The sequence below is a fragment of the Ischnura elegans genome, chromosome 8 (assembly GCF_921293095.1).
Source record: "Ischnura elegans chromosome 8, ioIscEleg1.1, whole genome shotgun sequence".
Taxonomy (NCBI): Eukaryota; Metazoa; Arthropoda; class Insecta; order Odonata; family Coenagrionidae; genus Ischnura; species Ischnura elegans.
Genome location: NC_060253.1, coordinates 95555779 through 95627867, shown reverse-complemented (window position 1 = coordinate 95627867; position 72089 = coordinate 95555779). Strand labels below are relative to the sequence as shown.

At 37.8% G+C, this 72089-nt stretch overlaps 5 protein-coding genes across 6 annotated transcripts in view; 1 reads left to right on the top strand and 4 right to left on the bottom strand.

Moving 5' to 3' along the window:
• Positions 1-4883, bottom strand: part of LOC124164243 (cilia- and flagella-associated protein 251-like) — a 7137-nt gene extending 2254 nt beyond the window's left edge. The window contains exons 1-7 of one of the 2 annotated variants that reach the window (XM_046541483.1): positions 4711-4883; positions 4199-4264; positions 4023-4121; positions 3738-3867; positions 2587-2852; positions 975-1361; positions 1-388 (exon numbers count right to left, since the gene is read on the bottom strand). The exon at positions 1-388 is cut by the window's left edge and continues 2254 nt beyond it. In XM_046541483.1, the coding sequence (XP_046397439.1) occupies positions 1020-1361; positions 2587-2852; positions 3738-3867; positions 4023-4121; positions 4199-4264; positions 4711-4767 (960 nt within the window). In that variant the 5' untranslated portion in view covers positions 4768-4883 and the 3' untranslated portion in view covers positions 1-388; positions 975-1019. The remainder of the gene's footprint in view (positions 389-974; positions 1362-2586; positions 2853-3737; positions 3868-4022; positions 4122-4198; positions 4265-4710) is intronic. The other variant, XM_046541482.1, reaches the window with a different exon arrangement.
• A 6072-nt stretch (positions 4884-10955) lies between these two features.
• LOC124164098 (DNA-directed RNA polymerase, mitochondrial-like) lies at positions 10956-15682 on the bottom strand. Its single transcript, XM_046541270.1, has one exon. The coding sequence runs from the start codon at positions 15531-15533 to the stop codon at positions 11739-11741; it is 3795 nt and encodes a 1264-aa protein (XP_046397226.1). The 5' UTR covers positions 15534-15682; the 3' UTR covers positions 10956-11738.
• A 5015-nt stretch (positions 15683-20697) lies between these two features.
• LOC124164358 (peroxisomal carnitine O-octanoyltransferase) lies at positions 20698-43489 on the bottom strand. The gene is made up of 11 exons (XM_046541644.1): positions 42903-43489; positions 42687-42815; positions 38711-38891; positions 36980-37185; positions 29739-29954; positions 28877-29068; positions 28590-28720; positions 25952-26075; positions 25576-25748; positions 21259-21378; positions 20698-21139 (listed from the first exon to the last, which is right to left on the bottom strand). Exons 1-11 carry the CDS (start codon positions 43146-43148, stop codon positions 21013-21015), a joined length of 1845 nt encoding a protein of 614 aa, XP_046397600.1. The 5' UTR covers positions 43149-43489; the 3' UTR covers positions 20698-21012.
• Positions 43490-43774: 285 nt separating this feature from the next.
• On the top strand, positions 43775-58595 carry LOC124164359 (2-hydroxyacyl-CoA lyase 1). The gene is made up of 12 exons (XM_046541646.1): positions 43775-44230; positions 44310-44536; positions 44672-44853; positions 44992-45168; positions 49702-49943; positions 52239-52424; positions 52562-52637; positions 53390-53479; positions 54450-54597; positions 54727-54837; positions 54932-55055; positions 58344-58595. Exons 1-12 carry the CDS (start codon positions 44177-44179, stop codon positions 58437-58439), a joined length of 1713 nt encoding a protein of 570 aa, XP_046397602.1. The 5' UTR covers positions 43775-44176; the 3' UTR covers positions 58440-58595.
• Positions 58590-64947, bottom strand: LOC124164360 (rhomboid-related protein 4-like). The gene is made up of 5 exons (XM_046541647.1): positions 64728-64947; positions 64465-64632; positions 64229-64391; positions 63907-64125; positions 58590-58774 (listed from the first exon to the last, which is right to left on the bottom strand). The coding sequence occupies exons 1-5, from the start codon at positions 64839-64841 to the stop codon at positions 58731-58733; spliced, it is 708 nt and encodes a 235-aa protein (XP_046397603.1). The 5' UTR covers positions 64842-64947; the 3' UTR covers positions 58590-58730.
• Positions 64948-72089: the final 7142 nt, after the last annotated feature.

Genomic DNA, 72089 nt, shown 5'->3' with positions numbered 1-72089 from the left:
AAAATGAATTTAAAAGTTAAAAAGGGGAAGTAAGTCATCTTGGATACAGGCGGTCTAATAAAAAGTACAAAACTTGACAACAGGACACAAATAAAATGTGTTAACATCTATATATTCCCTAAATGGAATGAAAAGTTAACTTGAGTGCCTCATACTCTTAAAAGAATAAGTACACTAACATTTTCCTAAAATTCACAGCAAAATTCAGGAAACAAAAGAATAAACTTGCATAAAAGATACATCATGCCTCTACCTATGAAATATCAGTCCCCTCTGTGCGTCTCTTGTAATTGAAACACCTACCCAAACTTGATTCAAAAATCTCTTTTTTCCTCTCATTCCCTTACTGTACAGCTCTCAAGGGATTGATGACTTGGTCGTCGAGGATCTGTTGATAAAAAAAGCATCTTAAAATCATGAAATTTATGACATTTACTCTACAATTGTAGCTTTTGCTAAAATCTTGAGCCACCAGATGATCGCAATTATGCAAAACTTTCGAGATAATCAATCCTATATGAAACTTAATTTTCAGGCAGTTTCTTTTTCAGTCATCAAGCAGCCAGCAGCATTTTACATTATTCTTCTCAGCTTATAACAAGATGAGTCACCTTCAATGCTAATTAAAATTATAAATCTCCAACTAAAGCTACATGTGAACACTACTACTCCTGCAATCATCCATCAAGAGCCAAATTTCTATCATTAATGTACATTTATGACCTTCGTGTTTTAAAAAATGAAGTCTTTTTACTCAAGTGACAGTCATGGCTCACACAAGAATATGAAACATTATAAACATGTTGTTTATAGCACATGGTAATTATTTCAGAAGAACTGAAGCATGTAGCACTTATAGAACATTTGCACATCACTTTGGACAATTAACTTCCGAGTGCCAAGATTAACCACACATTCAGTTCAAGATTTCAACCGAGTTACACCATGCACAATGTGATAATAGTAATGACAACCTTACTATATAAAAAATCAGGTACGCGAGGACTCGCAAGTGCTGTTTACTCAGACTTCTTCTCGCCGTCTCCATCAGCCACAACAGTTGCTACCTTGTCTGCTGCAGCTGTTGTCACTCCGTCCTTCGCGTTTTCAGTGACTGCTATTGCTGTAGGGGCCAGAGGCTTGGAAACAATGTCTGTCGCAGCAGACTTGGCAACTGGCTCATCAACCTTAGGTGCAGGTGGATGGGATGGTTCTTCTGCCTTTTTAACATCAGAAACCTTTTCATCCTCAATTCCATCTTCTTTCTCCTTGCTCACCACCTCCTCCTTCTTTGGTGAGGTTTCATTTGCAACAGGTTGAGCTTCTGGGGTCTTCTCCTCTTTCACATCCGATTTTGGTTTCTGAGAAGAGAAAACAACAATATATACATAGAGTATATCACCTCCAAAAACTGACCTAACTTCAGCAAGGATCAATTGCAAGCCAAGCTTCACCTTAGCAGATCCACAAAGATTGAAATCACCTCTTAAAATGTATGGAAAAAGTATACTAAAAACATGTAACACTGATTGATAGGCATTGTCTTTTATTCTCTTCATTTAAAACCTTATATAGTAAATAAGCAATACTTGTTGACATAAATCAAATTAATCAACAGCTGGAAAACCCCCTAAGGTGACTTAATTAAAAAAATCAACAATTCCAAATTGTACCCATTAGAGAATTCAAGGGTACTGACCCATGACAAATGTTGACATAGCACAGAAAAAATAACCACTGACTGATATACCCTCCAAGGAAGTGCATAATGCTAAAAATAAATAAATTTATGGTAAATGTATAAATGTAACAAAATTTTCAATAGGACGCTGGGTGAAATATAATGTTTACAAAAAAAGTGAAACTGTACTGAGGTTTTCACAGGTGCATGAGGCTACAATTCCAGCTGTATCCCACCTGATAGATTGACCACTTTGCAATAATTTGATTAGTTATCACGAAAAAGTCAAGCCTGTATTAGCTTTGGTGCACTAGAGTTTTCCAAGAAATTAGGGTGTTTCCCAAATTTTTAAACAAATTATCAAAAATGTTTAAAGTATATTTGGGAGACAGAATCATACTAAGAACCGTGAATGACGTCAATACAGCAAACACTTTGAAAGGCAACTTATATGTACTAACTTACACCTAGCTTCTGATGGTTTTGAATTCACTTCAGGCTTAGTTTAATTAATTTGAACACAATTTGAAAACTTTCCCCTGTTCCCTCTCACATTGACAATCCTAATTTCACTAACAACAAAATCTTACCACATATACCATCACTTAATGGTTTTAGGCGAGATTTCTCAACTTCTTGATCTTTTTGGAGAACCACCAAATGTGATGTTAACAAATTCCCTTAATAATAATTCCCAACCAATAATATATACAAGACTTATACACCCAGTACACCAAGAAATGCAACTGAGAATCACATTTGAAATGGTACTGCATCACTTTGTGATACTAGTCTTTGCCCCATGGAAATTCCAACATGCATACTTAATGAATGAATGATTTCCCAGTGAATGTCAACATTTAAATTGTTACACAAAATTTGCCACTACAAAGAACTTAAACTACCTCCAAAGAATTGTCCTCAGGTTTCTTCTCTTCTACTTTGTGATCGCTCGATTCCTTGGGTTCGGACGCCTCAGCAGACTCTGCCACCTTATCTACATCCATCTTCTCCTCTTCTTTCTTCTCCTCCTTCTTGGGCACTTCATCTTCAGCTCCCTCTTCTTCCTCAGTGCCCCCACCACTTTCCTTATTTTCGTTGATCCCGTCTTCCCCAGCCCCTTCATCATTCTTGGCAGTGTCCTTCTTCGGGCGTCCTCTCCTTGAACCTCCTAAACAGATCCAATACCATTTTATACAAATGACAGCATGCAAGGGCCAAACAAAAACACTGCACAGAATAAACATTCCCTCCAAGTTTCTAATATCTAATATGGGACAGAGAAGCACTCGGCTCTGGCAAGAAACCTTTACAAGAACTATATTTTCATTCTTTCAAATAAGTTTCTAAATAAATTACATACGCAACACTGACACTTGGAAAAAATGAAAACAGACAAAAGTGGTACATTTTGAAACCGAACCACATTAAACCCATATCAAACAATACTAAGTAAACAAACAGCTCCTTAAGACCTGACAAGATTGAAAAACACTTCATTTTTTTTCATTGAAAAACACTTCACAACTCAGGGTTAACATTATATTCAGTAAAATATGCTCTACTGAAATCACTAAACAAGCAACTCAATTTCTGATATAGATACTACCCTCCAAATTACCCACCAGTGCCCTAACGTGAGTATTAAGGTGGTATACAGAGTGGGCAGATGCAGGATGCAGTAGAAATTACCCTCCAGGTTAAGGACTGGGACCCTAACGTGAATATTGAGGTGAACACAGAGTGGGCAGATGTAAAAAGCAGTTGTATGATACTGGGAAATTTTAATACCCGATAACCACTTATCTTTTTAAAATATGGGCTAAGTAACATTATCGAGGAATGCCCCATGCCGCAATAGAGCATCACACAAAATACAACTCAGTGAAAAAAATACTATAAAATTAAAAAAAAAAAGATAATAGAAGGTACTGCCCAAGCTAGCCAATACCTCAGGAGACAACGAACTGAGCAATAGACACTTCACCACATATCATTACCAGAAACAGAATTCTAGGAATAACTTCATTAGAAATTCATTCACACAAATACTAACCTCGGCCACCTGTTCCTGGTGTTCCACTGCTAGCGGTAGACCTACGTTCTCTCTTCACCGGTGGAGGCGTAGGCGGAACTCCTCTAGTCGATGATCGTGTTCTTCTTCTACCTTCCATTTCTCCATCATCCTGAAAACGAGTAACACAAACCAATATTAGGTCGACCAAAACAGTAAAACCAATGAAAATAGACATAACATCATTAATCATTATCTAAAAGCCTTAAATAACTATTATATTGCAGTTATCAACTACGCCTAGAGAAATGCTCAGTGGTAACGAACCTTCAAAATTCCTTCGCTTTCTTGGATTCTGAGTATGGCTGCTGCTCTTTTCGACGACGCTCTACGATTCCTCTTTCCATCTTCTGGTTTTTCTTCTTCCTACGAGACACATGAAACATTAGTTCAAGATAACATATATTAAGATGCGATAATAAGAAATATATTCTCATAAATACCTGGTTAACGGTGTCTCCCTTTACTGGAGTTTTGGATTCTTGGTTATTTACCGTCTCGGCCGGTTCCTGAAAATCACAGGTTTGTAATGAATACCACAAAAATGGTACAATGTAACAATTCAGCACAGCACAGCACCACGGATGAGCAATAAAATGAAAACAAAATCGAAAAAATGCATTTCTTCAACTTGGCGCGTCTTCTGTAGTTGCACACACCCCCGCTAGGTGGTTATCGATGTACCAAACGGTCCCAGAACGCCATTGAGGGCAAAAGCCTCACTTTTCAAACAATAATCATAGATACAACTCCATAAACTGAGCATTAATTAATAACTCATCGTATTCTAATGTTACAGATGGACCGTTCACAATGAACAACAGATTCAAAAACACTTCACTTCAACGGAAACTATTGTCAACAAATGGGTGCGTATCTCTTAATTCGCACGTATCACGTTGACCAAGCATGGTAGCAATTTACACTAAATATACGGAAAAAACTTTACTCTTACCTTAGGCGTCACCTCCATGGTGACATCCTTCTTCGTTTCGACCTTATTTTCCGACATTTTGCGTAATACGTGCACAGAGAACAAGGAGAACCGCGCTCCTGACCCGACTCCCGGCGACTTGTGTTTGTAACTCTAGGGAAGATGGCGGTTAGCGTGGGTCACGTGACTTCTGACTTGAACTTGAAAATTTAGAAAATAGCGTCACCTAGGGGTAACAAGGATTACTGAAAATGGCGGTACAAATGTTGTATAATTTGATGTTACCATGTTCTACATTCGCTTAGAAATGCTCATCATCTCCGAACGGTTTTAGGAGTATCTTTAAAATACTCTTAGTACATTGATTATTTCATTAGGAAACATTAATTACCTTTTATCATTCAAAAATATAAAGTTACCACTTTTCGTTGTCCGTTGGTACGAAAGGAATGGACTGCTTGCGCGAAGGGCGGTAATGACTTAGCGTTTCCCTGCATCGTTACTTCTTATGCATCATTATTGACTGCCTCAAGAGTGAATGATGGAAGGAAAACTAATATTAAACTTTGTTCTCTGATTCGATGCCGTGGACAGGTGATGTCACACGGTTACACAGTATAGCAAATGAAGCTTTGGTAGATGTAGTACAATAATCGCATGCTCAGACGAAGGTAAGTGTGACATCGCCCCTTTCTCAGATGATTCTCCTTTGAGTGGGAAAATAAACACATAAGGCCTGTCCATATGCAGTAATTATATCTCTCCTTACCCAAATGATAATTTCATTTAGCCTATACGAATGCCATTTTCCTAAATGGAACCATGTAGCTCACAACATGTACCCGTGCAGTAGCCTACGTGGAGGCATGTAGCCGTCTACATGAAGCCGCGTAATATGTTCGGTGGAGTCAATTTCTATTAAATTAATTCAACCCAGGTTTCGCTTAGTAATATATATTGAAATGATATGGATGCATTCACTTCTGATCCGCAGACTTTTTTCTTTTGCATCCCTACATGCACACATTTTAGGTGTTGTATTTTCCCATTCTTCAGCATTCCAGTGCATTCTTGACAAGAGATTCTGTAACGTTCTTTGAAACATTCAGGGGTGCCGACTTACAAAAAATATCGGGGGGGGGGGCCCAAACCGGGGATCTTGCCCCAGGAAATTTTATAATTAGAGAGTTTTTTAAGCATTTTAGAAGAGTTATATGATCACTATTAGAACACTGATAACTCGAATCTCGATATCTGGACACTCAGGGGAAAATCGACAAGCCTGACACATTTTTTTGTCTCACCCAAAACCAATTTTTGAGGGGGCTCTGGCCCCATGGAGTCGGCGCCACTGGAAACATTCAACTACAGCATGGAAGCTAAAATGAAATATACCTACCAATAGTTCGATTCTTCAATACGATACATTAGGCATCATTATTATTTGTAATTCCACCTTCACCAATGCCGACAAAGAAAGAGTAGGCTATATATTGCCGGATCATACTCCAAAACAATTTGTGAACTTGCTTAACTTATCTTAGAAAACATTCAAAATCTTTTTCAATTTCTGAATAATGTCAATAATAGTCACTCATCAGATATTTATATGAATTTGTCATCGACTTGATATGCTAGGGATCCTCACTCCATCCTGCGCATCCGTTTCAGTCAAACCCTTCTCCCTCAAATCATTCTCGACACGGTCCCTCCATCTTCTCTTCAATGGTCTTTCCCTTGTTCTCTTTCCTTCCACTAGCAAATTTTGAACTCTGTTCTCCACATACTCCTCATCCCTTCTAAAAATGTCTGAATCATTGCATCATTCCCTCTTTCACCTTTCTTGATGTCTCAACAACACCTGCCATCTCCCTTATCGTCTTATTCTTAATCTTATCTTTTCTTGTTTTTCCCATCATCCATCTCAGCATTCTCATCTCAAACCACATTTTCTTTTTGTGGGCTTTTTTAGCCGGCCAGGTTTCACATCCATTTGCCAGTGATGGCCACACAACGGTATTATATCCTTTTCCCCTGATCCTACTCCCAATCCTGTGATCAAACAACACCCTTAATACTTTTTTCAAGTTTCTCCACCCTGCTTGGATTCACCTCTCTTTCCATCCCACCATCCTCAGATTGTAACCAAGGTACTTAAATTCCCCTACTCTGTTCAACCTCTCTTTTAATATCTCCTCATCCCTTATATTCCCTTTTCCTCCAAACCACATGCACTCAGTCTTACCCACAGGACTGCTAATCTTAAGCCCTCTACCGTCAATCGCTGCCCTCTATTTTTCCAGTTTTACCTGGGCTTCCTCTTCGGTCTTTCGCACCAACACAATGTCAACCACAAACAACATTGACGACAGGGCTTGCTCCCTCACCTCCTCTGTTAGGACATCCTGAACCGGGTTGAACAGATAAGGACTGACCTTCCCCTGACTGACAGGGAAGGTAGTACCCCTGATGGAGTCCTACCTTCCCTGGAAATTGCTTTGTCTCCCCCACACTTGATCTAACCTGGGTGTGTGCTCACTCATGCATATCCATCACTACCCTGTCATACTTACATGGCACTCCCTTCTTCTTCATACACCACCATAATATTCTCCATGGGACTGTGTCATATGCCTTTTCCAAATCTTCAATGATGAATTGTTGTTCTTTTTTCTTCTGTGCTTTTCCAACAGCTGAAGTGAAGCAAATATAGCATCCAATGTCCTCTTTCATGGCATAAAACCAAACTGTTCATTTTCTGCAGCTCCTCAGGTCATAAACATGTAGTATATCATATATTCTGAGCAATATAGTAAACACCATGAAGTAGATGTCAAGATACCACTGAAGTTATGTTGAAACCAGACTTCATATTGTGTGGCTATCTATACATAATAGTCATAGGGCAATAATTTCTTGTTCATGAAACTTATATTTAATAATTGGTGGAAGATAAATTTGGAAGTAAAAAACTATTTAATAATGTTGAAACACATTAATTTAAGTTATCATTGGATCATAATATTCAGCTTAAAATTAGCAATTGTCATTTAGCTGTCACTCTGACATTATGTTTGTATTTTACTTATATTTCCAGAAGCCAGATCAAAAGTTATGAATATTATGTTCCTTCCCTGAAACTCAACAATTCTCTCTTCTATTCACCTTGGACTGGATGAATCCTCCAGAAAAATAAATGGTGATTCCCCTGCACAATGTGTTAAGTACCTCCTGTGAACATTGGGATTCCTCATAGAAAACTTAATGAACGTACAGAACCTGTTCCCCCAAGAACTTGATGGTTCCCTTGTGGAGTATGACAGTTCCCCCTATTACAATGTAGTGCCCCTATGAAACATTGGTTATCTGATGTTCCACTCCTGATGTTGACAGACATTTTAGTGCAGGATAACCCCAAGAAGCACCCTCATAACTGCCAATTTTGAGGATTAGATTTCCTAACTTTCCTTTGACTTATATAGGTATATGCTTGTTCAACAGAGGAATAATTTAACACAAATTATTCTCTTCCTCACTTGATAGTGGTCGCATTCCATTCCGTTGAGGTGCTAGTCTGCCCTTCCATTATAATTATAGGCAATGTATGTAAAATGCAAAAATAATGCAGAGTGACAGCTATGCAGACTTGATGTGAAAATAGAAGATTTGACCAATTAATGTATTTGATATCAAATTCAACAGAAAATTAAGAATAAGCTTCATGAAACATTATGGTAGATTTCGAGAAATGAAATAATTTCACCAATTTATCTGGTATTCCACTAATCTATCCTTTAGTTGGTGGGATTCTCATCTCAGAAAAAGGGTCGGGCAGGTACATATTACTGTCTTATACCCGCTCTGCTCATTATTATTATTGTATTTTACCGATTAAAGTTTCAATGGAGTACTAAAGATGCGATCTGGGAGTCTCCCTTTCCTTCCAGCACTGCCTTTGTCAATTCACTGCAAGGCCTACTCCCTTTCAATCTATCTAAAAATCCTATTCTTTCCCTTCCCCTCCCTCATTTCCCTTACATTCTACCCTCTAACACCATTTTCAACATCCTCTCTTCGCTAAGTACTCCTCACTTCCATACCATCTGTCTACTCTGTATCTCATCTAAAAGCTGCCTCTCCTCGCCAACTATATCCAGCACTTTGTCGGCCCTTTTTCTCTCGGTTCATTTCACCTTCTCCATTCTGCTCCACACCCACATCTTGAATGCTTCCAATCTTCTCTCGTCTTCTTTCCTCAGTGTCCATGTTTTCGCACCATAAAGAGCTACACTCCAGATCAAACTCTTCACTGACCTTTTCTTTAAATTCTTACATAACGATCCTCTCAGATGCTCTTTCCTGTTCATGAATGCCTCCTTTGCCAGTGCAATTTGCTTCCTGATGTCCTTGCTACTGTGTCAATTTTCCTCTAATGTGCTGCCCAAATAGTTGCATTGCTCTACCTGCCCAAGTTTTTCCCCTCCTACTTTTATCTTGGCTCTCATATTCCTCGCTCGCGATGCTTTACAAAACTGCCCTATCTTAGTTTTCTTGTGATTAATCCTCATCCCATACTCCTCGCACTGCTTATCCAATGCATCCACTAGAGCCTGCAGTCCCCTCGCTGACTGGCTAATCAGCACCTGATCATCCGCGAACCTTGCCGATTGTCTCTGCTCATCCCAGTAGGAAAAAAAAGACTGGCTTCTGCACATTTCCCTGTGCAGAGTGGAATGCTTGCAATTAACTACTGAAGCTGAAAGGTTAAATAAGAGCATATTTCCACCAACATACAATTGATACACCCATTTAGAAAGAAAACTGTATGGGTACTGTATGGAAAACTTTTTAAACATAGCAGCAATTTTCCAAATTGGCTATTATGAAGGCAGCTATGAGGGTATATGGTATGTAGGCACCTATGTAAGTGCCCACATACATGCTCACGTGGCCACATGGGTACCTTCATTTGTAGATGCTTATATGACTGTGTAGGTACTTACACATTTGCCTAGATGAGCCCAAGTAAGAACTAAATGAAATTTTCACAAAGGTATCACTAACAAAAATGGTTTCCTCTATTTACCTATGAAAGTATTGAGGGCCATAATGAAATTCTCTACATATAGTGACGCAATAGAAAATATTTTCCTCTTAAAGCCACTGATTATGGACTAGGTAAAAATATATATGAACATGCAATTATAACTAGCCCACTGTAAAATGGCCGGCATTTTGAGTTTAATTTTGAATGATTTCAAGGGCTTGATTCATTATTTTAGATGCTGAACACACAACTTTAATTATCTACCCTTCAAATACCTTTCCATCAACATAAACTTATGCACACTCATTCGCAACAATTTGCTATATTTATTCATATCTGTTCTACGCCATGAAGTCACATTTGTTATAAGGAGTGCTCATCCTAGGTGTATGTATGATGTCCAACTGTTAACATATACATATGTATTACCTTAACGTGTATTAAAAGATAGTTTCGTGTATAGATGACCTTTGCCAAACATCTCATCGTTAGTGGTCACCATGCAGTTTGATGTCATATTCTTTGAGTAATGGAGCACTCATGAAATTGACTTTCATGAGCAATTACAGACATTTTTTAATGGGAGAATATACAGTGAATGTGACCGTTTTGCATTGAAATTTTCACTCTGCCTTCCCCTCACAACTAACTCCTGTCCACCCCTCTTGTTTAAACTCAACATCCTCCATCCTACCATGCAGCATATAAGCCTTCAGACTCATTTTCCTTCACTGTACTCAAGCCATCCACTTTTACAGGTTCTTGAGTATGAAAAGTGATTACTCAGTGGTGTTTTTTTCTGCCATATTTGAGAATTCCTCTTAAGTTAACCGAGAATGTGTGTTCATTTATTTTTATTATTTCAAGAGTAGGCTTACCTGAATAGAAAAATTTATGGTGAGGTCCAATCTTCACTGGTGGTGATGCTACATATGTATATGAAAATATCTTGATTTCATGCTAATGTCAGCCAGACTGCATCTCTCTTCAACTAAGGTTGTTTTGGGTAGATGAAGGAGGAGCTTACCCAAGACCAAGACTCAGGCTTGTAATCACACTTATTCAGTGTGGAAGGAGAAGTTCATTCCCTGGGTCTCCTCAGGGGTGATCTAAGGCTTCACCTAGGATTTGAACCTGGGTTTTATCAGTCAGGAGCTTTATCTGCTCATTCCTCACTCATAATAAATTCTTAGTTTAAGTAATTACAATGGGAAGAACAAAGTTTTTATGAGAATATATTAAGACATAAATAGGTACATATTTGAATCCAAACCACCAAGTATCTTTTTTTTTAAGCTGGTATATAATTCAGGAACCTTTATAAAAGAACGGAAGTGTTGTGCATTATTATGGAAGGCAGAATGACAATTTGAAAACGTACATGAACTAAAATGCCTATTATCTCTAACACTTATTCAATGGAAAGATATACAGGGAAAAGAACATGTCAAAAATTATTATTTTGCACCATGGTACCGATTAGTTTAAAATGCATGCAAAGGTAAATATGCATTACAACATTCCATTCAAAAATACATTTTTCCTTAAACATATCCTTTGTGTTCAAACCCCAGAGTAACATCCAAATAATAATTTAATACTTTCACTTCATTAATATTAAAATGTTTTAAATACATGTAAATATGATAATCCAGCCCAAAAAATCAAGAACAAAATTTTCAACCTCTGAAAGAGGCATATCTTTAATAATGATATCCTTATAACTTGAGTAAGAAGAATTATGATCGTATTTCGTGAACTACTATTTGCTATGTTAACATCTCACTTTTCAGCTAGAAGCAGGACTCACATGAAATAACATAGAAGTCAAATATTATTTCTAAATTTCAGCATAATTTTAATGTCATACTAAAATCCTGTCTCTCGCATTTGTTTGAGACAGTGTTAAGTCATTAGGTACCCTCTAAGTAGTCTTATATGTAATAATAATCTCAACTTGGTCAAATTAATTAAATTATGTTGCATCAGATGCCATACAAACTCAGCTGAAGAAATATACTGAGTCAAGAACTTGCTTTAAATCAAAGTTCCCTTTCTTAGGTACTTTTCTAAGGACAGAATTCAGTTTTTTCCCAGAGACATCCATGATTCTACCATCCTCTTCCAAATACCCAAACTTTTGCATTAAAAATGCAGAAAGATCTTCTAGTATTGGCTCCGAGTGGAGGGATACAAACTGTTCCCTACAAATCCTGTTCATGAGATCTACTGTTGATGGGTGAGTCCAGTAACAGTCATGCACTGACACAAATGTGAGACCTTTCCTTTCACACCATAGTGAAGTAAGCATCATATGACATGAATCTAATGAGTGTATGAAATTGGGGGGGAAAGCATTCTTCTGCTTCGTCACATTGGGTTGCTCATGGCCTACAAAAGACCGCCACTCTGAGGAAACAACTAAGGGAATTGAGGAACCCTGTCGTTTAGAGGTGATGACATGTTGATAAGGCTGAACAACTGGCAATCCTAATGGAGTTACCCACTCCACACACTGACGACAAGTCTTGGAAATGATTTTTGCGCAGTCAGTGAACCAATCCTGAATTTCTCTGGTAGAAGTGAACATCTCCCTTAGGCAGCCAAATGTTTTGGATGCTAGATAAGTTGATGCATTCCAAACATGCTCTTTGGGGAATTCATCAATATCTCTTAACTGACGAGCTATCTGAAGTCTAGCTCCAAATCGTGTGACACCATACACTGTTGTCATAACAGTCTGTTTTATGACTTTACGCTTCACAAACCCTTCTAGTATTTGAGCAATTGCAACCCCTAGCTTGGCATCAGATTGCCTTTCTCGCTCTACCATGGCTGTCACATTAGCATAGACATCTTCTGGGCAGTTGGATGGAGTCATACTGACACTGGCTGCTCCAGCAGCATCTCTTCCTAAAGCAGCATAATGTTGTAGACCATTACAGGAGCCATCTTGATGAATAGGGAAATGACATTTGTAATTCTCTGGCCCTCCTTCATTTTTCAAAGCAGATTGGATTTCCATGCATACTGCCAGGGTTTGCCATGGCTCATCAGATGCAGCCCACCAAAGTCCTCCCGTTAGAGGCTTTTCTGCGGAATCAACCACCTGAGGTATAATTTCATCAACAAACTTCAACCTGTCCTCAATTGATTTATTTTTCTTCAATCCAGTAAGATTTACAAGATGCAATTTTAACCAATTAAATCCTCTTGGGCCCAAGGGTTTTCCTTCTGCAAAACATAGCATGGATCGTGCCAAATCAGATCCTAAGTGGTTCAGGTGAGGAGGACATGGATATACACGACCACGAAAGTCCATGTTGTGGGGTAGCCAGAAAATGCTGTCACGGAGATGATTGGCAATTGACAATCGATAGTGCAAATCACACCTCTGACTGTGAGCTTCAGCCTTCTTTTTTCTTAAATACAGACAATATCGCTGCTGAATGACATGTTCTGATTGAAAAGTGAGTTTTTTATTATCATACGAACTTGAATTAGAAATTTCAAGCTTCCTAGCTGGATGTGGTACTAATGGAGAGGAAAATGACATGGTTAAATTTGAAATTGCAGGTATTGATGACCCCTCTCCATTGAAAACTCTAATGAGTAGATCCAGTATAGGCTTGTTGATTTTCCAAGGAACAGCTCCTAACTGATTAAGGGAATCAAGTGCAGGATACAGTTGTTGCACGGGACAGTCACGCAAACGATTCCATTGGATAGAAGCTTCCTTAGAAAGCCTTATGACATCAGTTTTAGACACTAAATATCCACCAGAATTATAGGTAGTCCAAGGTTTTGGAGGGCAAAGCATAGGCAGGGAAGAAGTTGGAAATTTCAGCATCACATCCGTTACACTACGAATAAGTCGCGCCAATACTGGATGAGGCTTCACTTCTTCCTTCAGGAATTTTCCCTGTTGCTGCGAGCGATAAACTATATAGAACGCAGGTAATTTTTTGCTCTTTGTAATTCTAGAGTGCAAAATGTGCAGATCAATCATAATTTCATGAATAATTATGCCATACAAAAATTTTCCTATTGCAATTTGAACAGCCACAGGCCAACATTTTTCCCGAAACTGTAAAGACAGTCCACTATCTACGTACAAATTAAGCCATGCTTTTCTGGTACATGTAATGGGCTTCTCTGAGAGTGCAGTGCTCTTAGGATCACAATACCATTCACAATATTTGCTATGTAATTTTTTTACCATATCTATGACACCGGTTCTTTTTTTCCAATTGATTATGTACCTATCCAAAACCAAACCTCCTAAGTCTCTAAAAAGCTGATTGGTAGAATAACTAAATGTTTCAGACCCATGAGCAAGCTTCTGGATTTCTTGGAGAATCAGTTCCACTAATTCACTTTCTTCCACTGATGCCAAATATGGATAAATGTAAATCTGAGAATTAGTTTTCTTTCCACCTTCAAAGCAACTTTGTAATGTTTGCAATTGCCGATGCAATACTTTAGAAATAATTTTATGCCACTCCTCGACGACTTCCATAAATCTTTCTCTGCTAAAATATCCTCTTTCATTTGCTCCTTTCCTTAGATCAACAGATTTGACCTCCAAGTAACCTTTCACCTCATTTTGAAGTTGTTTCAAAGAAAGAATCTTAAGTTGTTCAGCATCAACTAAATTGGAAACTGGGGATTTGTACTCTGTAAACGGAAATTTATTAAGATCTTGAAGGAGTTTAAGGGAATAATCAATTTCTGGGCGAGGGAATGAAATAGGGTTGAAGTTGGAATCAACTTTTTTGATGGCTGTCAGTACCATCTTCTTTTGGTGAGAGAGTAACATAGTGTTGACTAGCAAATCATTCATTTTAATGCCTTTTCGAGACATTGCACATTCCCATGCGATCAACTTTTTCAACACTTTCGTTTCGGCGCTATCAGACGTGTGTAAACCCTTCTTCAAACTTTTCCCACTGCCAGTTAGCATATGACCCACACACTCGAAACAAGCTGCGTAACATTGAGCCGTGAGGGGAATCCCATCTTCTGTCGTCACTTTCACAAGTTCTTCAACCTTATGAATATTACTTTGTGCCGCGTAACCATGAAGAAGAATTTCAACAACTCGAATATCCATGACACGGGCATAGTCACAGTCTTTCATTTTCTTACATCGATTCCGGAAGAGCATTGCAGCCTTTAAACCCTGGTTAACATATCCGCCGCTAATGCACACATCCACATATGACAACAAGCTTGAAATCTGTTTTCGTACGCCCAATTTTACCTTATGAGTTCTCATCTCCTGGGATTGGTCTTTTAGAGTCTTCTTATCATTGCTTTCCACCCCACAAAATTTTGAAGGTGCAATCAAATAAGTATCTGTAACTCGCTTCTCATTCACTGCCTCAAAAGGTGATACATAAGATTGATTTTTATTGTCTGTAAAATCCTTTGTTTTCTTCATGGTTCTGGACCGCTCACAGCCTTCCTCCGAAGTTTTTCTTACATCTCCAACAGTCTTCTGATGATTACCGTTTCGATTATAAACACTTGCACACGAGTCAGAATTCACTTCTTTCACTCTGTTACGGAGACTCGATTTGCAGGGCAATTCTTTCTTTCGCTTCGACTTTCCACCGTCCAAAGAGCTTAAATTTCGTGGTCTCCTCTTTCCCTTAGATATTCCTCGGTATATTTCATCGTTATGATTCACTGACGAAATACGTAGTCCCGATGGCATCAAGTGTCCAAGGCGCCCAAAACACAGAGGCTTCAAAAGTAACTCTGATAAGATGATTCTATGAATCACAGTCATCATTAAATACGGAATTTGGCTACATGCGTGTCACGCAATCCACGTAAATGCTAATTGAAGTAGGTGAGTAAGTGCTCAGAAGCGAACTGGAACTCACATTACGCGGGTTTTCATGCTCATTTTTTTTCGGCAGACGACAGAGGCGTCTCCAGCGGCGTTAACTTTAACTGTTATGGAATTAACTAGATTTGAAAATTTTTCTACAATTATTTTCTCTATGAAGTAAGAGTCGATGAGGCCTTGCTGTTGATAGAATTATGGAGTTGGAGTGCAGGGATGTTATAAAAATAGCGCATACGGGAAGAAACGGCAGTTATAAAAAAGAAAGAATCCACTACGCCTGCCTTCCCATAATGGAAGTGCAGTGGTGCAGTGTCGTAGAACGAGTAACAAATCCATTCTTTTAACGTACGACTCGTGAAAAAGAGGCGTATGCAGGTGTGTCGACATGGGATAACGTTTGGTAGTACCTTTCATAATTACTTTGATACTATTCTTTAATTATTCATTCCCATGAATACGTTTTTCACTCATGAAATTCGCACCTAAAGCCGTCATCGTCTTGACAAGTGTCTTGTCAGTGGCAATGCTCAAGCCTAGCATTGTGGGGCTTCTTGGGGTCCACCTTGCTCACTTACAAAAACTCAACGTACGTCATCCTTTAAGAATCGTTCTTACCGGCAGTGTGTACGGCGAGTATTATAAGTATGATCAGCATCATGTATTGAACATTATTTTTTTTATTCGTAGTAAATGAAGGCTTTGGATGTTAGAAATTTCACGGCGAAAAATTTGGAGTTCGCGTGTTCCTATCCTAATACCGTGAACCATATGCTCGTCAAATTGAGTGATTTACGAAGCATCTATTTTGGAATTACTTGTGACAGAAGTTCTATAAAATCATTTGGTTAGGATAATTGTTTTCTTACTTGCAATTGTTGAGATTCACATCACTGGCGACATGATCATGTAGTGAGCTGAGCTGCACGTCGAAAAAGGTTGCATTTCAAGAGTGTGGATGTTGAGTTTTAGTTGATGCTCTAAGGTGGTGTAGTTGGATATTTGGCTTGGTGTTGGTTTCCCTTTCTATGGGCCTGGATGCAAATCTAGGCGATAGTGGGGATATTTCAGTGGTTAGCCTGATCCTTCTGCTCCACTCTTCTCTCAAGGTTCTTACGTCATAAGCTGACAGATGTTAATCCACCAAGGGTAAGGCTAAGAGAGCCTAGCCCTCGGTGGGTTTACACTGTTCTCCTCCCCATAAATGATTTGATAAGGCAATTTAAAAATCAGTTTTGGAGATATTTCCCGGCAACTTTAGTTGGCATTTGGATTTCTAGTCTCTGGAATTATTCAGGGGTGGAACCATGGAAGAATGGTGAAACCAGCCATGACACTTTACAGCTATGAGTGAGATATATATGTATTTATAAGTGAGTTATTTATCTCATTCCCTCTCATCCACCACTTGTGGTTAGAACCTCCATTAAACCTACCCCTGAACCATCCACTACACCTATATTGCCTATATATTTACCGCTAAAAATAATGGTGGAATACCCTTGCCTCCTCTTCCATGTAATTTACACAATGCATGATGCTAAGTCTGTAGTTCAGTTTAAAAGGCAATGAGTGAGGATAGCATCCCTGACATTTGTTATTGTTCAATAGAGGGAAAATCAGAATTACTTGATGATGGGAAATGGCAATATTCAAGTAATTGATGCAGAAACAGTGTGAGGACAATGCCCATGAACCGGAAGGGACTTATTGGCAGGTTAGGATATAAAAACCACCACCATAATTTTTAGGAAGCAAAGTCATTTATAATTTATCACTTAAAATATCCAAACATCCCAAAGAGGAGCCTAGAGAGCTCACCCAAAAATTTTAAACACAATAAGTTAAGTCATGCATAATTTGTGGACCACCTGTTTGTACGATTTTTGGAAGGAGTTAATACATAATAATGCACAAAATTAGTAAGGAGCAATTTTATACGAACTTAATTTTAATTTTCCAGGGTTTCACCCTGGCAGATAGGAAGAGATATCAGTGATCTTTTTTGTAAAAAAATTAGCCTAAAACAGCTATTTTTGAGCCTTGGAAATCCAAAATCTCTGAACCCCCCTTTGGCTTGGAGGAATAGGGTAGTTTCCTATTATTTTTTTATTGCCTAAATCGAAAGATTATTACTCCTGGAGTACGCACTTCACACTCTTAGATTTTCGAATGACAATATCTATGTTTTGCAATTAAACGAAAAGCGAAAATTTTCAAGCACGCGAAAATGCGATAGCTGAGTAGGAATGATGGGAAAAGTCCGTGTGACATATTTCTGGCTCCCGCTGCTGCCCTGTGAGGTGACCTTGAGGCAAGGCTTGAGCGTTGATACGACGCAGGCTGCTAGCAGGTAGCAGAGTACCCTGCTAGCAGGTAGCGCTTGGCTTAATAATGGATTATCACTACCTTATCAAACGAAGTAAACTTTCCGACCTTAGACAATTTTAATAAGTGATTATTTAGAGATGTTTCCCTGAGCTCTGTGACTCATGCATGCATTGCTTATCTCAGACGATGTAAAACTCCTATCCTCTCGTGTAGAAACTAGGTCCCTGTGACGTCACATGGAGTGGCATCGCATGGGCACCAATTGGCTTTTTTCAAATGAGGTTAAAATTGACCATTGCCATTCGTCTAAACTGGGATTTCTAAAACCAAATAATTTCTATATAATGAAAACCCTTAATATGGTGGGTAACGAATAGCAATCAATGCATTTAGTTTTTTTGATGAAGGAAACTGCCCTATTCCCCAGACAGGCTCAGTTTCCGGCCCCCCACCACCCCTCTTGTCCAAATCGAGATCCACCACTGAAGATGATGATGTTACACTAAAATCTTGGCTGAATTAAAATTCGTTCGGTGGGAAAATGCACTTTATTAATTCCATGCTGGCAAAGTCCTCTCCATCTAACTAAAATCTTAAGATTTAATTATAGAAAATTAGTACATACATAATAGAAGAAAAGGAAAACAAAGGCTGCTGAGGCATGTGAATGGATGAGTCCAATTTGGGAATTGACAGATAATCGATATTGTATTACAGCATTAATACTTCTCAAATGAATCCTGAAAAAAAATATTTTTGAATATCTGGCCATTATTAATAGGCAATTGACCATTCAGAAGTCAGCCAATAAGTTAAAGCCTATGATGCTGGATGCATGAGGTGGGGAGGGGTAGTCGCAATGCGCATTTTCCTTTTTCTCTCCATTGCTATGATGCTTTGTATTTTGATTCTGAATGGAAAATAATGATTGGCTAAGCTTGCTTGTTACTATTCACTGCCAAGATAGCTGCTCTAATATAATGGAAAAAGCAGGGCATGAGAAGTGACATAGGGTCCTGGATCAAAAAAATGAGTCACTTCTGTTTAGAAGTTTTTGTGGAGGTGGTTAGATTTCTCAGATCTCAACCAAGCCGCAGAGCCTGTGATTGTGGAAGGTTATTATGGTGAATTATTAGGGTCCGCTCGTTGGCAATCATCTGATTATTCTTACCAGAATGTACTCCTATATTGCTAGTTGCAGCACGGAAACTTCCTCTCTACTTATTCCTTGAATCTTGTGATTCAGTGGCCAAGAAAAGACACGCCTGAAAATTTTTGCTCCAAACTTACGATAAAATCTGATTCTCAAATTATTTGGCGGTTATCTTATTACAGGGATGGTTTTCATCTACCCATCTTGAGAGCATCATCAATGTATCTTAATTAATGCAAGTCCTTTAACGAAGTTATGGTCTTATGCATAACTTACTGTAACTGTTATGCAAAATAACCGTTTTACTTCGTTGGCGGAAAATTAAAATTTTTTACCATGGGAAACTGGTAGTGAGTCATTTGCGATGGTTCCTGCATAAACAAAACTTGTTTTTCCTAACAGTTGCCCTAGCCTTTTCACCAAGTCCTTTCCAGTAGAAAAATTTCCAGCCATTATTGCCTTTACCCACAGAATAGGTGAATTTCCATCCCTTCAGCTAACCCATAAGAGAATTTCCTTGTGAATATGTCATTTGGGAGTTATTTGCAATGAATGAGCCCTTCAAAGATATGGAGTGGGGGTGCGGCACTGTAAAATAGAGACCACTAGCAGGGCTTACAAGAGTGTTGCCCCCAGTCCAGACCAAAGGGGTTTGTTTTTTGTTCAGGACTGTACCAAGAAAAGTAAAGCTGGCAGTTATTGTTCAAATCCTGGAATCATGTTGATGTTATTGTAAAAATTTAAATCATATGCCTTAGTGAGAACCATAAAAATCTCCATTGGAATTTCTAAGTTACTTTGTAAGTGATCAAAAGAGAAGAAAATGTAACATCAGTGCTGTCATAGGTTGGACCCACTTCACAGGATATTAGCATTTTACCAATTGGAGTTATTATATTAACTTTTCTACTGATAAGGACTTTCAATCTTTTACATGAAGCAATAAAGAAACAGTAAAAATAGAAAAAATGTGGGCTGGCAAAATAATCCCAGAAGTTGAATAAGATTATGCTTAGCATTTGTTGCCATTTTCGAGTGCATTGAAACAGTGTTCATACGTTATTGTAATTACTTGCAGTGTTGTAAATAATGGAGTAGAAGTAATCAGATTACTAGTAACAATTACTTTCGCAGTAATTTATACTTGTAACAATTACTTTTTACAAAATGAAATTTTTATTAGTAATTTACTCCTTAATGTGAAAGAAGTTGTTAATGTGAAAGGAATCTTTTTTTGTAAATTTAACTTGCTTATAATCGACGATTACTAATGATTTCACTGATTTACCATCCAAGGCCATTCAGCCACTCTCGTGTTGTAGCCTACTTATGATTGGAACAAAATATGACACCCTTGTATTGTTACACCAGTTATATTTGTCTGTGTCGAAAATGAAATTGCTAAAAGCAATTTCAATGACCCAATTATGTATTCCACATTTTTACTGCAATTTTAGACAGTTGTGGCCTCTATAGAGTGGGCATATATGACATATACAGGCGGTCCTCGACTTTCTCAAAATAATTGTGAAATCTATGACAAAAGAGGTTGGAAAGAAAACATATTCTTTCAGTATGTCCACAACAAACAAAGTAGCTAAAAATAATTTGAACACATCACCATTAATAATTATACAATATATTTAAAGTTAAAACAATAACAATAGTCTGGAATAACAAGTGATTACAAAAATGAATGTGTGAAATAACATTTATCCACAACCAACACGATTTTAAAAACAACGTTTGCCCATATTGCACATACAGAGGCACCAACCACTCCCACATAAAGTCTGTAGACAAAAGATATTGTATTTACAAAGACAAAATGAGGCCATAATATGCATGAATAAATCCTTACTTCAAAATTTCCGGGACTCACAAATGTACTTCAAGAGCCAAATGTTCACCATCACACATTTGCAGTTTTAATACTCATCAAAGCTTGGAATACGATGATTCTAGAGTTCTCTTCATGGCCACTAGTGACTTCCCAATTGAATTAGCAAATTTAGGAGAGCTTGACTCTGAACTACCCCTCCATGCCGAAATTGAGAAATGGATACTGGAAAACGCAATAGGAGATGGTATTTAAGGTGACAACACTAATTCATAATAAATTATAAAAACCTTTACATCAAAGACTAACCTAAGCATGACATTAATATAAAGCAGGAATTTTACCTTTCTGGGCAAATGTTATAAAAAGTGCCATAGCCATCCAAACACATTGGTGCAACACAACCTCCCATTGGGGTGTATCCCACTAAACTTGTTGATAAAACAAAATTTCCACCGCCACCACTTTTCGGTAAGCATGTAAGATAAAGGAGTGACTAATTAGAATAATATTAAGTTAACCAACAAAAGCATTTGATAACCTAAAGAAATGATTATTAGGAATACAAAAATATCCTGACAGAATATTAATAGGTAACAGCACAATAATTTGATATAAAAAAACAGCAACCTAAGATAGAATTTATTAGGATTCATAACAGAAAATGCAGTATGTCCGAGTTAGGGTGGATTTTGGTAACACAAATATTTTTATGCTAGAGAATTGATGCTAATTCTCACTACCGAGGTACCTAATTAAGACAGAAAAGTCATAAAATGATGTCTGCCAAGACTAATGGAAAGCATGAAATGAAAGGAAGCTGAGGGTTTACCTTTATGGATTAGTGTTTTTTTTTAATTTCACACCCATTTAAACAAGATTCTCATATTTTAAATACGCACAGCAGCATTTTTGGATATAATTTCTCAGTGAGAGTACATATATGTATATCCTGCTTGAATGTACTTCTCAATTTTATACCAATAGTTACAGCTGATTGGTCAAAAACAGCATCATTTTTCATCATGTTAATTGGCCATGCAATAATGAAATCAGGGAAAAAGCATTTCTGACTGAAAGATTTTGGTGAATCATCATGATTTTGTGAAAGAAAAATAATTTACCCCTAGTCAAAAATGAATCTCAGAACATACTTCATTTAAGTGGTGTACATTAGGGCGGATCGGAAAAATCGATTTTTTTCAAATCCATCTGGCACAATGAAAAAAAGTTGTGGGACCGATCAGAAATAAGGCCTGAAAAATTTGAGACCTCTAGGTGAACCCCTGACCCTCGCTCAAATGCAATTTAGGGGGGGAGGGTCGAAATTCGAAAAATATAGTATTTTATGGTCATTTCCTATTGATTTTGCCGAGTTACTGCCCTTTAGAACAAATATTTCATGCATTTTGACGTATCTGCCACCGTTTAGCCACAAAATGCCTAATTTGAGTCCGCGTCCGCGAAGAAAATATTCCAACGCCCACGCAGCGTCGCGGATACAAGAGCCGCAGGCCGATCCCTTCCCCTCCCCGCTCGCTTCTCCCCCTCCCATGCCTCCAATACCGCAAAATTCATCCCGCGTATGCTGCTATGAGATCGTTTATCTTTGATAATACAAATCGGAAGATGGTAGAAGGTAATAAAGGAAGCGTAGTGAGACGACTTGTCCCTTATTAGGCGCCTCGTCGGCGTTAATCAAATCGATGTTACCAACTTTTAGAGAAGTGATAAAATATCTTTAGATCCGAGAACGCAGGAACGCAGGAGAACTTATCAATCCAAGTTTAGAGGGGAATGTGTGGTGTTAGTTGAAGAACCAGGGTCCCACTTTTGGGGGTTTGCCTCCTCCGTCGGAGGATTAGCAAAAGTTATGAAATCTGAGATTCTCGGTTCCTTTCTGAGTGAAAATTAGATACACAAAATTAAAAAGGATTTGAATGCGATGGTACCAAGTGAAAATTAGATACACAAAATTAAAAAGGATTTGAATGCGATGGTACCAAGTGAATACCGCCCAAAAAGGAGGCATCATCCCTCTGCTACAAGCATAATTCCAACATCCCCTGCAGTGTAGGTAAACCCTTCTCGGGATTCCCACCGTGTTAATTTTTCCATAATGGCCAAAGTTTCAAGCTCCGACTCGGGGCTCATCCTCAGGGATAATTGTTTTTGAATCCTGAGAAGAGTTAACCCACATCATACTCCGGGAAAGCATAAAATCATATTTCATCCCTTGCAGTGGTCTATTTGATGATTGCACAAAGTTGACTTAGATGTGCGACATAAAAATTGGGAGGGCAATCTAGGGACCGAATTTGCGTTGTTGCAAGGATGCGTTTGGCGGCCAATCCGAGATTTTTTAACTGCTGGATTTTAATATCGACTTTAAGGACTGCCCGCTGATGACATATTGGAGAGAGACCACAGTACCTCCGGCTATATCTGACCTTAGTGCTGTCTAAAAAATCTATTGACGAACGTTCAAATTTGAAGTTAAATATTTCTTTTTATTACACATACGGACGAGAGATTCGTGAAGAAATTCACCAAAACTTTTTTGACAACAGCGAAAGACGAGGAATGACATTGACATATGAAATACAGATAGGAAAGCAGATAATTGAGTAAATGTTTCGTGATTGTTCCTCCACAGACGATACTGAAACATTAAATATTAGTTAGACTAACGAAGAAAGACGCACTTGGTGTGAATTTTGGTGCATTTGGTGCGTGAGAGAGGCGTGCGGGGAGGGGACGCGATCGGACTTCGCCAAAAATCCATTTAGTCACATCTGTCGGACAATGCCGAAATTGAAGCGCATATCCAAAGTTCGCCCACATTTATAGCCACTCGAGAGGACTTTTCATAGACCGTAGGCTCCTTACCTGCGTTCTCGGATCTAAAGATATTTCATCACTTCTCTAAAAGTTGGTAACATTGATTTGATTAACGCCGACGAGGCGCCTAATAAGGGACAAGTCGTCTCACTACGCTTCCTTTATTACCTTCTACCATCTTCCGATTTGTATTATCAAAGATAAACGACCTCATAGCAGCATACGCGGGATGAATTTTGCTGTATTGGAGGCGTGGGAGGGGGAGAAGCGAGCGGGGAGGGGAAGGGATCGGCCTGCGGCTCTTGTATCCGCGACGCTGCGTGGGCGTTGGAATATTTTCTTCGCGGACGCTGACTCAAATTATGCATTTTGTGGCTAAACGGTGGCAGATGTGTCAAAATGCACGAAATTTTTCACCTAAAGGACAGTAACTCGGCAAAATCTATAGGGAATGACCATAAAATACTATATTTTTCGAATTTCGACCCTCCCCCCCTAAATTGCATTTGAGCGAGGGTCAGGGGTTCACCTAGAGGTCTCAAATTTTTCAGGCCTTATTTCTGATCGGTCCCACAACTTTTTTTCATTGTGCCAGATGGATTTGAAAAAAATCGATTTTTCCGATCCGCCCTAGTGTACATACCTATCTCCAAGATCACTAAAACAAGGAATTCTAATGGGAAATAATTTTATTCTCACTGACTTGAATACAAGTTACCTCATAATTATTGAGCTCAATGGATGACATAATGATGTTTTTCAAACAACGTACAAGACCTCTTTTGGAATTTTAGGCTTACTGCTATTACAGCAGACTCCCGATTATCCAGCTGCAGATTATCCAGGTTGCGGATTATCCATGTACCATTTTCACACTTTCTAAATTTTTCCCGCGATCTTTACTTTAAAAATCGGATGAAAAATCATCAGAATAACGGCATTAAAGCTAGGATACACCGGGCATATTATTTCCGTTAGAATCCCCTTCATAAAATGGAAGCAATCACACTCTTGCTGCATTCACGGGAGCACCGTGTTCCTGTTTTCCAAGCCTCGCAGTGTGCGACCGTGCTCCTTGTTCATGGATACACAGCGTGCAGCAGTTGCAACCGGGGCAACTTGTGAGGGACGCGACTACGTGGCGTGGTACCTGACAGTGTAGTTTCTGAAGTGGAGCAGTGGATTTGAAGCATTCGTGCAAACCACTTTTCTGTATCCGTGATCACGCAGCCAAGGATGTGTGGTTTTTGAAACCAGGCCTTACATGGAGCATTAATAATATGAGTAAAACCATGATATCGCTGATAAAAAGATTGCAAACTGGCAAAGAAAGCTCTCAATGAGTCTGGGAAGCACTCTAAAATAACAGAATAACTGCAGAAGTAATAATGTATAGTTTGTTTTACGTAAATTATGAACATTACAAGACATTTAAGTGGCAGTTTCGGTTATCTGTGTTTTACGATTATTCATGCCGTCTCTCCCAGATAATCGGGAGTGTACTGTATTATTAATTTGTTTCAGATATTTTATTTGACTGTTTTTTGTTTTTTACATTTTGTGACGTGCAAAACTTTCAATTTCAAAATATTGTTGCATATTTTATAATCAACCCCTGAGTTGACGGAAAGAGAACTCAGTGGGAAGGATATGCTGAAAACTGTGACACCATTAAGGATATACAGGTGATATTTACATACATAAGCATAAGAAATTGATAAACTCAAGGGCCTCTTATGTTTAATAAACAACCTTTAGGGTAGCAACAAAAATAGATAAAATATTTAAACACTTGACATACTCATTATAATTCAACATACCTCTTAGCCCATGCTGGATCTTTAAATATTTCAGGTACTTCAAGGCCTTTTTCCATCGCTATGCATTGTAAGCCAAAAAGATGGCGATCACAGCCTGCATTGGCTTTTCCTTGTTTCATCAACTGGTTATGTTTATTTATTGCTTTCTCAAGCAGTGATTTACGATCCTTTTCCTGTGAATATGTATTACCAAATTCACAAATTTGTACATGCAAAAATATTGTTCAGTTTGTTGTTAAATATATTGGTACATAAGGTAAGCAAGAAGGGAAGAATTAAAGGGCTGGCATTATTTATAAATATATAAAGAAAATAAACCAAATAAAAATTGTTTATCCAAAAGCATTTCATCGACATGAAATACTCAACAACTTACACTAATTTTGTCATTAAGCATTGCCTTCACCCAAGTGATTGCCTCAAAACTGCAAGACCTCACAGTTTCAGTTCGCCCATTATAAAAGCTCCTGGTGGTTGCAGTTTCATAAGTAGGTGCAGGTCTGAAAAGTATCCATATTAAATTTTTTAAATCAGTGTATGCAAAAAATTCACAATGCTATATTGATGGGAAGAAGATAGCTTTACTCAACTATAACAAATGATGCAAAATATGAAGGTGAAAAAGAACTAATAATGAATCAAGATGCAGAAAAAATGTCACACACACGGTGATTCAATGCAGAAGTTAGTTTGGATGACTGAGAATAGATCTCATCCCATGAGTATAAGACAATCGCAAACAGAAATGAGGGGATTTTGAATCTGGGCATCTTGAAGTTTCACTTGGGATTTGAACCAGTGACCCTTCACTAAGAATGAGTAATATCACTATGAAAAAAGTTGAATCATACAATCAAGATTGAGACTAAATATGGCTCAACTATCTTTTTATCCAAATTCAAAGTTTGTGCTTGAATATAAAATTTTACCTCAAATATCAAATGATTTGTTGTTCAACATTTAAAACTGCTTGAAAAAAATGTTTCCTCCACTATTCTAGCTATAAATGGGTACGTCATTCCGTATATCCAACTGTCTAGAGACTTTTGCCCAGGTGAATAAAAGTGAGCAAATACTTACACTCAATGAATTTGGGGTATTTGCTTCATTTGGTAAGCATAACAATTGGGAGCATAAGCATTTGCTCAGCTCTGTCAGAAGTGCATTAGGAAATACTCACTTTTATTGCAATTGCTCAATTTCAAAGCATATAGTGTTGGTAAATAGAAGCAAATACTTCAGAGGGTGAGGAAATGCTCAGAAATATACATATGTATGAATAGCGGAAGGAATGAAATTTATGGTTTCCCTAAGTGTGCAAATTGACAACAGAACATCAGTATAGGCAACCCCTGTACCACCCAAGCTCCACTTTCGAAGCAAATTTCAGTACCTGCTTGGCAATGCAGAGTTTTTTTCTGAAATTTGTTGGGAATTTCTACATATGGGGGTTTTACTGAATGAATGAGTCCCAATTAAGTTACAGAACTCAATTCTCATTATGACAGATGCAAGCATTCCTGCAAGACTTCCGTACAGGGAGGAGAGGGGTAGGAGTAGGGAATACATTTAACCTTTTGGCGCCGAGCTCCTTCGCGGGAAGTTGCTTTTGGCTCTACGAAGGGTTTGAGATTTTCTTTTTCCCCCCGTACGGAGTTTTTTTTCGGCTTGGGACTGACCAGGTAGTCGCTTCCTCCCCTTAATGACCTTTCCTAGCGGGGTCCCTCGGCAACTGGGCAAATATAATCCTCGACCCTTTTCCCCGAAGGCAGCCCATCCCGGCGTACTTTTGCGGTCAGTTTATTGTTGCCAGTGCAAATTTAATTTTTTTAATTGTTACTGTTGCATTAAATGTCAGTTCATCAATGTATTCCTTTCATTTTGCAATGCCTGTAGAACTTTTAAACGAAGTTCTACGGTTATTTTTAGGGTTTTCAGCAAAACGGCACTATATCATAGTCAAATGAGCTTTTCTGAGAAGAGTGAGGTTATCATCTTCCACGTACATATATCAGTATGAGAATACTTACACCAATGAGAGTACTTACAATATGAGAGTAATTACCTGGGTAGAGCAGTTCTTATTCCTGCAATTGGTATGGAATGCTTCTCACAACATGTGTCTACGTAAAACATTCCCTATTGGTACGAATTTTTAGGATATGCATTAATCAGTATTTATAGCAAAATTCGTTTATAATACCTTTGTATTCAAAGGTTGGTAAGAGGTTATTAAAAATAGCCGCTGTAATTTTGGCTCACGACAAAGAACTGAGGGAATCAAATTTTATTACATTACGAGGGCTTTTTTTCATAGAAGTTAAATCGGATATTCTATCGAATTTCACCGCAAATGTACACTTAGAATGTAGCTAACAGAGTAACGTATACTTTTAGATGTAAATCATTACAATATCGCTCCTATAAACTTGCTAGTAAGTTATAAAAATAACAATTAAACATCTAACCTTAGCGTCTCCAAAAATTGTTCTAGGTGATGATCAACTTCGTTAATATGAACGCTAGAATTCCGTTTAAAATTTGGAACCTATCAGCAGAACATACAGAATGTAATTACTCGCATTGATTTTCAAAAAATGCAACATTTACGTTTTTAGTTATTTTAACTTATAAACAAATAAGTGACCATGAGCACCTTCCTTGAGTGGGACACTGAGAGCCGGAATGGGCCGAGATAATCCTCACGCGGACAATAGGAAAGGGTCGAACCTCTCACGCTGAGGGACCCTAATGGCGGTTGGGACCCACTTGGCATGCTTGACCACGAAACCGTGAAAAAATGGCCTTTGGCCTTTTGCTTCGAAAAATTCCAGCCGTGAAAAGCCGGCCTTCCTTCTTTAGCATCAGAAAATTCAGGCCGTGAAATCACGCCCTGCGTAGGGAAGAGGTTAATAAGATAGATATCTTCCCAAAGACAATAATGAAGCACAAAAGGGACTGAAGTAATTCTACGCTCATACCATTTGATTCAAATTATATCTTTAATTATATACCTTCCATGCAAGCGATAATATGCTAGCTGGAGAGCCATTTGGACAAATGAATCAGGATGAAGCTTGAAACTTGAAATGAAGTCCTTTCCATACAAGTGAAAATTCTGCCGAGCACACAAGGGTGTGTATTTCTGAAAGGAAAAAAGGGATTAAAACAAATAAATTCAAACAAGACATTCGATAAATTTTTAAAAAATCCTGCTTCCATAGTATTTTTCGCTTACATTAGTGAACTAAGCTTATTATAAGAGAAATTAGATTTAATATATTTACTTAACATCACTTACAATATCTTGAGGTGCTCCTTTGATTCTTGAAAGTTGTTGATGAAGATTGGAATCCAAGTCAAATTCCAACTCTTTGGGAAATGGCAGATCTCTTACTGCACGGCTGCCATCCCATTCACCTTTGATCTCACCAATTGCCAGATAAACATAATGGAATGTTTGTATGCTAACCATTCCATCATACTGAGCATGCTACAATCCAAGAATAAATTATGAAATTGGTATGGTCAAGAAACAAAAATAATGATGTAAAAAAAATACAAACTATGGATCTGCACCAAATATCTGGGGTAGAAATTTGAAGAATTATATAGCTCAGTACAAACAGTGTACTACTGGCTGCAAGATTTCCGACCCCACTCATAGCTCATGTGTACATATGAAAAATACATTTAAAATTTTGCAACACACAGATTTTAGAACTCCAAGACATAAGGATAGATCATATTATACAGGCATTGGTGGTTATGTATCCTGAATTAAAATTCACAATTTATTCCACCCAATGACAATATACAGCAGAAACCAAGGTCTTAATTACTCACATGTTTCTAGCATATGCAACGAAGAAATTACTTGAAGAGCAGGTTCATCGCTACCATAATATTCCATGAATGATTGCATTAAGGATACATTTATGATCCCACTCATTTACAAATGTCTCTCATTTACTACAAATAAAATGAACTTGAACTCCCTCTATGGGCACAAACAGATATTTAAGTTGATAAGATATTTAAGAAACATTGAATTGGTATGAACATATGCACTGGGTTCAATTTAAAAAATATATGCAGTTATTATAGCTTGGATACCATAAATATATTATTTTGAAAATAGATTAACAAAATAGATTACTAACGTCACAGATTGCTCCAACCACACTATTGTCAAAGAAAACCATGTTGAGGCTTTTATCGACCCATCGGTTTTGTGGCTCACCACAGAATATTCCATGCATCACACCTGTTTCACAGTCAACACCTCCACTTTCTAAGACCAACACTAGTAATGCTTTGTCAATGAGCTCAAGGTTAAATGCATTTCTTGAGCTAAGTGCTTGAAGCCATTCTCTATTCTGCAAAAAAAAATGGATTAGTATGTAGTCAGAAAGATAAGAAAAATATTTCTAGATGATCCACTAATGGATACAATAAATGCTAGTAATCACAAATTTGTCATTCATAAATAACATGAAAAGTTAGGAATGTTAAATATGAATATGAGATGTCAAAGCTTTAAGAATTGAAAGCTCGATCTTCATAATAGTCGAAAGTCTTCATAATAGACTAAATTTGTGATGCATCTAATCCTTAACAGCAACAATCTAGCTTCCTCATGTTGTCACTGTTTATAGCAAAAAAATTGAAATGAGAGATATCTGTTGTAGAGACTAGATAAGGAAATAGCAGGTGGATTATACCAAATGTCACCCTTCTTTTGTAGACTGAAGGGTAATCCCTTACATGATAATTGTATCTCTGTCAACTTGTGGAAATTCATTGATACAGGACAAGTAGAACGTTGTACAATTGCATTAGAACGTAGGTTTATTACTAAAGTTTATATTTCACCCTCAACTCTCCTTCACCATATGCATGCCATACCTCCACAGCTCATAATAAAAATGACTTACACTTAAATTCACAACAATTCTTGATCATTTACAGTCAAAACACATCATAGATGTTCCAAAAAATATATAAATAAAAAATGTTACAACAACATTGGCCATTGTGAAGTGGAAATTGGCTGTTCAAGACCAGCTGGATATTTATTATTCAAAGCTATACTCAACATGGAGGAGTGAAATGTTAAACATAATTGTGTGGCAGTTTTTATGCCCTCCCTCTAATTTGTTTGAAATTGACCCTCTGCATACAACTTAGCCTTGGGACATCGTTGCAAGACTTAGGCAAAGGACATTGAGCAAAAAACACTTGAGCACCTACAAATGGCAAACGAACCTCCAACTCAAAAAGGCATAGACTACAAATTGACAGAACTACCCTTGGAATTCAACTTATCACCTCAGTGTGAGTGCCAAAAGTTATTTCTACGAGCGGTCTTTTCGGTTGCTACTTGCATAAGCACTTGCTGCTGATTGACCACCATTCAAATATTGTTCTAGGAGGCCAATCATGTGTTGCTAGATGATTCATAATCCCCATCATAGTACTAGCTCAATTTTTCCATTTCCAGAAAGCTGAGAATATCCTGTGGCAGTCTGCTACTGTGCTGAGCAAGGGCTCTGAGCATTCACTCCCCCTTCATGCACCTAGTAAAGCTACCTTCTTCGTATGTTTCCTTTACCCCCTTTTGATACACCTTCTGGTCCACGCATCTCTCCCCTCAGTGGTTGAGTAAGTACATATTGGTATAAAGAGAACAACAGCTTAGGTCAGTTGAGCCAGAGAGAAGGGTGGGGATAGAAGGGTGAAAAGAAACCTAGCATCAGTCTACTGATAACGAATGGTGTCAGTATGACCACGGCTTAACATCCCATTTGACAGATGCAGTGCTAAACTTGAAATACCCTCCACACACCACTCAAGCAGGTATAAGGCAATCTCTGCAAATTTTCCAGCATTGCCAGGATTTGAACCTGGGCCAGTCAAATACTTAAGTCACCATACCAATCTGATCGCCGCCTCTCCATGGGCTTGGTTGATGTTATCAGCAGTGTAATTTCTAATTCTTTCCATTTGACAAGAATAATAAATAACCAGATTACCAACATGATGATGATCATTCTGAGAGGTAGAAACTAAATTTTGGGAAACACAAAGTCAGTTTTACTGTGTATTCGTACTGAGAAACTTTCAAGTATGCAGCTACCTGGAATGCATATTCTGATTTATGTTTCCAAGTCAATACCATGGTTAGCTCAATAAGCATTTTACTTTGTACCATGTTTTTAGTGGGAAGACTAATGGAAACAGATAAAAGATCACTTCCTGATTTCCAAATGGCATATAATTCCTAGAATGTGGATTTCACAATGTGAAATTATCATGGAATGTAACACCCACTCATGGAGATATTTACTATATACAGTGGAATCCTGATTTAAGGTTTTTCAGGGGGGACAAAATTTAAAACACTAAATGCGGACAAACATTAAATGAGGACATGCCATTTTTTTCAGGTTTTAGGGTCTGTAATGATTGGAATGGCTTTTTATGAATAAAATAAATTATTTTAACTAACTAAAAGGTGCTGCATGCAGCAAAAAATTCATTGGTTAAATGTTCTCTGCCCAGTGAGGGTTGGAAAATACTTTTCAGGAATCAGCTAAAAAAATGGGTAGTAGAAATAAGTAGGTAATGAGAGGATGACAATTGTTTTAATGAAATATTTTAAGAAAATTATAATGTACATCAACTTAAAAGTATTCCCACACGGAATATCATAATGGACATTGGTGATTCCATTTTTACTCATATTTCAGTCGTCTCGATGAAATTTTAAAATTTTTTCTGTAAAAGTGACATGTAGGTGACTATAGCATTTCTAATACAATAAGAAAAGGTGTAAGTATGTCCTAAAAAATCGTCATTGCAACAATAAAGATGAGTTAAATAAAAGGACAACAGAAGATCGCTAATCCCAAATTCTAAACTACCGAATAACTAGTAAAAGGGAGGTTTATTGGAATTTTGTCAACTTAACGTTTTCTGCAGCGTGCGAAAGATCCAGAGAGAAAAAATCATTCGCCTTGACCGGGATTCGAACCCGGATCCTTTAAAACTTAAATCCCGGTATACTTTAAAACTAGTTTTCTGTAGCCTCCGCGAAACGAGGGATTTATGAGCCTTTAAAAAGCCTCCTGTGCGCACATTTTGGATTTCGAGGCCATCCAAAAAAGGAGAATCTTATTTCTAGTATGCCTACAAGTCGATGGTGATTCAACTCGATGATGACACCAGATTCGTTGTCATATATCCACGGCCTCATGCAGGTCAAATGGAGCCGGGAGAAGTTGCTCACGCGGCGCGCTAATCACCTTGACGCCGACTCACTTTGTTTCACTGCAGCTTTTAATAAACTTTGGTTGGACCTTGAATAGCGATTAGCTAAACTCTGTTTAGTGAAAAGGTTTAATCTGCAACAGAACTGGATTTCTTCTGACAAATTGTCAGTGCCTCTAGAGTTTGGCAACTTCGTGCGAGTTATGATGTCGGAGTCAACCACCAAGGGCAATCCTGCTGGATTTTCGTATTTTTCCGCGATCTTTTTTTACCGTGATTATGCGGTGATTTTTCCCGGAACGAGCGATTTATTTAGAGCCATGGACCGTGATGATTCGTCAACACTCCGATTGTCATTCTCTTTTTTTATTTTTATTTATTTATTTATTTCATCACCAAAAACGACACAAAGGCCTTTACATTGGCTGTTCCTAAATAAATAATATATAAAAGATAACAAACAATAGCACAGTAAATGAAAAGTAACAGTAAACAAAATTTTTAAACGTGAGAAGGGGCACTATTGATTAGACAATGGTGAATTATTGAGATGGTATTTTAAGGTGGCTTTGTAACTAGTAGCAAAGGAAAATAGGTCCAGGGAAGGGATTTTCGAAGCGATGGAGTTAAACAAGGAGGGGATTCGGAAGAACAGAGAGCGTTGAGAGATGGAGAGACGGAATCGCGGAATGTGAAGCAGAGAGTTGTTTCGTAAGGGGCGAGGAGGAATATGAAATTGGAAAAGAGGGAGAATTTCGTTTGTCCGTAGAGAACCACTAAAGACTTTATGTAGAAACATGAGATCTGATAAGAAACGGCGGCTTGTTATGTTAGGTATCCTGAGGGAGGAAAGGATAGCGTCACGGGCGTAATATCTGAGTGTGGGGATTCGATGGCGGACTACTGCAAGAAAGAAGTTTAAAGGACGGTTGAGCAAGCTTAGAGTAGTGGGGCAGGCGGTAGACCAGACTGGTGAGCAGTATTCAAGTATGGGGAGAATACAACCGAAAAAAACTGTTCTTAATGCGGTAGGGTCGTGAAGGTCTGTTAGTCTATAAATCATACCAACAATGGCCATTGCTCTCCTCACGATCAGCGAAATATGATCATGAAATTTTATTTATCGTCAAAAATCACACCTAGGTCGCAGTGGGAGGTTACAAGGGGGATAGGCTTATTTAAAAGGCAGTAGGAGTGCTTCAGGGGATTGTTTTTCAACGTGAATGTCATCAACACTGATTTGGAGGGGTTGACCCGCATCAGCCAAGTCGAGCACCAATCGGTGATAAAATTGAGTGCCGATTGAAGGGAATGTGAGTCGGTGGGGCGATCCACTCTTTTAAAAATCTTGCAATCGTCCGCGTACAACAGAACATTGCAGCCAAAAGGGCTGATACCATCCGTAATATCGTCAATGAAGAGTGAGAATAGGAGGGGACCGAGGACGCTTCCCTGCGGTACACCAGATTTAACTCGTAAGTAAGAGGATGAGATGCCGTCAATCAATACCCGTTGGTAATGTGAGCTGAGGAAGCTGTTGATCAGAGATAGAAACTTCGAATGTATATTGTAACGGTGTTTAAGTTTATGTATTAGTAATGTGTGGTTAACGGTGTCGAAAGCTTTGGAGAAGTCTACGTAGCAAACATCGAGCTGTGAGTTAGACTCGAAAGATTTGGTAATATGGTGGTGCAGTACCGCAAGGTTAGAGAGACACGACCCGCCGGGAAGGAAACCATGCTGATGGGGAGAAATGTAGGGGAGGGAGAAGTGAAGAAGACGGCTATGTATGATTCTCTCAAAAATAATGGACAGAACAGGGAGAATGGAAATCGGACGATAATTTTCCACGATTCCTTTGGGGCCAGATTTTAAAATTGGTGTGACATTTGCGCTCTTCCATTGTTCAGGGAACTAGCCAACGGAGAAGAACCTATTGAAGAGGATGGATATAGGGATGCAAAGGGTGTTAGCGGTGCGAGAGAGAAAGAGGGAGCCGATATTGTCGGACCCGGTGGCCTTCGAGGAGGGCAGAGCCGTAGGAAGGACAGAACTTCTTTAGGATCGGTGGAGATGGATGAAAGGGACTGGTGGCATACGGGTTGAAGCTTCGGGAGAGGGAGTGTTGGAGTGGCAGAGTTGAAGTTTGCACAAAAATACTCATTGAACACGTCCGGGCGTTCATCACCATTAGAAATATTTAAGTAAATGAAAGGTCGTAGCACTTTTTACGTACGACCGTACGACCTTTCATTTACTTAAATATGTCTAACTTCCACCAATTGAAGCCTGAATCTGTTGAACCATTAGAAATATTTCCATTGCAGGACACAGAGGCAGGGATTCTGTGAGACTTTCTTTTGGCATTAATGAGCGTCCAGAATCGCTTCGGATTGTCACGAATTCCGACAGAAATGCATGCCTGTATGTGGGTTTTGTAGTCTCGGCGAATGAGGAAGCTAGCATGGTGCCGTAGCGTAACGAACAAGGCGCGGGACAGGGGGCTGGGGTGTTTTTTCCAATGCTTCCAAGCCTTGAGTTTATTTCTCAGGGTAAGTGTTGTCTCCGGGGACTGCCAGATGGGTCTTTGACATAAAATAGCCCCAGATAAATATCTTTGAATCGACAGCGATATCAACTAGGCGCATGTCGGTAAATGGGCTCCGGGACATCTAAATTACGATGTGAAACAATGTTGTTCCGTAGGGAAAATGCTTTCTTTCATGAACATGACAGGGGAAACGCTTCCTCGGTTCTTTCTCTGTTCCTCCATGGAAACAGAAATCTATAGAAAGAATCACCTGGTGAACTGCGCAAATGATATTGTGTCTCCTCTTTTGAAAAGAGAAAGTAGATGACTGGAAAAATATTGGGCTAAAGATGGACTACCCGTAGAGAGTATAATTGAAAGGGGCATAAGCCATCAAGTGAAAACATTACGAGAAAACCGTCATTGACATTACGAGCCATCAATTGAAAACATTACGAGAAAACCGCCATTGTAGCGGCCCTCGGAGAAAAACTCGTGTCATCAGTTGCCACGTATCATCGAAGTCAAATTCGAAAATTGAAGGATAAGGTAATTTGAGGTTATTAAGGGATGACTTTGCTCCATTAGATCGGATCTGATCCAAAAAGTGCCTGGTGTTTGGACTAGAAGGGGGGCGAAACATTACGAGAAGACAAATCACCCAGCTAGCGAGTTGAAGGTCCCAGCACTGCATTCGCGGAAGAAAGCAGTTGAAGAAGCGTTCCCCGGTATTCTATCGACTCTTAGTAAACTTCAATGGGACTCTTCTTGTTGACGAGCAGAAATTCGAAGATTTGGATAATCATTTGCACGAACCGTCATGAAAAAACGTTAAATCGGGCAAAAAAATCTTGTGCGGGAAAAATTTTTACGACCATAAATGCGGAAAAACGCAAAATGCGGAAACACTAAATACGGATTATTTTTACATTGTTCTAATAGGGAATGAATCGGGACCCCAAAAAATAAACGCTAAATGCGGAAAAACGTTAAATGCGAAGACGTTAAATCTGGATCCGACTGTATATTTAGCACAGATTGATGACAATAGGGTAGTTTCCTTCATCAAAGAAAATAAATGGCATCGATTGCGATTCGTTACCCACCATTAGTGTATTCATAACATACAAATTATTTGGTTTTAGAAATCCCAGATTAGATGAATGTTAATGGTCAATTTTAACCGCATTCGAAAAAGGCCAGATAGGCGCCCATGCGATGCCACTCCACCGGGAACATCTCTTTTGAATCACCTATTAAAGTTTCCTAAGGCCAGAAAAATTTCTTCATTTGATAGGGTATTAATGTCATTATTTAAGCCAAGCGCTACCTGCTAGCAGCCTGCATCGTAGCGGCGCTCATAGCCTCGCACCTAGGTGGCCTCATATGGTGGCAGGTGGCACCAGAATGACATCACACGGGCTTTTCCCAGCATTTATACTTAGCCGTTGCATTTTCACACGCTTGAAAATTTTCACTTTTCATTTAATTCAGCGTGAAATATACACTCCAGGAGTAATTATCTTTTGATTTAGGCAATAAAAAAATAATAGGAAACCACCATATTACCGCATTCAAACAATGAAAATTAGAGACCCTTACCTTAGCCCACTGGGGACGACTCTCATTAGTTAATGCAGACACACCCTGACCTGGACCCTTTTCATCACAAAGGCATAATATGCGCTTAAAACATGATTCCCATTCCGGAGGCGTAATAATCTGTCCAGATGCATCAAGGGCATCAAAAACAAAGATTCGACCTTGAGCCAAAACCACCACATGAGAGGGGCAGGTACCTTCATCCTCTACCAGAAACAAAAAAAAACATTACCACACCAAGAAAACATGCTGCCACGTGGAAATGGCATCACAAGCATAACACATCTTAACAAAGCTCAATTTACATGAAAGTGGAAAATTCATAATAGAAATATGTATCATGCATCAATATTGGTATTCAAGCTGAAACGCAATGACATTTTGCAGTATTTTTGAAGATATTTAGCCAGACAAACATAGTCTTCTTAAACCTTCAGAGCAAGCCAGCACAATATTAAGCACACAGTTACCAAACTGGGTTTATCTTAAGATCCGGAGTTAATTTAATGAAGATTTCTTTCACAAAAATTGGCAATTAACTGAGGGTTGAAAATGAGGGACTATAGTTACAACAGATCCTAGATAAACATTAGTTAGTAAGTAAGTATACTTGGAGTGAAAATATGTATTACATATATAAAAGTTAATGTGTACCTCCTCTGAAACACAGTTAAATTCGGATTCCTTAGGATGTATGTATCTTTATTTATTTGCATCATTTTTCAATACAATACATCAACCATTCATTTAACTCATACCAGGCAGAAATTAAATTATTCAACTTAATTTGCTGAACTTTAAGGAACCTGCAAAAAGTAAAATACGTAAAAAAAACCATGGCACAGAAGCAAAAGTAAAAATTGGTTAGAAAAATTATCACGAATGTAGTTGCAGATGGGCTTCTGGGTTGTCTCCCGAGTCAATTCATCTTCTAGACAATAGTTCCGTCTTCAGATGTAAGTGTTGGATGCAATTTTTTCCCACTCTTATATGTATAGGCCTTATTTTGGCCAGGTGCATCCTGATTGGTCGGTTTGTGTTATCTAATCTAAGCTATGACTTTCCGGATGCACTTCGCCAAAACCAAGGCCTATATAAGAGAGGAAAAAACTTGCATCCAACACTTCATACCTGAGGACACCTGCTGCAACGCCAGCAAAATTATCGTCTAGAATCAATCCGAAGGACAACCCGAAATCCTATCTGCGCCTACTGAACCACTCTGCCAAAGCCTCCATCAACATATCACAAATGTAATATCAATCATTCTTGATTATCTACTTTGGCTTCCCCTTTCTTTGAATTATACCTAATTTAAGCTTTATTGAACATGGTGTCTCAATTTACGAAGGCAGTGGTGAACATAGACTATACTTTAGGAGTGGGGGTCCAAGACCACAGTAACCATAATTATCCAAAATACAAATTTGAAAGCATTAGTGTAAACTAGGCCAAAGACAGCATGTGGCATTATTTTGATTGGACAGAGGTATTAGTGGAAGAAATTGAAATTACTTCCAACATCCAAACAGATTTTTAAGAACCAAAATCATTTCCACCTTGACAAGTTTTGGGAATAAAGGTGTTTTGTCATAATTTAATTCTCAAAAAACTATGCTTCAATTTTTTACCGATTATATTTCCCCTGTACAACAACCCAAACTACGCTTCATTCCTTCATCACAGGATGTCACCCTTCGCCACAGAGATACACATTGATAAAATGCTTACCTGTTTTAAAATAAGTTGTCATGGAATCGACCTCGACACCAGGGAGGCGTGTGCTGTTAAAAATATTCCGAAAATTTTTCATGGTGAAGAAAAGTTTTTCAGCATTTTGATTGGGCTTAAGCTTCTGTTCCCTGAGAAGTTTCCAGAACTCCACCAGGTAATAACAATAAAGAGAGGCATACTGAAGATTTAAAAAAATCAATTAATTAGTATAATATAAATATAAAAGTCAGATACATATAAATAAATAGAATATAAATTGAAATATATAAATACATTTCAAAATTATAAAAATCATTTATCATTTCAATATACGGACAGAGAAAAGACAACTAGAATACTCAATATATTTTAAAATAAGGAAACACAAAGTTATACATGTACATATGTCGAATTAGGATGGTCATTAGTCTTTTCTATATTACAAGCTTACTGCCTCTATCTGCTGCCAAATATACATACCTACAGAGTTGACTTGTTGATAAGTGATAATGTAATTTACTATCTTCAATATTTGCAAACATATTATGACCTAAACCACTAGCTGCTAGGTAAAATGATGACCAAAATTAAGGTTCACGACTTAACATTCCACAATTTGATCGTGTAGTAATCAAGGCACATAATCTAAATGCATTACTACATTAAGTAACACTTAGTACATGTTTTGAAGAAATAAAGTAAACATTTTTATCCACAAAAATGAGGAACGTGGAAGTGTATCAAAAAAAAAAAGAGAGGAAAGGGAACTGAGGAACACCATACAACAGAGAAAGACCTGGAGGATAGGCCATGTCCAGAGACGTACCAAGGCAGCTAGGTACTCAGGGCTAACTAGATAATAGCCATCTCCTAACAGTGAAAGATTCAAGGTTCAATTAGTTTGAAGGTGCAATTTTGGCACCAGCCCTTTTACAACACCCCATATGCTCCCCCTGTGGTATGCCCCAGCAAAGTCATCCATAGGAGATTACGTTTGAAAGCAGAATTAGGTTACAAATTATTTGCACAATCCAATTTTTATTTTTTTCACAAATGCTTTTTCAAGCTTATTGAGACAATCACGATGCCATATTCAGGTAAGTAATTGTGATTTGACTTTTACCTCAGCATTTCTTCCCTAACAGCTCAAAAAGTACATAATATGATGACGTTCATACATTTTATCACTATCATGATTCTCATATTACAGCAGACTTCAGATCCGTTCGTTGAAACAACAACATTTTTATTCAACCTGACTCCTCCGCTTACACCAGAATCACCATAAAAGAAACATTAAAATTTAAGAGCATTAAGTGCAATTTGTGGAAAATATAACTTCTAGAGCCTGATATTTTTAGCACCAGTCAATTAAGTATGATAATATGAATATATTTTGCACTTTTCATGAAAATAAAATTTTCTTCATCCATTGGTGAAATCTCCTTGACCCTTTAGCTGAGGTAGCTAGATAAAAAGTCTTTCACTCTGTGCACGAATATTTGCCAACTTAGCCTTAGCCTTTTTTTTCTACCCGGGAGAGCAAACCATGTGAAAGACCTGGAGGAAATACCCTCCCGACTCTTTTCCAGGAGGCCCACTGGGAGGAACCCACCCACTAAGGTACGAATTAATGGAACTTTGGTTAAGTTTTATTGCAATTTTCTTCTTAATTTTACATCAAGCATCAAAGAAATTGGTTTATATTTGCTTGCATAGGTTCTAACAAAAACTCAACTCGTAACTCTTCTATGCATCTTGTAACCAGTCACCAAAGCACCTTGCGAGGGTCATGGAAGAACAAGCTGGTACTTAAAGGGAATGGAATGCAACCAACAATCAGAGAGGGAGGGACCACTATGGGTAAAAAGGAAGGGTTGCCTTGTCCCATTCATGAAAGGAAGAGTTGGGGTCATATAGGTAAGAAGAGCCTGGTAGAGCAGGTAAGAAGAGATGGCTGTACTTTCATACGCACGTGGGTGTGCTTTAACCACAGTCACTGGTACACTTACACTCGTACATTTCTTGTAGTTAACTCAGTTCTGTGAACTCAGCTCCACAAAATAATCAGGGACCTCCCTCAACACAAGATATTTTTAGGACTTCTAACAAAACATCAACACTCCTATTCAAAAATAGACAGACGCAGATAAGCATGATGTCATGGCTATCAGCCTGAAGAAAAATTCATCTAAGATATTGACAAGGATGATGGACTGTAGAGTAGACGGAAGGGCAGAAGAGTTCATAAATGTCTATTTGGATTCAGGAAAAGTAAGGTTATAAAGGAAGAATATAGTATTGGCCCTCATGATGCACATAAGGAGGATGGAGAAGAACAAACAAATGTAGATTGTGTCTGTAGATTGGAATGTAATGCTTGCAATTTAACTGGTCATATCATGAGACATGATAATTTGATGAAGATGGTTGTAGGGCAAGGGGAAAGGAAGGAAGACCTTGAATGAGTATTGAGTCGATGGTGAGGGAGGTATTGCTGAGGAATCGTAAGTATTATAAGATTAGTTAGCACGAGAATAGTAGAGAGAGCTTCATCAAACCAATCTTTGAAATTTTGACTGCTGTTGATAAATATTGTCATTTATCTTGAATAATGTGAGGCAAGATATGTTGAAAGATCTTAATACTAGTTAAATTAGACATTGCAATATTTCCACTGGGTTTTCATTTCACGCGATGCGTTTCATTATTACAAGCAACATAAATTTTAAGAGTTCTTCCTTATATGTGTCTTGGTAAGGTGGTAGGGGGTAAGGTGGAGAACGGGGTTTGGGCGCTGAGAAGTGGGGATATTGAGGGTTATGCGGGAAGGGTTGATTTTTTAGGGTCTCAGAAGAGGAGCAGGGTGGGGATGGGCAAGAGAAAGGTTCCAGGGTGGATGTTAGTACCACGCATGCCTTCCTTCTTCCGAAACCCTGAAAAAAAAGACCCTTCCCCCACAACTCTTAATATCCCCACTTCTCAACACCCAAACCTCATCCCCTGCCTTACCCCTTCCCTTAAAGCACCAAGGCACATATAAGGAAGAACTCGTTAACACTTATGTTGCACCTGACAATGTTGTTTGTAATAATGAAACGCGTTGTGTTAAAATAAAACCCAATGGAACTATTGCCCTGTCTAATTTAACTAGTATTGTCATTTTAAATGAAATTTTCTTCTTGAGTTTTTCCTTTCATCAAGCTGTCACTTAACTTTTCCTGTAGTTTATATGTGATGCTTGGATTCAGGCATTCATGTTGGTAGCTCACACAGCCTCCATATATGTTAACTTATTTAACAATTATTACTCATTTCAGTAAGTGAGTACCATTAAGTATGCGACAGTGCACATATCAACTCTCCCTGCCAAACACCATTCACACCTCTCCCCCAAATGACCTCTTTCTAAAAAAATTGTAGAGATTTGGTCTTGATTACTTAGTGCACACATGGAAGATATATAAATTTGGATTTCAATGGGGTTACAATCTCCATAATAACCCATAATTTCTTACCGAACCAGATCATTTTCAATACCTTATGGGCAATACCTGGTCAAAGGAAGCCGAGGAGCACTAGAACACAGCATTTAAATAAAGTACCATCAGTTGCATGGTGATAAATGATCAAATAATTCTAAGTTTTCAGAAAAGGCTCCCCAGTGATGCCTGACTTCCGCATATAATACCCTTTCTATTGGCTAAAATGTGCATTTAAAAATTAACATAAACACACACAAAAAAAAACAGCCTGGAATAATTCTGCACAGCAGCCAGAAATGGAAGCACCACCTTCGTTGAACAACATCCGATTGGAAACAGATAAGGATACTTTACATACTGGCAATGGAATTTGAAAGCATACGAAGTTCATTACTAGAATGCGAGTAAATGCCACAATTTACCAAAATATTTGCGCCTGTACAATGAATATGTATTTCTTTGTTCTCGTGATCATAACCTGTATGAAGTATGTTTCAATTACCGCTTACACTGAGAGATTTGCGATGACTCAACGGCACTGGCGAATCATCCCAATTAGACACTCCAATCATGCTATAGAAGGGAACTAAAGGTTCTCGTAGACTTAGATAGGCATACTTCTCCCACCATTTCTCCACCTGTCAAGATAATTAGCACTCATTGAACAAAACTCATCAATCACTATAATTTAAGTATATGTATGGAAGATTCTGATGAATATGTACCCAGTTTCTTTCTCGTTTCGCCTTCAACAAGAGCTCTTTGTGAAGTTCTCGTCCAAGTCCTGAGTGAAATTTATTCACTATTTTCTTGGTGTTGTCCAACTCAGCTTGGTCGAGGAAAGGTAGAACTGATTCCACGTATTTGTCTAAGGTATACTTCAATGGAGGTATAGGTAAAGGTGGTAAACTTTCATCCTTTGCAAAGGTTTTCATTTTCTTACTTATATAGGAGTCCTTCCTAAGAGCCATTTTAAAGAAATCTTTATATGGGCCTTCAGTAAAGCAGTTATTCCAAATATACCGTTGCTTTTAAGGCCACGATGCCGAATGATCTGTCGTAGCGAAGACCAGCAAAAACCAAGAACACGCTACACGGCTAAAACATGCTGATTCATTTGAGTCTGGGAAAGACTGAAAACAAATACCAAAATCCTTGATTACGAATCTAATAAGACTTCGCTGACACTGAAGCCTTGTTCCAACACATCAGCAATCTACTCGTCCAAACTGAAGATGATATGCTTGTTTCTTTATCACTGATATTGTCAAAATCACTCTATGCATCCACTGATTTCCCTTTCCCGTGGTAAAAGTTGTTTAAATCCCCATCTGAATTCCGGTGTTGCCAGCTTTCCATAATTTATATTGGCGATATCGGGTCGTTAGTAATGCGTGAACTCCGTACGTTTACAATGCCAAATTGGCTTATTAAACGTTATCAATGCGTTTTAATCTATAAGGAAAGTAGTTCTTCATAAAATGCTCTATTTCCTGCCTAGTTTTTCCAATTGCAATATGGTTTTGTCTCAGCTATTCGGAAAATCGTAACTGCCAACACTGTTGATACGATAGGATTTAGTGGCATTTAGTGGGGCTATCTCTTCCGAAAACGCCGGATTTGATCTTTCTTCCCTCGATGATACGTGCAAATTAAAATGTGATCTTGGTGACCGTTTTGTGATGAATTCAGAGGGCCTCATACTCTCAGCAAAATTCTTGAATTAACCTTTCGGCACAGTGGTTTACTAAGCTGGGCCAAAAAACTTTGTCCGGATTCATATGACAACATTGCCGTGATTGCGAAACAAAACATCGACTTAATCTCAATCGTGATACCGGTGGCATTTTCATGTTAATGTTTGTCTCGGGAGAAATTGCCAGTGACTGAATCAATGGACAAAGTGATCTACTAGCAACCACAATAAGCAAAGATTCTTGGGCGCATTTGTTTCCTCTTTAAATGTTTGGATTTTCAGATTAAGCACATAATAAGTAAAATGTCCGAAGAGATGGACGGAAACTTAATCCTGGCAGAAGCCTTGAAAGAACAGGTAAGCTTAAACGTCTTGTCTGCTTTTTGAAACCAATCACATTCGCAGTCAGAGCTTTAACAAGGTATATGTTTTGCAGGGTATTGAATATGTATTTGGAATAGTTGGTATCCCAGTAATTGAGCTAAGCATTGCGATTCAGCAAGTTGGTATCAAGTATGTGGGAATGAGAAATGAACAGGCGGCATGCTACGCTGCCCAAGCAATTGGGTACCTTACCAAGAAACCTGGAGTTTGCTTGGTCGTTTCAGGTCCAGGCTTGCTTCATGTAATAGGAGGAATGGCAAATGCTCAGGTGAACTGCTGGTAAGATGTTGTTTCATCGTAACATAATCAATTATGCCCCTTTGCACCTCAAACTTATTTTTGTTTGAATGCGAAACATTATCAACTTTTGGCATCGATTATATTTCTTATCTTTGTGGTGTGTCTGATGCCTAGGCCCCTCTTGGTAATCGGTGGCTCTTGTCCTCAAGATCATGAGGCTGTTGGTGGGTTTCAGGAGTATCCTCAGGTAGAAGCTTGCAGACTCTATTGTAAATACACTGCTCGCCCACCAAGTCCCAAGCTCATACCGTTGCATGTTGAAAAAGCAGTGCGGTTAGCAACTTATGGAAGACCAGGTATGATGTTTTAATTTACAAATGGTGACTTTTTGAAATTCCTTCTCATGAAGATTTAAATAATATCAGAAACGTGATTATTTTTACATATAGCCTGTGTATTTAATTTTTTAATTCATTTTTCATCTCTTTATACAGGGGCATGCTATTTGGATTTTCCTGGGAATATGTTGTCTCAGAGTGTCAACAGAAGTGAAGTTTTTCTTTACTCCCAGGTGACCCCTCCGCCTCTTTGCTATCCCAATCCGGGTGACATTCTCCAAGCAGCAGCCTTAATAATGAAAGCTAAACGACCGTTGGTAATAGTGGGAAAAGGTGAATTGACTTAAAAGATTTTTTCTAATATTATATCTTGTAGGTAGTGTAAAGATATATTTTAATGAATGGCAGTCCAGAGATGGATTTGACACATCTGCCTTCTAATCTAATATCACGTAACATTTTCAGTCATTCATGCCGCCTTACTTAAGTACATCCTTCCCAGGCACATAGCCAGAAATTTGCTTTGGGGGAGGGAGGGTTTCTTGGTCTTCGAGAGAAAAAAATTCGAGTATCAGAGTAGAGGCACCCGTGGGCTACTGGCCTTCTGAGGAGATGTATCATGAGGAGTTGCCACAAGGAGCCACAACAAATTTTGGGAAGGGCTGAAACCCCCAAAGTTTCCCCCCCAATTTGGCTATGTGCCTAATACTTCATCACGTACCCTTTATATCTCATGAGAGGTCTTCCTTTGCTTCTATTCCTGTCAACTTTTCCTTTAATTATTGCCTTTATTAGACCATACTGTCCATTAGAAGTCTCATCTTCTTTGGTTTTCAGAAGACTAGCCTCACGGTCTTCATGGACTCCTCAAAACTGAGTCAATCCATTTGACATTCATCGTTTCACTGCACAGGTCCAGCAGCTGGCTCACCTTCCCTGCCAATTCCTTCGCCATTCAACACCCCTCCTGGGCTTAATTTTCAAAGATATTGGTAATTAATTTCAATGACCACGATTTTTTAAAAGTAGGTATTTAGTTAAGAAAATGTAATATGCTGGGCTCTTTCTTAAAGTAAAATTCTTGTGCTAGGAGATGTTTATGTTTGGGTTGGGCCCCCTTAAAAATTTTCACAACCCTGTAGCCATAGATCCACATTTTGAATGTTTCCACCCTTGACTTCTCTGCTTTCATTATCTGTCCCTCACTACGATGAAGAAATTGGCTCCTGATGTAACTTGCAATGAATTTAGCCCTTACTCCTGCAGAAGTATTCCTTGCTAGCTATGACTATATTCTTTTTTATAGAGTCCTCATTGCCCGTACTATACTACATATTTCATTCTTTTCTGTCAACCACTGGTCTCTCAGCTTCCTGTGTAACAGAACTCTTTCACACTCTTAAGTTTTTAGTTTATTGTTGGTATTAGCCTCTTCTCTTCTACTCCATTCTCAAGTACTTATATCCTAGTTTTCTTCTCAATTATTTGGATCTCATATATGGCCATTTTCCTTTACATATCTCGTAGAAGTTTCTTCTAATGCCTGTGCATCTCTGTAATGGCTCTTACATCATCAATACAGCATGCCAATTTTTTCCATGCCATGGATATGGTAAAGTGCTGATTATCTGCTTTCCGATTACATATACAGTAGATTCCGTTTAATGGGTCCACCGGTTACTTGGGGCAGCCGCTTAATTGGGGCAGATCTTGAAGAACAGAACCCAATAGAGGAATATCCCAGAGTATTCTCCGCTTACTTGGGACAGCATGCCGCTTTATTGGGCCATGAGTCGGCGACATAGACTCTATACTTGCGACGAAATTAAATATTTGTTTTCAGAATACTATTTTTTTTTTTCTCTTTTGATTTACTCTTATTTTTCACAAATGTTCCTATTCTTGCCCTATTTTGAAAGCTCAAAAGATTTTTTATTTTGAAAAGTGGGTTGTTATAGTATCAGTAAGAGAATAGGACTTAGTAAAAGACATTCATTCAGCGTCGCCCATGGCTGTGAAAAATATTTTTGACGAAAACGTTATAATTCTTAAAAATGATAATAAATTAACTAAACTCGCTGATTTATTAATCAAATTAATATTTTAATAAACTCATGTTGCATTATAATAATTTTTTAGTCTTCTTTCTACCATTTCAAAGTTTTTTATGCCCATATACAAGAGAGTTCGCCTAATTGGGGCAGCCGCTTAATTGGGGCAAAGTGGACAATTCCCGATATGTCCCGATTAACCGGAATCTACTGTATTTGTTTGTTGGATTATGCATCCATCTCTTCTCAAATTTGTCACATATCCTCTTAATTCTCCCTCTCTTACTCTTCCTCCCTAAAAAGGATCTAGAATTTCAACAGAACCAGTGGGATAAATGCAGAGAAAGAATTGTGCAGAAACCAAGAAATTTGCATAGCTTAGAAAATGGTCCTGAATATATATTGTCTTTCCAGTTTCAATTATGTATCTGTTTTTGCTTTTCTCTCTGGAATAGTGAAAGCTACACTACATTGCTAGGCACATATGCATCAATAATACATTTAATAAATCATACCCCATAATTATCTTTGTCAGAAATGAAATGTCTTTACCATCTGAATGTATGACACACTTGCATGGTCACTCTTGTTGCATGTTTGCATGCTGTTGCATCCATAATTTATTGCTGTTTAACGATAACAGCCATCTCCATTCCACAGTCTCCTCTATACTTGGCCACTTCTTTCAAAAACCAGACTTTCCCGTGGGTACTTCCCATATTAGCTGTGCAAATTTTCACTTCCTTCTGAACCCACCTCTTTGATCAGCCACTATATTATTGTTCCTATGATTGACAATTAAGATGGATTTTACTTTTTATTTGTTCACATTTAAATAAGCTGAATTCTGCATCAAATGATTATGGAAAGAATATTTCTAATACCAAGTGGTGATTCTTCTAGAAAACCTCTAAAGTCTTGGATTTTCATCTCATGGAAAGTAATGGAATGTCAGGGAAGATGATGAAAATGTCTGGAAAAATCTTATTTGGTGTAGAAGTGGTGATTTTTCCTGATACTTTATTTACTCACAGGTTTATCTTCAATATATGAACATTCCATTCATAAATTATCATTCATATGGTGCTCCATAACTGAATAAAGTGATTGTTCTGGCAAAACCGCGATATAATGAATTCGACAGATTACTTTGTTGTAAGGGGCACAGTATGCAGAGGTGATTTGATAGGTTGCATTTTCATAGGATGAGCTAAGAGGTCATATTAATTAAGATGCGATTCACAAATGTAGCAGTTATAGTGGACTCCTGTCAGGACATATGTATTTTGAAGGGACAAATCACTTCAGAATGGAGTTTGACTACTGAAGTTGAACAAAATGGAATTGGCCCACCTAGGTGGCACATCCCTGATGGGTCCATCAGAAACTGACTAAAGTCTAAAGCCGAGGTTGCAACTGTGTCAGTAAAACTGAAGGGTGAACATGGGTAGGGAGATTCAAGTCCTTAATAAATGTTATAATATCAATGAAGGGTGAGGTACTGTCGGTATGCACCTTAAATCAATCTAGTTTCTCTGCTTAAATCGAAACTTGAGGCTTAAATGTGGTGGAAGGACTCCATATTAGCAATGAAGTGAAGTCACCAAGTGTTATCATTGCTAATACTTTCTCTTTCCTTTTGTGAGAATGCATGCACCATCTCTTACTCATATTCAATTGGCAATTTTTCTTAGAAGCTAAAATTATTGTATAGACACTGAAATTGACAGTGAGCATAGGTGAAGATTCTTTGAAGGTTTTTTAGAGCTGACTGTCTTGACTAAGATTATTAGATTGACTGTTAAGTCGGTAATGGACACCAAAAATTTTCTACAGAATCGATATGAAAGCTGAAGGTATATGATTGTTGGTCTCCCATGTTCGTTATTTGATGAGATAACTTTTAGAGGTGTCTTCTAGAATAATAGCAACACAAAATTAGTAAATTAACGAGCATGAAATTAATTTAAGATATGGAAAAGTAAAGGTATTCAATGTTGGTAATACCAGGGAACCGTTTCAAGGTGAAATGCAACAAAATCCTTTGATAGTAATTTTTCTGTAAGAAGATGCATACCTCTTCTTTAAGTTAGCTTTGCTTTGTTAGAGAAATATGACTTCTCATATTGTACTCAGGGTCCTTGTTAGCCTATATTTTAATGCTCAAATTCAGCACTGAAGCATTAGCCTGCATGGAAATTACCACCTAATGTATATGCTGTAGTTTTTTTTAGAAGGCATAAGGTCATCAAAACTTGATGCTTTCCTTTTGAGAGTAATGTTCCTGATGTCAATCATTCAAAGATCGAAGAAATAGCTTCAGTTGAAAATGGTAAATTTCATTCACCTGTAGATGATGGTGGGGATGTGTTCTCTGTATCTCTTTTATGGAACCGGTGGGGATGTGTTCAGGGGCATCATGAATATCGACTACTGGCTCATTCTCTCTCATGTTTATATGCTTGGATCAGAGTAATGTCTACTATGGAAAAATATTGATTTATTTGTCATGCTTATACTATCCATTATCATGTGGCCATAACGACAGCATTACAACTCTGTAGTGCCGAGTACCTTGCTCCTTTGGAAAGCTTCAGCTATTGATTTAAGTATTGTGTGATACAGGCTTGTGCAGTTTGTAGTGATCAGAATATCAGTGAAAACGTGAAACGAAATAGTCTGGACTGTTTGGAATTGTAGATTATGATCTATTTAATGTTTTTTTTTCATTCAAAATAAAAAAGAAACTGGTCTAAACAAGTTTATCAAGCTATTCGACTGTTGATTACTCATGGCTCCCTTGAATTGTGATTAGGAGCCGCATATGCTGGTGCAGAAAATGAATTAAGAAAATTGATTGAGTTTACCACACTGCCCTTTTTACCAACACCTATGGGTAAGGGGGTTGTGAGTGACTTGCACAAGCAGTGTGTTTCATCGGCCAGAACTATGGCGTTGCTCAGTGCTGATGTCATTATCTTGTTTGGGGCTCGTCTTAATTGGATGCTTCACTTTGGACGACCTCCCAGGTTCAGCCCAGATGTGAAATTCATTCAGGTGAGAAATTAAATATCAAACAATATATGTACCTATGTATGCTTTTTCAAAGTTTTGATTGTTATTCTCCATTTTTTGCTACCATTATACATTAATTTTTATACTGTCGCTGCATACGTAATTAATTTAGCCTTTCATGCTGGAGCCTTATGGAGGGAAATTCTTTCACATCCCTTGAAAATTTTTTGCACTCCTCTTTATGAAGCTCTCTCGTGTCGACAGAAGGCATAGGTTTGCTCCTGTCCTAAGGCTGGGACCCAACTGAGACAAAGCAACCGAATGAAATAACCGTGCTTTATTTTTAAAAATATTTGTTGTTCCCATTGATTTTTAATATTGAAAATGAATTCCCTGTACTTTTCTGAGCGTGAAGAAATTTTAAACAAAGTTCTAACATTCATGTTGACGGATTAAGTATATTTCTATTCCATATCAGCTGATTTGGAATTGAGCTGAACTCTGTTGATATTAATGCTGGAACTCTGTTTGAAATTCCCATGTGATAAGCGAAAAAAAGAAGACACATTTTCTGTCTTTAGATTTATAAGATAAGCAACTAATATTTTTTAGGAAAAATCACTGCAATTAGCAGCAGTTGACCTCTTGGATGGGTCAGGAAAGGGTTAATCTGAGTGGCCGAGTAAGGGCTTGGGCTCTTGTTAATTTGGGCATCGAGGGGCAACCACGTAGCTGGGTCAATTTCATCAGTGGCGGTCACCTCCCTCCACCCCACGCCGCATATACATACTTTGGTTTTGTTTGTTTGCATCAGAAAATTGATGCATCACATCTGTGGCTTTCGTTCTTTGGCAAAGGAATTCCTCACCTCATATATGCAGCGTGCAGCATGAAAGGCTTAGGTATCATCCCTTGAGGTATGATTAAATTCTTTTTTATTGAATGGTGAGTTTGTTATTTCATTCATAAGCTCATGTGGCCATGGTAGTGGGTTGATACTGTGTAGAACACTTCAGAGAGCCGGACTTATTACTGACGGTCCCCAGCGGGCATATGTCACATGTAAACAAGTGAATGTAGATTTATGAGCAAGTTTTATGATCAAAAAAAATAGTTCAGTGTAAAATTTGATTCAACAGCCTTTACAGTTTGTATTTCTGAGCAACATGTACAAATTAATTTTTTTCTTCCTCAAAAACCAACATTATTTCAAAACTCATACAAAATAATTGCTTTACCTGGCAAGTCTTCCCTGACTCATACTCTTTTGATCTCATTGTATAAAATATGTGTAGTATTCTTTAGAAAATTATTTTGCTGGATAGATGAAATCTTTTATGAACACATTTAAAATTCTCACGCCCAGATGAATGAGTCATGTTTTTTTAATATTTAATATGTATATCAATGACTTCAATGTGATTAGTTGATGATGACTGATCAGATGGCCTAGAAACTTTTTGTGACATTGTAGGATGAAATGTAATATCTTATTGTTAGTGAATGTTAACAATTATTTAATGGATGTACAGTGCACATTTTATTTTGAGCATTTTCATAACTATGTACATAGATGGCTGACATATGTATTTACCAATTCGTTTTCTTGATTGTCTTACTTAATTTGAGTTCAATTGATTTTTTATGCTTTCTAATGTGAATGTTACGTTACTCTTTATCAAAATGCTCTGAAATAGTTTTTCTCGTATGTTAGAACTTTTTCTGGTGAATTTTGCTCTTTTTAATGGGCTTTTTTAAATTGTTTTTTTTTTGGTCGGACCATCCAGAGTAATTTGAGGACCTGTTCAGCTCTGTAATGGTCAGATCATCATGATGTTGTGATCATGTGCTGATAGGGTGTCATATGCAATGCATGATTTCATTTTCCCCTCCCCTCTACTCTGCATTAATCCAAGGCAGGAGTGACCAACCTCCCAAAACCAATAACTCCCTCCCCTACTAATGTAGAATATGCATGTTACCATTATCGATCCACCATCTTAACCATACACTTAGCACTATTAGCCTACATTCAGATCAGAGAGAGAGAGAGGCAAACTCAAAGGGCTGAAATCCCCTCACTGAATGTGATGAATACTCCTTTCATTACTAAGGTTCTCTGCATCAGAGGCAAACAAATTTAAAGAGTTGCCAATGGTGGTCCTATTGGGGGTGAATAAAAGAGAGGGCAATCAGGCCCCTGAAATTAGGATCTGTACATGTACACCACAGGGAGGAGGATCCCCACTTGGCCTCCCCTCTGTTCTCTTGTCACACATTGCTCAATTTCTTAATGTTCAAATGGAAATCATAGTATTTGTATATTCGTTACCGAAGGTGGATATCTGCCCGGAAGAATTCCATAATAGCTCGTCTGCTGCCATATCAATTCTTGGAGATGCCGGATTAGTTGCTAAAGAGTTGACTGCACTGTTTGTTAAAAATCATTGGTGGGTTCCTCCACACTCACCATGGTGGACAAGTTTATTAGAAAAGTGCAACAATAATAAAATGGTAGTTCAGGTATGTATATTACCACCAACCTCGGCTTTGATGTGAGCTTTTGCTTAGTTTGTACTTATATGTAGTTATGAACAATTATCAGTATTGTGAAAACAACATAAACAATGGTATAAAAAATCCATATTTGTATTTTTCAGAATCAAATAAATGATGAAAATCCTCCCTTAAATTACTATGCAGTGTTACACAATATTCACAAAAACATTCCTGAAGGTAAGTATTTATTTTAAAATCAGTATTCTTACAAGGTCTGTTAGGTATGTTCCTTAGTTTTGTGTTTCAGTTGACTTGCTTTTTGGTAAATGCTGAAATCAGGATTATTTAGTGGCTCACTTGAGTAATCAGGTTAATTTTGTGTGTACATGTAGTCTAAACTAGTATGATTACAATGCTTCATTGTATTTTCAACATAAAAATCTGCTCGTGATTTACAGCCATTTATAATTAATCAATGCAAATTATTTAGAAATATTTGCACCATGTTCATAGTTGTTGTTAAATTGTAGCATGTTTTTACTGATATAATAGCCTTTGTGACTGCTTTTCATGTTCAAATGCTGGTGAAGTTTTCACACTAATTGATTATCCACCTACCATACCATACCTCCAGGTGGTGAAACTGTGAAAGGTGCAGTCACCTTTTGAATTTAGACATCTTCACTCTAGACAGCAAAATTTATATTCTGATGTGTGCAATAATCCATACTGAGTGAAGAGTTCTCGGGATCGCCACGGGGCCAGGATCTGCATAACTACCGACATTTCAATGACCGAGTCAGACAGATCTCTTCTCTCAGTTTTTTTGCTGAGAAAGCAGTAAATCTCTTTTCAATTACGTATTCACACTGTCTATCATGCCTGAAAAATATGAGAACTCTAGTGTATTTCTAGCTCACATTAATGGCCTTTCTAAATTCCATATATCTGAATGAACTTTTATCTTAATTCATGATTATCCTTTGCAGACAGCATCATTGTGAGTGAAGGTGCTAACACGATGGATATTGGAAGGACCATGCTGTTAAATTCATTACCAAGACATCGTCTGGATGCAGGTAATTTAATTCCTCCTGGTTTAAAAAAGTTAATAATGTGGAGCCTGCATACTGTAATGGACTTATATTACTAATGAAAGTTTTGACATGCTTAGTAATTTTTTTATTGAAAATTTTTTGTGGTATGTCATGGTTTTTATAGGGTTCATAGTGGTCAGGGAAGTTATGGAAATTAAAATTGGGGGTGGGCATCATGGAAATTTGATTATGACCAGGGAGAATTCAGGAAACAGGAAAAGAGAGGTGAAAACATGAAAATTGGGGTTTAATGCCCAGAGCATCGCTGCATTTGAGCAACAAAGTGGGCATTTTGTACTATCCGAGCTTAGTGGCAGGGTGTAGCACTGACGAGGGGCTACTTCTCTTCATTTCCTGTACTTAATTTCTGCACTTTTCCATAAATCCCCTACTCACAACTGCTTTGTCTTTAATATCAATTGGGGAAATTTAAAAAATGGAAATCAGGTAAAGGTCATGGAAATTGAATATGACGAGGTGGTGTGTACCCTGTATTACTGGTTACAAATCCATAAACTGGTTTCTAATAGGCTTTATGCTATTGTTGCATATAATTCGATGGAAGAGGTCACATTGGTATCAGATTATGTAAGAAAACACACAATTAAGTTTAATACCTTCTGTTGTTTTCTAAAATGCTATGACCTTAATTTGTGGAATTGTTTTATGGGTTACATGTTACCTCCTGCAATCTGGTTCTATGTGTGTTAAAATTAGTAAATTGCACTAAAAAGTGTTCAGAATCCTGGTTTTTACGGGTGTTAAATTTTGTTGGAAGTTCATTGGTTTTCTCTGTATTAATGGAAAATTATTGCTAATGAATAATGACTAAGTATGAAAGGCTTTCTTGTCCAACTGAATCTATGCTATAAGCTTGTTCACTGTGCTTATGTGAGGTTAAGCAACAAGGAAAAAGTATGCTTACTAAAACTCTTTTACTTTTAAATTATAGGAACATTTGGAACTATGGGTGTAGGACTTGGTTTTGCTGTGGCTGCAAGTATGTGGTGCAGACATAATGCTCCTAACAAGCGAGTGATATGTGTGGAAGGTGATTCTGCGTTTGGTTTCTCTGGCATGGAAATTGAGACAATGTTTCGGTTAAGTATTTATGTTTTTACTCTTTTTTATTGTCCTATATTAGGCCTATCAATCCTTGTGACCATTCTGAAGTTAAATAATGATTTTCATTGAACTTAACGGAAACTATTTCATCTCATTTCATTTAGATATAAATTACCAGTGATTATCATTATTGTCAATAATAATGGAATCTACAGTGGATTCACTAAAGAGGATTGGCCAAGCGTTCAAGCATCACAGGATGAATTGGCCCTCGCGTAAGTTTTTATGTTGTTGGCATTTTTATCTTACTTCGTGGCATGATTAATTGTAAACCCTTAAATTTCTCATTTTGTTCTTTTGCTTTATTAGGAATCCACCCACAGCCCTGTCAGCAAACACACACTATGAAGCCATGATGGGACTCTTTGGGCACAAGGGCCATTTCTGTGAAACGATACCACAATTAGTGAAAGCTATCAAAGACTCACTATCTGTAAGTACTATGAAGTTGTTATTTCAGGATCACAGGCCATGCTTACCCTAGTAAATTGCACCCTTGTGTATTTATTCATTTGAACACTCAAGTGGAAAAATTTATTAGAAAAAATATTATTTACCCTTGAATATGTCACTTTTTGCCGTATTACAAAATATATTTTTTTTATAATCATGGATAGTTCATACTAAGAGGTTTTCTATGTGCAATACACATTTATGGCATGTAGTCTTAAGAGACGAGGTTATAAAATAATGAGTGCTCATGATTCATATCAGTTCCACACCCTAATTCACAAGTTTTTGAGAAACAGATGTGCAGCTTGATTAAATAAATACAGTGCATACATCCCAAAGTTTACAAAACTTCATTTACCAGCTGTCCAAATAAAACCTGTCTTCATTCATTCATCAAGCGTAGAGGAGGAATGCACCTCACCCCTAACATCGTATGTCATTGTGATTGTGTAAAATTTGCTTTAACTGTTATAAAATTCATTTATATTGCATAACTGGGACAGAACGTTCTGTCTGAAATTGGTCTCAACGTACCATTGTATATCATGCTTAGAAGGCACATCGCCTGGCCGAATTGAAATGGACGCCGTGCCGTCAACGGCACAATTTGACTCGTTTGACTAGCTAACTACTTTTATCCGGCACAATTCGACTTATTTGACCTTGGAACCAGTATGCAGTATACCAGTTGAAAGAACGGCTCCATGCTGTGGATGGCGGCTGGTTAAAAGTCAACTCGTTTGAAAGCGGTGGTGGCTACGGAAATGTTACGATGTTGGTGAGAGCGACAAACTGACGAACCCTTAAATGCACGTGTTAGCAAGCCGCATTTTTTAATCTTTTTTTTTTACTTTTTGGCCTAGAATATGCTGCAGACCATTTCGGCTTTGGGCACTAAATTCAAATCCTCCCCACCATTCCGAGCCGGTTCCAAAGTACCAAAGTATGCGATCGGTTCTCGATACCGGTTCCACAGGCAAGAACCGGCAGTACCGAGAACCAGGCACTGGGACCGACCCATCTCTAGTTTTAAGGCGTATCATGAGACTTCCCTTTTCTCCCACTCTTCTCAGGACCTCCTTGTTACGTACTCTGTGAATCCATTGCACCATTCTTTTGTGCACCATGTTTCAAATGCTTCCCTGTTGACTCTGATGCCATTATTGCCCATATTTCTCTGCTATATGCAATCATGCTCAAGGTACTAATGAAAATGAAAAAGCAGGAGCAATTTCCACAATTTTACATTTATTAATAGTACCGGTTTCCCTTTTCAGCATCATCAGGTACAAAAATATCAAGTGCGCTACGCTTAAATAGGAAGGTAGGAGGGGGTGGTGGTCATGGTATTTTTTATTCACTAACTTTGTTGTTATTAATTCTAAAAATCCATTTAAAAGTCCATAATTCTTAAAAAAAAAGTTCGTAATTCTTTTGGAAGAGTAAATTATTTAAAATAAAATGTAATATTTGGTTGAAAAAAAAACTAGTAAAGAAATAAGTCGACCATGGATTTTTGCTAATATAGTTCCAGTAAGGGACGGACACACTGTTTAGTTGGGTCCCAAATCTGAGGGACATAAATACCATAGTAACTTCACCCCAAAAAAGAGCTCCGCACAGAGAGATTTCAAATATTCCTATGCTACTAGTGGCACGGAAAATGTTTTCCTATTGTGGGCACCAGCAGGAAAGGGTTAAAAGAGGTGATGTCAATACCATTATTAAAAGTATGAGGGCCTTTTTTTTCAACCTCCGATGGGTCATGATCAGAAACAAAGATTGATTAAAAATTATTTCATCGCTGAATGTTGAGAACACTTATGGTATCCTTTTGAAATAATCGCCTCGGCGATTAAGGAATTTTTCGTGCCTTTGGACAAGCTTTACTATACCTTCTTCAAGGAATGTTGCAGCCAATGACTTTCAATGAATTATGCATTTGTCCTGAAGCTCATCGCGCATTTGAAAATGCTTGCAATCTAGCCACACCTTCATTTCAGCGTAAAGATGGAAGTCACGTGAAACTAGGTCGGTATTTCATGGCTGGTGATCAAAAGTGTCCCAATGAAATTGTCAAGGAGCAATTGGGCTACATCAGCGCTGAGATGACTGGCGTTGTCATGGATCAGAAAACTTCCAGAAGTCTGCATGTCTCTTCTTTTGTTTTGAATGGGAATGGACGTAATTTTTCACACTGTTTCACTCTCTAGCCACAGTGAATTAAAGAAAAATTCTCTTCTATAGGCATAAAGGTCAAGACATGTCAATGCTGGAGCCATTCAGTGAGTTTTCTGGCTCCGCAATGCACACTTGGCGGGAGAATCAATTGAGGCAGTGTAGTCAATGAGATTGCTACTAACCTTAAACTAACAACTTACGGTCAGAAATGGCTTGAGCGTGTGGTGCGGAGGATGCGCAATTGCCCTTCTTGCGCAGTGCCCGCCTGTCGCTTGTATGGTGTTTTTGCTGAGCTATCGATGTTAAAAAAATACCTCCCTCGTACATACATAGTAATACCCTCTGTTGGCATAAATTTTGCTAAATAATATGGTGTACATCAAAGAAGGAAATGACAAGGCTCATCAAGTAAAGTACATAATTGAGGAGGCAATGAAATTTTTATCCTAGATTGACAGAAGCAAGTTGTGCCTCGTGTTACTTTTGGAAAAATTAGAGTGACAGAAAATGGTGAGTAATACTTGGTTGCTGATTATAGCAAATATAAGCTTCCCAAATCGTTTAGTTGGAATCAGGATAATTTGTACAATTCAAATTGCAAGCCTTTCACAGAGATGGCATTTATGAAGAACTTGCCAGTGTTGATGCAACTTAAATCTAACTCTAAGAGTAGCTATCAACCTCCAAATGCTAGAGAACGCCTCTAAAATAACCAAACTTGATATTATGAACACGTGATGAAATGCACACCAATCTACACGTAGCACTTCAGACTCTAATGGGTGCACTGTAGTATAGGTGGCTAATGGTGATGATTTAAGCGAGGTTAAATGGACAAATTTATCCAACTGCCTCCCATCTCCCTGAAAGAAGACTTAATATTGAAATTCTTAGAATTTGGTGTAACTAACTTACCATCTTCATCACCCCCTGAGACGGTACTTGTTACCATGTGATTATTGTATGGGTGTACCTTTTTTCATGGGCTTATTTGTGTGTCACCACAATACTCATCACAAATCTTCTTTAAACGCATGCTCATAATGCTCAATTGACACATAAATGATATAGACTATATTAATTACAGGTGAAGGATCGCCCTAGCATCATCAACGTTATGATTAACCCGTCAGCTGACAGGAAGCAACAGAATTTTTCATGGCTAACAGGTTCAAAACTGTGATCATCTATTGGAGTTGATTACACCTATTTTGTTACCTTTCATCATTCACATTTAAAGGATATTTTATGAATGAATCTGCATACAATTCGATGCTGGTTGTTGGGAATGTATGTATATTTTGTTACCATTGTTATTAAATAATTGTTATAATTAAAATAAGTCTTTTTATTATTAAATATATTTTCAGTCAAAAATAAAATCCATTAAAAAATTTCACCTTATTATAAATAGTGACAGGTGCTCTTTTCCTAGATCTCACTTTCATTTTGCTAAGAGGTTATTGAGCTGACTTCACGTTTGTCCCATTAAGAATCCCCACCGGTATACTGGTTCCCCTAAAAAAAAAAAAAAAAGAAAGATAAAGTATAGATATAAGACTGGTAGAACTAACTCTCTCTAATGTATGGAGTCAAAACATATAACTAGGTCCTTTCCATGGATAAATTTGGCTATTTACAGAAAGTACCCTTGTCAATCAGATGCAAGCTCTCAAACTCCAAAGAGGAAGTTTCTGGGAAAAAGTAGTTTCACAAAGTTAACGGCTATTCTTGTTCAAATAATAGTTCACAATTAAATTTTTGGAATAACACTCACAACAGAAGAATGATGATGATCAAATAGATTGACCAAGTAAATAAAGAGGGAACCCAAAGAAGAGTAAAAGAGAAAAGAAGCTTCGTGAAAACCTAGATAAGAAGATGCATTGAAGTGTTAGACTACACTAATAATGGTGCTTTCAATTTAAATGGTGTACCATTGACCAATGCCAGGAGTTAACAACGTTTTTTCATCTCTGTGCCTGTCAGTCAGTCAGGGGGGGGGGGGGGTCGAAAACCAGAGGGGAAAATTTTTTAAAAGCAGAATACTAAGTAATGTGTTTTAAACTAATTTTAACACTTTTCATAATCGAAAAAACTTCATTTGCTGAAGAAATATTTTGTAAATTCATAATTTTTCAAGATTTTGTTTTCTTTTATGAAAATGATAGTGTTTTTATATTTTGGAGGGGGGCTGCATCTCCCGCCCCCTGGCTACGCCACTGTGCCTGATGGAAGGTTAAGTCACCATTGAACATTTGCTAGGGATTACAACTTCATCACCATGAGCAGTTAAGCAAGTTTGAGGAACTCATTGGAGGAGAATAAAGAAGTGATGGGAGGGAGTGAGGCATAATGGACGACATATATACTATAAATGGTAAGTCATCAAGTGATTCTTTTTCAATCCAGATAACCCTAACTAATTCATATCAGTTGTGAAACTTTGATAGAGGAGTCAAAAATGGGCATCCTTTTCCTAAAAGAAAAACTATACATAACATCTAATTTTTATCAAATATGAGCACCCTTATTCATGATCACGGAGATTTTTAACCAATCCCTGATAAAAATAAACTCCTCCATTAAGGAGAGGTTTACCCTCCATTGAGGGTACAGGAAGGATAGCTGTACCCTTCAGCAAGGGTACACAAAGGGTATTTTAGAACATTGGTGGGTACGCCCTCTCCTTCCTGGAGGGTACGGGAAGGGTTTGGCCAGCCTCGATCAAGGGTACAGGAAGGGTAGGATATAATAAAAACTAAAAATCCATAAATTAACATAAAAATTTTAAAAATCGCTAATAAACTAAATTAAACGAATGGGGATGAGTTGCAACAGTGATTTCTAAAGTTATAGGGCATAAAAAAAATTAGCCTTCGCGTGGTCTTGAACCCAGGACCTACATATTACAGGATCACAAACTAGAGATTTAACAACCTCGGCTATCGACGCACTTTACAGGAGTAGTTTCTCAACGGAACTTATACTACAAAATCTTAAGATGAGAATCGCACCCGGGCCTATGTGGAAGAAAGCTGTGACTTTTTTCTACCACACCTATTTCGTTTCAGAAAATAAGATCGGCATTCTAATACTGAACATCACTCTAGCGATGTCTCATTGTTAGCCACACAAATAGGTTACATCCTAAAACGTGAATGGAAGAACTTCTAAATGAGCTTTTTTCACACAATTACAGAATCTATTGTGTACAGTGGCGTAGTCAGGAATTTCGTTTGGGGGGGGTCCAAAACCAGGTGGGAAAAGTTTTGAAAAACAGGATAGTAAGTATTGGAATTCAACTTATTCAAACACTTTTCATAATCGAAAAAACTTCAATAGTCAAAGAAATATTTTTTAAATTCATTATTTTTCAATATTTTGATTTCTATTATGAAGGAAAATGATTGTGTTTTTATACTTCGGAGGGGCGGAGGGTCCGAACGCTCCGGACCCCACCCACCCCTGGATACGCCACTGAATATGTATATTATTGTTTTCCTTAAGGAAATTTTAAAGATTAGTTGTGTAGCCCGTCTATCTTTGCTTTCAAAGACTGCTTACGTTCTTGTACGGAACTAAATACTCTTTAGCAGGTGAAAGTAGCTAAGGAGACTCTTTCAGGATATGTTTTCTTCAGTTATAAATGCTAAGTCCCAAGGAAGGGTAAACGAAGGATTTTTCTCTCCTTCCCTTACCCTTAATGGTGGGTAGAGGAAGGGTTGACGGATGGTAAGGGAAGGAGTTCCAAGGAAGGGTACACGAAGGATTTTTCTCTCCTTCCCTTACCCTTAATGGTGGGTAGAGGAAGGGTACACGGATGATAAGGGAAGGAGTTCCAAGGAAGGGTACACGAAGGATTTTTCTCTCCTTCCCTTACCCTTAATGGTGGGTAGAGGAAGGGTACACGGATGGTAAGGGAAGGAGTTCCAAGGAAGGGTACATGAAGGATTTTTCTCTCCTTCCCTTACCCTTAATGTTGGGTAGAGGAAGGGTGCACGGATGGTAAGGGAAGGAGTTCCAAGGAAGGGTACACGAAGGATTTTTCTCTCCTTCCCTTACCCTTAATGGTGGGTAGAGGAAGGGTTGACGGATGGTAAGGGAAGGAGTTCCAAGGAAGGGTACACGAAGGATTTTTCTCTCCTTCCCTTACCCTTAATGGTGGGTAGAGGAAGGGTTGACGGATGGTAAGGGAAGGAGTTCCAAGGAAGGGTACACGAAGGATTTTTCTCTCCTTCCCTTACCCTTAATGGTGGGTAGAGGAAGGGTACACGGATGATAAGGGAAGGAGTTCCAAGGAAGGGTACACGAAGGATTTTTCTCTCCTTCCCTTACCCTTAATGGTGGGTAGAGGAAGGGTACACGGATGGTAAGGGAAGGAGTTCCAAGGAAGGGTACACGAAGGATTTTTCTCTCCTTCCCTTACCCTTAATGGTGGGTAGAGGAAGGGTGCACGGATGGTAAGGGAAGGAGTTCCAAGGAAGGGTACACGAAGGATTTTTCTCTCCTTCCCTTACCCTTAATGGTGGGTAGAGGAAGGGTACACGGATGATAAGGGAAGGAGTTCCAAGGAAGGGTACACGAAGGATTTTTCTCTCCTTCCCTTACCCTTAATGGTGGGTAGAGGAAGGGTACACGGATGGTAAGGGAAGGAGTTCCAAGGAAGGGTACACGAAGGATTTTTCTCTCCTTCCCTTACCCTTAATGGTGGGTAGAGGAAGGGTACACGGATGGTAAGGGAAGGAGTTCCAAGGAAGGGTACACGAAGGATTTTTCTCTCCTTCCCTTACCCTTAATGGTGGGTAGAGGAAGGGTACACGGATGGTAAGGGAAGGAGTTCCAAGGAAGGGTACACGAAGGATTTTTCTCTCCTTCCCTTACCCTTAATGGTGGGTAGAGGAAGGGTACACGGATGATAAGGGAAGGAGTTCCAAGGAAGGGTACACGAAGGATTTTTCTCTCCTTCCCTTACCCTTAATGGTGGGTAGAGGAAGGGTTGACGGATGGTAAGGGAAGGAGTTCCAAGGAAGGGTACACGAAGGATTTTTCTCTCCTTCCCTTACCCTTAATGGTGGGTAGAGGAAGGGTACACGGATGATAAGGGAAGGAGTTCCAAGGAAGGGTACACGAAGGATTTTTCTCTCCTTCCCTTACCCTTAATGGTGGGTAGAGGAAGGGTACACGGATGGTAAGGGAAGGAGTTCCAAGGAAGGGTACACGAAGGATTTGTCTCTCCTTCCCTTACCCTTAATGGTGGGTAGAGGAAGGGTACACGGATGGTAAGGGAAGGAGTTCCAAGGAAGGGTACACGAAGGATTTTTCTCTCCTTCCCTTACCCTTAATGGTGGGTAGAGGAAGGGTACACGGATGATAAGGGAAGGAGTTCCAAGGAAGGGTACACGAAGGATTTTTCTCTCCTTCCCTTACCCTTAATGGTGGGTAGAGGAAGGGTACACGGATGGTAAGGGAAGGAGTTCCAAGGAAGGGTACACGAAGGATTTTTCTCTCCTTCCCTTACCCTTAATGGTGGGTAGAGGAAGGGTGCACGGATGGTAAGGGAAGGAGTTCCAAGGAAGGGTACACGAAGGATTTTTCTCTCCTTCCCTTACCCTTAATGGTGGGTAGAGGAAGGGTACACGGATGGTAAGGGAAGGAGTTCCAAGGAAGGGTACACGAAGGATTTTTCTCTCCTTCCCTTACCCTTAATGGTGGGTAGAGGAAGGGTACACGGATGATAAGGGAAGGAGTTCCAAGGAAGGGTACACGAAGGATTTTTCTCTCCTTCCCTTACCCTTAATGGTGGGTAGAGGAAGGGTACACGGATGGTAAGGGAAGGAGTTCCAAGGAAGGGTACACGAAGGATTTTTCTCTCCTTCCCTTACCCTTAATGGTGGGTAGGGCGTGGGTTGTGCAAGGGTAACTACCCACCATGAAGGATGCCACCCTTCCTGTACCCACCATGGTGGAGTTTATTTTTGTCAGGGATTGAGAAAGGAACTTGAAAGTTAAAAAATTCACAACAGGAGTGGAATAAACTCACTCCCTTGGGTTAAACAGGATTCAGATCAGATGCAATAGTTTTATAACAGTGGAACATCATTTGTCTGAGATTGACAGACACGTAAACCATTCCACCACCATTTGTATGTGTCCCTCTAACAACGAGTATCACCTGTGCCAAGGATAAATGACTGAAATGAAAAGTGGTATAGTTAAGAGCTGCCTATTGAAGTTATTACACCATCATCTAGCAATTTTAAGTAACAGTATGATGCCTCTAATAGCTGCAAACCATATATGAAATTGCGTGCCCAAGAAAATAATCTAGCCAAGACACCTCCAATAGGATCTAGAAGACTCTTGATAATTTAACAGGTTAGATATAGAAAGATTCAGATAGTCTCTCTAGACCTAAAGGGAGTGCCTGGAACACCATGCCTAATGTTCACACAGAAATGCACAAAATGAACTTTAGTGCCTGACACTCATGATTTCATTTTCATGACACTCACGTTGCGATCAAAGAGGAAAACTGATTCCCAAAGTACAAAATTGGAAGAGTTTCGCTGGAAAGTACTAAAAATGGTAGAATTATTGATATTGAAAAAAGGGTCCGGTACGAGGGAAAAAGTTAAAATAATAAATACCTGAGAGCAACACAAGGATTCCATCAATGATGCTTCCCAAAGGAGTGTGTATATATGCCTTCCCGACTAATATCCCGGCAAGGTGACCAACAAAAGATGACCCAGGTACAAGAAGATGAATTAAGACAAGCTCAGCCCACACAGAATACTGTAAAGACCTTCCTGGACTTATTGACGCTTCTCTCTTGGCCGTTAGAGTCTTCAAGGCAAATATGACCCCTGAAATACACAAAATAATTTTTAAAAATGTTTATGGCAATGAATGACCAAAAATTACATCATCCACAAATGTCATGAACAATATATTCACACAAGAACCTACCAGAGAATCCTACGGCACACGTTTTTAAGTAAGAGATATCCTGAAAAATCTGGAGCAGTATATAATTCAACCCCACGTACGTCGAACTACACATAAGCGTTGTCATCAATAAAAACAGAGCGAAGTTAACACTTCCAAACATGTATCTCTCCAATTCACGGCCCTGAAAATATTTAAATTAAACTATGTATAAATCGGTTTACAGAGAAATAACAAACAATAATTCATTTACTTGCCTTGAAAATAAAAGATATCATATTATAGTACAAATGCATATCCGATCCATGCTCAAGAGCTGATATCAAAAGGCGAAAGTAATCTTTCTGATATATTATGGCCTCGGTGCTAAGACATACATCCCACCGATCCCATTTCACAGGGATGAATCCAGAATATAATAAGGCCTAAATAAATAAAGATCATGATCGATGACTCGTCGAAAACAGTCATTGAAAGTCAAAGCGAAAGGCTGACATGGAAAATAAATTTTATACAGTACCTGACCAGCAACGGCAAACAGTGTCACCGGTGGAATGTGTCTGAATCCAATATTTGACATTTCATACAACAATAACAACACACCTAATTCAGCACCTCGCCTTCTTCCACTCATGTTGCATCACTTGAAATTCGTCTTGTCGTACTACACCTCCTTCACGATATCAGACGAAACGGCGCTGCAAAACTTTCATGTTTCATGGCTGTTACCAACCTTGCGGTAACACGACGAACTTTTCGCACTGCCAACATAGTAGTATTAATACGCGATTGGATGTCAATGAAAAGTTCTCATATTCTTCGTCTTTTTCTTACACTTTCCTCTCTCGTACTACATTCAATTCTACCTCTTCCTCGTTAATTTCGTAACATTTTGAAATCGTTAAATGATTAAATCTCAGAGAAACTGCCATTTATCGAGCTTATAAGTGAGTGGAGGTAAAAGTAGTGAAATTGAAAGAATATGATTTTCCAGCTTCTCATTTTTAAATTATTTTAATTTCAACTTCTTGAAAATCGAAGATTTTGTAGGGTAATAATACAGGACCCTCGCGAACAGGGGAGGAGTTCACCACCACTCAGAAAATTTTGGAGTTCATATGAGAAGAAATCGTTGGAAGTAGGTTACATTTTTTATCAGTGGCTTAGCTGGACTAGGTCATTTATGATGCATGTATGTTCTCTTCTGGCATCAGGGTTATAGAGTGTGGTGCCATATTAACCCTCATTAATGTTCATCATCACCAAATGAACGACATTCTCTCCTAAATTTAAGGTAACATCCTTGAGGGAGGGCGATAACAACTAAGCGTAAGTTATGAGGGCTTGGGGAAGGCAAAAGTAAGCGCCCAACATTATAATGTGAGCAAGTATTGACAGTATTGATCCTCACCATAACTGTGTACATTAGGTCTCCTATGAGTTGAAGGCCACACCCAGCAGGGGAGATCAGTGGCATAACTATATAGTGGTGGGATGAGGGGATGTATCCCCTCCAAAGTCTCAGAGAAATCAAAAAAATATTTTAAAATCTTGTCTGAATTCATACATATATAATAACTGCATCTGCTTAAAGTTAAATTTTAAGCACCAAAATGATGTAAGATCCATTTTTAGGCATATTATTTTTTTTAATTTTTCTTGAACTTCCTGTTTCCTGGGGGTAAGCCTTGACTAACCCCCGTCGAAGTATATTCCCAGTTATGCCAGTATGGAGGTAAAGGGGTTCAAACTTCAAACCGTCTGAAATTCAGAGAATATCTTGCAGTTGCAACATTATTACCCAAGTTTGAAAAAGCTTACTTTATGATTAATTTCCAAAGTACAATGTACATAAAGTAGCCATAAAGTACATGTGTACATAATGTACATAAAGTGGCCAAATCTTACATCATCAAAATGGAGAGGAGTGAACTCTTACTAGATTTTATATATCTATTAGCTTTTCTATTACATGTGTACACATTTTTTTCTATAGTTAATAGATCTATAATATCTCATTAGATTTTCCCTTGAAATAATTTTTGTAGGTTAGCCACCTAAGACATCCCTGCTAATTAGAATGAATACACATGCTTACCGTGATTCCCACAAATGATAAGATAAAATGATTTTAGATTTTCACAGTGAATTGAAAGTAAAAAACTTTCCTTGGGCTTCACACAAGATGATACTTTGTGTAAGAGTCATTGCTTTGAAAAATGACTTACTTTTCATCCTCTGCATGTGGTCTCCCTGCTCCATCTGGATTCGCACCCAGTCAAAAGCCATTTTTTGAAAATATTGACACTTTTACCAAGCGCCACCTGGCGAGAAGAGATATTTTTGCATAAGCAAGATCTTTTGCATATAATGGTAAATCCTCCAAATTTTATTTGAAGTTTTCTCAGCTCTATCACTTGGCGTTTTAGAGCAATCCTTGTTTGAGAAGGATATTTTACTTTATGAAAAACAAAAGGCAAAATTGAAATCTCAATTGATTTCAGCTGGATCGGTCCTTAGAATCATCGGTCCAACAGTGTATTAACAGAGGCTTTGATGAATATTCGGAAAGGATGTATGATATCACTCGTGCAAGTAATAAGGCTCCGCATAATTCGAACCTCGGAAGACTGACTGTTATTACTGGTGCAACCTTGGCCTTCGCAAGGTTGAGTCTTACTATCCCTTCTTTTGGAAGATAATAAATCGTCGCCGCATATGCTCTTTCAGAGGCATCTGGAAAACCATGAAGTTCCCTTTTTTTTAATTAAAAACCAACCATGGTTAAATTTTCAGAGAAAACGATGTATGAATGTTTGAACATGAATTAAGAGTGGCTGAACCATGTGAGAGAGCCATTCCAGTGACTGAAACATTTACCTTACTTCTTTTTAAATATAATGAATTGGCAGCACTTTGTGAAATAAAGGATCTTTCTGCTGCCAAATCCAATAATGCTCCAACAGTAATAGCACAACCAGTATTAGATTTTAGCACTACCCGCACAGTGGCAAGTAAAACAGTTTTGCCAACCAATGACGTAAACCCTGCAGCTGTTTCGTCAAGTTTCCCAGATTGCGAAGAATTAGATAATTTTAGATTATTGGAAATTGCATTCTGTGTACCACTAGTCTTGGGACTCTTCAAATGTAACTTAGTATGATGTTTCTCATTACAAATTAAACATCGACCAGTGATAAGGCAGTCTGATAACAAATGATTTTGGTGAAGGCAATTAAAGGAGTTCGTTTTGCTGCACTACTTTTCTTTCTGCCATCGTCATCTCACTGAACCATGAACAAAAGCTTAAGGAATGATCACCCTTACATAAAATACAAGATAAACCTCTCCTTTTCCTGGTGTTTGACTGAGCGACATTAGCGTGAGTCTGCCTGAATTTAGGATTGCCAAGCTTTGAGTTATGAGTATTAGCTCTTTTGAATTTTCTTTCAAAATTCATTTGGTCTAATAATCTCACCCGTTTTCTCTAAATATACATTTAAACTTTTGTACTTCGAGAAGCCCTCGACGGTTACCTGCGCTATTTCCCACACTTCCTTGTTTCTAAATCTAGTTTATGACAAATTAATGAACAAACCATTGATCCCAATGATCTACACGGCATTGCAAATCACGTAGACCTTGAATGACTTCCTCAGCAATGTCGCGATTATTATTATATTAAGCGATTAATTTCACCAGGTGATTTATATTTTACAGGTTTTGCATGGATTAGCCTATCGAGATGAGTTGCCAATCGAATTCGTGTGTTGTCATAGAGACGTAGTAATTTATCCCAAGCCACTTCCAGATTTGCATCTGTGACATTAATTCCCTTTAATCGCTGAGCAGCTGGACCTTCCAAGCTGTTTAACAGATATTGTAACTTTACAATAGGAGTAAGTTTAGGATTGTCTTTAATGATAGAACTAAATATGCAAACCCTTAAAGGTTTCCCATTCTCGCTGTCTCCCGCTAAATTTTGGGACGTTGAGCAAGGGCATAGATTTAATACTTAACACTTCTTGTTCTCATGCCCTTTGCATTTGTCTAGCCCTAGAGGCCGGCCATTTTTTAAATTTTAACACAAAGCCACAAGATCACCGTTAAACTCACACAACTCGAGACTAATTCATGTTTGTTGCATGAACATGTATACGTTTTTACAATGAACATACATTTTTAAATGCCGACAAATAATTAAATGCTGATACAAATTAAATGACGACAACAAATCAATATCAACAACAAATTAATGTCGACAACAAATTAAATACCGACATTTAATTAAATGCCGACACCAAATTAAATGACGACAACAAATTTAATGCCGACAAATTATTAAATGCCGACAGCAAATTAATGACGTGAAACAAATTAATGCCGGCAAGAAATTAATGCCGACAAGAAATTAATGCCGACAGCAAACTAATACCTACAACAAATTAATGCTGACAACGAATTAAATGCCTACAACAAATTAATGCCGACAACAAATTTAATGCCGACAACAAATTAATGCCGACAACAAATTTATGCCGACAACAAATTAAATGCCAAGAGCGAAAAAATGCCTACAACAAATTAATGCCAACAACAAATTAAATGCCGACAAGTAATTAAATGCCGACAACAAATTAAATGACGACAACAAATTAATGTCAACAACAAATTTATGCCAACAACAAATTAAATGCCGACATTAAATTAAATGCCGACAACAATTTAAATGACGACAACAAATAAATGCCGACAAAAAATAATGCCGACAGCAAATTAATGCCTACAACTAATTAATGCCGACAACAAATTAAATGCCGTCAAATAATTAAATGCCGACAACAAATTCAATGACGACAACAAATTAAATGACGAAAACAAATAAATGTCGACAATAAATTAATGCAGACAGCAAATTAATGCCGACAACAAATTAAAGCAGAAAAACACATTAATGCCGACTAAAATAAAATGCCGACATTAAATTAATGCCGTCAACAAAATAATGCCGACAACAAATTAATGCCGACAGCAAATTAATGCCTACAACAAATTAATACCGACAACAAATTAAATGCCGACAACAAATTAAATGCCGACAACAAATTAAATGCCTACAACAAATTAATGCCGACAACAAATTAAATGCCGACAACAAATTAATGCCGACAGCAAATTAATGCCAAAAACAAATTAATGTTGACAACAAATTAAACGCCGACATTAAATAAAATGCCGACAACAAATTAAATGCCTACAACAAATGATTGCCGACAACAAATTTAATGCCGACAACAAATTAATGTCGACAACAAATTAATGCCGACAGCAAATTAACGCCTACAACAAATTAATGCCGAAAACAAATTAAATGCCGACAAATAATTAAATGCCGACAACACATTAAATGACGACAACAAATTAATGTCAACAACAAATTAATGCCGACAACAAATTAAATGCCGACATTAAATTAAATACCGACAACAAATTAAATGACAACAACAAATTAATGCTGACAACAATTTAATGCCGACAACAAATTAATGCCGACAGAAATTAATGCCTACAATAAATTAATGCTGACAACAAATTAAATGCCGAAAAATAATTAAATGCCGACAACAAATTAAATGACGACAACAAATCAATATCAACAACAAATCAATGCCGACAAAAAATTAAATACCAACATTAAATTAAATTCCGACACCAAATTAAATGACGACAACAAATTAAATGCCGACAAATTATTAAATTCCGCTAACAAATTAAATGACGGCAACAAATTAATGCCGAAAAAAAATAATGCCGACAGGAAATTAATGCCTACAACAAATTAATGCCGACAACAAATTAAATGCCGTGAAATAATTAAATGCCGACAACAAATAAAATGACGACAACAAATTAATGAAACAACAAATTAATCCAACAACAAATTAAATTCCGACTTTAATTAAATGCCGACAACAAATTATAGGACGACAACAAATTAATGCCGACAACAAATTAATGCCGACAGAATATTAATGCCTACAACAAATAAATGCCGACAAAAAATTGAATGCCGACAACAAATTAATGCCTACAGCAAATTAATGACGACAACATATTAAATGCCGACAAATAATTATATGCCTACAACAAATTAAATGACGACAATAAATTAAATGACGACAACAAATTAATGCCGACAACAAATTAATGCCGACAGCAAATTAATGCCTACAACAAATTAATGCCGACAACAAATTAAATGCCGATAACAAATTAAATGCTGACATCAAATTAAATGCCAACAACAAATTAATGCCGTCAACAAATTAAAAGCCGACAACAAATTAAATGCCGACAACAAATTAAATGCCTATAACAAATTAATGCCGACATTAAATTAAATGCCGACAACAAATTAATGCCGTCATCAAATTAAATGCCGACAAGAAATTAATGCCGACAAGAAATTAATGCCGGCAACAAATTAAATGCCGACAAATAATTAAATGCCGACAACAAATTAAATGACGACAATAAATTAAATGCCGAAAAATAATTAAATGCCGACAGCAATTTAAATGCCGACATTAAATTAAATAGCGACAACAAATTAAATGACGACAACAAATTAATGCGGACAACACATTAATGCCGACAACAAATAAATGCCAACAGCAAGTTAATGCCTACTACAAACTAATGCCGATATTAAATTAAAGGCCGACAAATAATAATTGCCGTCAACAAATGAAATGACGGCAACAAATTCATGTCAAGAACAAATAAGTTCTGACAACAAATTAAAGGCCGACAACAAATTAAATGACGACAACAAATTAATGTCAACAACAAGTTAATGCCAACAACAAATTAAATGACGACATTAAATTAAATGCCGAACACAAATTAAATGACGACAACAAATTAATGCCGACAAAAAATAATGCCGACAGGAAATTAATGCCTACAACAAATTAATGCCGACAACAAATAAAATGCCGTGAAATAATTAAATGCCGACAACAAATAAAATGACGACAACAAATTAATGAAACAACAAATTAATCCAACAACAAATTAAATTTCGACTTTAATTAAATCCGACAACAAATTATATGACGACAACAAATTAATGCCGACAACAAATTAATGCCGACAGAATATTAATGCCTACAACAAATTAATGCCGACAAAAAATTAAATGCCGACAACAAATTAATGCCTACAGCAAATTAATGACGACAACATATTAAATGCCGACAAATAATTAAATGCCTACAACAAATTAAATGACGACAATAAATTAAATGACGACAACAAATTAATGCCGACAACAAATTAATGCCAACAGCAAATTAATGCCTACAACAAATTAATGCCGACAACAAATTAAATGCCGATAACAAATTAAATGCTGACAACAAATTAAATGCCAACAACAAATTTATGCCCTCAACAAATTAAAAGCCGACAACAAATTAAATGCCGACAACAAATTAAATGCCTATAACAAATTAATGCCGACATTAAATTAAATGCCGACAACAAATTAATGTCGTCATAAAATTAAATGCCGACAAGAAATTAATGCCGACAACAAATTAATGCCGGAAACAAATTAAATGCCGACAAATAATTAAATGCCGACAACAAATTAAATGCCGAAAAATAATTAAATGCCGACAATAATTTAAATGCCGACATTAAATTAAATAGCGACATTAAATTAAATGACGACAACAAATTAATGCGGACAACAAATTAATGCCGACAACAAATTAATGCCAACAGCAAGTTAATGCCTACTACAAACTAATGCCGACAACAAATTAAAGGCCGACAAATAATTAATGCCGACAACAAATGAAATGACGGCAACAAA

Bases quoted from the DNA above. Each gene is read 5' to 3' on its own strand.
- LOC124164360 (XM_046541647.1), bottom strand. From the start codon at position 64,841: ATGAGTGGAAGAAGGCGAGGTGCTGAATTAGGTGTGTTGTTATTGTTG. The intron at 64,633-64,727 runs GTACTGTATAAA...TTATTTATTTAG, and splicing joins TGTTTGCCGTTGCTGGTCAG to GCCTTATTATATTCTGGATT. The intron at 64,126-64,228 runs GTAGGTTCTTGT...TGTGTATTTCAG, and splicing joins GTGTGCCGTAGGATTCTCTG to GGGTCATATTTGCCTTGAAG.
- LOC124164358 (XM_046541644.1), bottom strand. From the start codon at position 43,148: ATGGCTCTTAGGAAGGACTCCTATATAAGTAAGAAAATGAAAACCTTT. The intron at 37,186-38,710 runs GTAAGCATTTTA...TGTTTCTGGTAG, and splicing joins GACAACTTATTTTAAAACAG to AGGATGAAGGTACCTGCCCC. The intron at 21,140-21,258 runs GTAAAATTCCTG...TGCGTTTTCCAG, and splicing joins TATAACATTTGCCCAGAAAG to TATCCATTTCTCAATTTCGG.
- LOC124164359 (XM_046541646.1), top strand. From the start codon at position 44,177: ATGTCCGAAGAGATGGACGGAAACTTAATCCTGGCAGAAGCCTTGAAA. The intron at 44,231-44,309 runs GTAAGCTTAAAC...TATGTTTTGCAG, and splicing joins CAGAAGCCTTGAAAGAACAG to GGTATTGAATATGTATTTGG. The intron at 54,598-54,726 runs GTTAAGTATTTA...CATTTCATTTAG, and splicing joins GAAATTGAGACAATGTTTCG to ATATAAATTACCAGTGATTA.
- LOC124164098 (XM_046541270.1), bottom strand. From the start codon at position 15,533: ATGATGACTGTGATTCATAGAATCATCTTATCAGAGTTACTTTTGAAG.